The sequence below is a fragment of the Chroicocephalus ridibundus genome, chromosome 24 (assembly GCF_963924245.1).
Source record: "Chroicocephalus ridibundus chromosome 24, bChrRid1.1, whole genome shotgun sequence".
Classification (NCBI taxonomy): Eukaryota; Metazoa; Chordata; class Aves; order Charadriiformes; family Laridae; genus Chroicocephalus; species Chroicocephalus ridibundus.
In genome coordinates this window covers 172,634-240,169 of record NC_086307.1, presented here as the reverse complement: position 1 = coordinate 240,169, position 67,536 = coordinate 172,634, and the positions used below count along the sequence as shown (strand labels likewise).

At 63.8% G+C, this 67,536-nt stretch overlaps 2 long non-coding RNA genes across 2 annotated transcripts; both read left to right on the top strand.

Annotated features, from left to right (window-relative positions):
* Nucleotides 1-33,007: 33,007 nt before the first annotated feature.
* Nucleotides 33,008-33,735, top strand: LOC134526972 (uncharacterized). Its single transcript, XR_010074060.1, has 3 exons — nucleotides 33,008-33,332; nucleotides 33,427-33,533; nucleotides 33,672-33,735. It is a non-coding gene; the product is annotated as an uncharacterized LOC134526972 (long non-coding RNA).
* Nucleotides 33,736-59,582: 25,847 nt separating this feature from the next.
* On the top strand, nucleotides 59,583-60,818 carry LOC134526943 (uncharacterized). The gene is made up of 3 exons (XR_010074053.1): nucleotides 59,583-59,679; nucleotides 59,881-60,375; nucleotides 60,688-60,818. It is a non-coding gene; the product is annotated as an uncharacterized LOC134526943 (long non-coding RNA).
* Nucleotides 60,819-67,536: the final 6,718 nt, after the last annotated feature.

The window sequence follows — 67,536 nt, the reverse complement described above, 5'->3', positions numbered from 1 at the left end:
CCAGGAGGGAAAGCTGTGCCTCGTTGGAAAGGTCTTTGGCAGCCGCTCGCGTGGCCCCATAGCCCGTGGGGCTGCGGGCTTTGCTGCGGCCGTCAGCCTCGGCGCCACCGGCGCCCACGTGGCGCCGCCGCGCCAGCCTGCGAAGCATTTTCCGGTAGGGCCGCGGCTCTGGCCACAGCTTCCATGCCCGAAGAGCCAGGAGGGAAAGCCGTGCCTCGTTGGAAAGCTCTTTGGCAGCCGTTCGCGTGGCCCCACAGCCCGTGGGGCTGCGGGCTTTGCGGCGGCCGTCAGCCTCGGCGCCACCGGCACCCACGTCGCGCCGCCGCGCCAGCCTGCGAAGCATTTTCCGGTAGGACCGCGGTTGTGGCCACAGCTCCCACGCCCGAAGAGCCAGGAGGGAAAGCCGTGCCTCGTTGGAAAGCTCTTTGGCAGCCGCTCGCGTGGCCCCACAGCCCGTGGGGCTGCGGGCTTTGCGGCGGCCGTCAGCCTCGGCGCCACCGGCGCCCACCTGGCGCCGCCGCGCCAGCCTGCGCAGCATTTTCGGGTAGGGCCGCGGCTCTGGCCACAGCTCCCACGCCCGAAGAGCCAGGAGGGAAAGCCGTGCCTAGTTGGAAAGCTCTTTGGCAGCCGCTCTCGTGGCCCCACAGCCCGTGGGGCTGCGGGCTTTGCGGCGGCCGTCAGCCTCGGCGCCACCGGCACCCACGTTGCGCCGCCGCGCCAGCCTGCAAAGCATTTTCCGGTAGGGCCGCGGCTGTGGCCACAGCTCCCACACCCGAAGAGCCAGGAGGGAAAGCCGTGCCTCGTTGGAAAGCTCTTTGGCAGCCGCTCGCGTGGCCCCACAGCCCGTGGGGCTGCGGGCTTTGCGGCGGCCGTCAGCCTCGGCGCCACCGGCGTCCTCGTGGCGCCGCCGCACTAGCCTGCGAAGCATTTTCCGGTAGGGCCGCGGCTCTGGCCACAGCTCCCACGCCCGAAGAGCCAGGAGGGAAAGCCGTGCCTCCTTGGAAAGCTCTTTGGCAGCCCCTCGCGTGGCCCCACAGCCCGTGGGGCTGCGGGCTTTGCGGCGGCCGTCAGCCTTGGCGCCACCGGCGCCCACGTGGCGCCGCCGCGCCAGCCTGCGAAGCATTTTCCGGTAGGGCCGCGGCTCTGGCCGCAGCTCCCATGCCCGAAGAGCCAGGAGGGAAAGCCGTGCCTCGTTGGAAAGCTCTTTGGCAGCCGCTCGCGTGGCCCCACAGCCCGTGGGGCTGCGGGCTTTGCGGCGGCCGTCAGCCTCGGCGCCACCGGCGCCCACCTGGCGCCGCCGCGCCAGCCTGCGAAGCATTTTCCGGTAGGGCCGCGGCTCTGGCCACAGCTCCCACGCCCGAAGAGCCAGGAGGGAAAGCCGTGCCTCGTTGGAAAGCTCTTTGGCAGCCGCTCGCGTGGCCCCACAGCCCGTGGGGCTGCGGGCTTTGCGGCGGCCGTCAGCCTCGGCGCCACCGGCGCCCACGTGGCGCCGCCGCACTAGCCTGCGAAGCATTTTCCAGTAGGGCCGCGGCTCTGGCCACAGCTCCCACGCCCAAAGAGCCAGGAGGGAAAGCCGTGCCTCGTTGGAAAGCTCTTTGGCAGCCGCTCGCGTGGCCCCACAGCCCATGGGGCTGCGGGCTTTGCGGCGGCCGTCAGCCTCGGCGCCACCGGCACCCACGTCGCGCCGCCACGCCAGCCTGCGAAGCATTTTCCAATAGGGCTGCGGATCTGGCCACAGCTCCCACGCCCGAAGAGCCAGGAGGGAAAGCCGTGCCTCGTTGAAAAGCACTTTGGCAGCCGCTCGCGTGGCCCCACAGCCCGTGGGGCTGCGGGCTTTGCGGCGGCCGTCAGCCTCGGCGCCACCGGCACCCACGTCGCGCCACCGCGCCAGCCTGCAAAGCATTTTCCGGTAGGGCCGCGGCTGTGGCCACAGCTCCCACGCCCGAAGAGCCAGGAGGGAAAGCCGTGCCTCGTTGGAAAGCTCTTTGGCAGCCGCTCGCGTGGCCCCACAGCCCGTGGGGCTGCGGGCTTTGCGGCGGACGTCAGCCTCGGCGCCACCGGCGCCCACGTTGCACCGCCGCGCCAGCCTGCGAAGCATTTTCTGGTAGGGCCGCGGCTCTGGCCACAGCTCCCACGCCTGAAGAGCCAGGAGGGAAAGCCGTGCCTCGTTGGAAAGGTCTTTGGCAGCCGCTCGCGTGGCCCCACAGCCCGTGGGGCTGCGGGCTTTGCGGCGGCCGTCAGCCTCGGTGCCACCGGCGCCCACCTGGCGCCGCCGCGCCAGCCTGCGAAGCATTTTCCGGTAGGGCCGCGTCTCTGGCCACAGCTCCCACGCCCGAAGAGCCAGGAGGGAAAGCCGTGCCTCGTTGGAAAGCTCTTTGGCAGCCGCTCGCGTGGCCCCACAGCCCGTGGGGCTGCGGGCTTTGCGGCGGCCGTCAGCCTCGGCGCCACCGGCACCCACGTGGCGCCGCCGCGCCAGCCTGCGAAGCATTTTCCGGTAGGGCCGCGTCTCTGGCCACAGCTCCCACGCCCGAAGAGCCAGGAGGGAAAGCCGTGCCTCGTTGGAAAGCTCTTTGGCAGCTGCTCGCGTGGCCCCACAGCCCGTGGGGCTGCGGGCTTTGCGGCGGCCGTCAGCCTCGGCGCCACCGGCACCCACGTGGCGCCGCCGCGCCAGCCTGCGAAGCATTTTCCGGTAGGGCCGCGTCTCTGGCCACAGCTCCCACGCCCGAAGAGCCAGGAGGGAAAGCCGTGCCTCGTTGGAAAGTTCTTTGGCAGCCGCTCGCGTGGCCCCACAGCCCGTGGGGCTGCGGGCTTTGCGGCGGCCGTCAGCCTCGGCGCCACCGGCACCCACGTCGCGCCGCCGCGCCAGCCTGCGAAGCATTTTCCGGTAGGGCCGCGGCTCTGGCCACAGCTCCCACGCCCGAAGAGCCAGGAGGGAAAGCCGTGCCTCGTTGGAAAGCTCTTTGGCAGCCGCTCGCGTGGCCCCACAGCCCGTGGGGCTGCGGGCTTTGCGGCGGCCGTCAGCCTCGGCGCCACCGGCGCCCACCTGGCGCCGCCGTGCCAGCCTGCGAAGCATTTTCCGGTAGGGCCGCGGCTCTGGCCACAGCTCCCACGCCCGAAGAGCCAGGAAGGAAAGCCGTGCCTCGTCGGAAAGCTCTTTGGCAGCCGCTCGCGTGGCCCCACAGCCCGTGGGGCTGCGGGCTTTGCGGCGGACGTCAGCCTCGGCGCCACCGGCGCCCACGTTGCACTGCCGCTCCAGCCTGCGAAGCATTTTCTGGTAGGGCCGCGGCTCTGGCCACAGCTCCCACGCCTGAAGAGCCCGGAGGGAAAGCCGTGTCTCGTTGGAAAGCTCTTTGGCAGCAGCTCGCGTGGCCCCACAGGCCGTGGGGCTGCGGGCTTTGCGGCGGCCGTCAGCCTCGGCGCCACCGGCACCCACGTCGCGCCACCGCGCCAGCCTGCAAAGCATTTTCCGGTAGGGCCGCGGCTGTGGCCACAGCTCCCACGCCCGAAGAGCCAGGAGGGAAAGCAGTGCCTCGTTGGAAAGCTCTTTGGCAGCCGCTCGCGTGGCCCCACAGCCCGTGGGGCTGCGGGCTTTGCGGCGGCCGTCAGCCTCGGCGCCACCGGCGCCCACCTGGCGCCGCCGCGCCAGCCTGCGAAGCATTTTCCGGTAGGGCCGCGTCTCTGGCCACAGCTCCCACGCCCGAAGAGGCAGGAGGGAAAGCCGTGCCTCGTTGGAAAGCTCTTTGGCAGCCGCTCGCGTGGCCCCACAGCCCGTGGGGCTGCGGGCTTTGCGGCGGCTGTCAGCCTCGGCGCCACCGGCACCCACGTCGCGCCGCCGCGCCAGCCTGCGAAGCATTTTCCGGTAGGGCCGCGGCTCTGGCCACAGCTCCCACGCCCGAAGAGCCAGGAGGGAAAGCCGTGCCTCGTTGGAAAGCTCTTTGGCAGCCGCTCGCGTGGCCCCACAGCCCGTGGGGCTGCGGGCTTTGCGGCGGCCGTCAGCCTCGGCGCCACCGGCGCCCACGTCGCGCCGCCGAGCCAGCCTGCGAAGCATTTTCCGGTAGGGCAGCGGCTCTGGCCACAGCTCCCACGCCCGAAGAGCCAGGAGGGAAAGCCGTGCCTCATTGGAAAGCTCTTTGGCAGCCGCTCGCGTGGCCCCACAGCCCGTGGGGCTGCGGGCTTTGCGGCGGCCGTCAGCCTCGGCGCCACCGGCGCCCACCTGGCGCCGCCACGCCAGCCTGCGAAGCATTTTCCGGTAGGGCCGCGGCTCTGGCCACAGCTCCCACGCCCGAAGAGCCAGGAGGGAAAGCCGTTCCTCGTTGGAAAGCTCTTTGGGAGCCGCTCGCGTGGCCCCACAGCCCGTGGGGCTGCGGGCTTTGCGGCGGCCGTCAGCCTCGGCGCCACCGGCGCCCACGTGGCGCCGCCGCGCCAGCCTGCGAAGCATTTTCCGGTAGGACCGCGGCTCTGGCCACAGCTCCCACGCCCGAAGAGCCAGGAGGGAAAGCCGTGCCTCGTTGGAAAGCTCTTTGGCAGCCGCTCGCGTGGCCCCACAGCCCGTGGGGCTGCGGGCTTTGCGGCGGCCGTCAGCCTCGGCGCCACCGGCACCCACGTCGCGCCACTGCGCCAGCCTGCAAAGCATTTTCCGGTAGGGCCGCGGCTGTGGCCACAGCTCCCACGCCCGAAGAGCCAGGAGGGAAAGCCGTGCCTCGTTGGAAAGCTCTTTGGCAGCCGCTCGCGTGGCCCCACAGCCCGTGGGGCTGCGGGCTTTGCGGCGGCCGTCAGCCTCGGCGCCACCGGCGCCCACCTGGCGCCGCCGCGCCAGCCTGCGAAGCATTTTCCGGTAGGGCCGCGGCTCTGGCCACAGCTCCCACGCCCGAAGAGCCAGGAGGGAAAGCCGTGCCTCGTTGGAAAGCTCTTTGGCAGCCGCTCGCGTGGCCCCACAGCCCGTGGGGCTGCGGGCTTTGCGGCGGCCGTCAGCCTCGGCGCCACCGGCACCCACGTCGCGCCGCCGCGCCAGCCTGCGAAGCATTTTCCGGTAGGGCCGCGTCTCTGGCCACAGCTCCCATGCCCGAAGAGCCAGGAGGGAAAGCCGTGCCTCGTTGGAAAGCTCTTTGGCAGCCGCTCGCGTGGCCCCACAGCCCGTGGGGCTGCGGGATTTGCGCCGGCCGTCAGCCTCGGCACCACCGGCACCCACGTCGCGCCGCCGCGCCAGCCTGCGAAGCATTTTCCGGTAGGGCCGCGGCTCTGGCCACAGCTCCCACGCCCGAAGAGCCAGGAGGGAAAGCCGTGCCTCGTTGGAAAGCTCTTTGGCAGCCGCTCGCGTGGCCCCACAGCCCGTGGGGCTGCGGGCTTTGCGGCGGCCGTCAGCCTCGGCGCCACCGGTGCCCACCTGGCGCCGCCGCGCCAGCCCGCGAAGCATTTTCCAGTAGGGCCGCGGCTGTGGCCACAGTTCCCACGCCCGAAGAGCCAGGAGGGAAAGCCGTGCCTCGTTGGAAAGCTCTTTGGCTGGTGCTCGCGTGGCCCCACAGCCCATGGGGCTGCGGGCTTTGCGGCGGCCATCAGCCTCGGCGCCACCGGCGCCCACGTCGCGCCGCCGCGCCAGCCTGCGAAGCATTTTCCGGTAGGGCCACGGCTCTGGCCACAGCTCCCACGCCCGAAGAGCCAGGAGGGAAAGCCGTGCCTCGTTGGAAAGCTCTTTGGCAGCCGCTCGCGTGGCCCCACAGCTTGTGGGGCTGCAGGCTTTGCAGCGGCCGTCAGCCTCGGCGCCACCGGCCCACACCTGGCGCCGCCGCGCCAGCCTGCGAAGCATTTTCCGGTAGGGCTGCGGCTCTGGCCACAGCTCCCACGCCCGAAGAGCCAGGAGGGAAAGCCGTGCCTCGTTGGAAAGCTCTTTGGTAGCCGCTCACGTGGCCCCACATCCTGTGGGGCTGCGGGCTTTGCAGCGGCCGTCAGCCTCGGCACCACCGGCGCCCACGTGGCGCCGCCGCACCAGCCTGAGAAGCATTTTCGGGTAGGGCCGCGGCTCTGGCCACAGCTCCCACGCTCGAAGAGCCAGGAGGGAAAGCCGTGCCTCGTTGGAAAGCTCTTTGGCAGCCGCTCGCGTGGCCCCACAGCCCGTGGGGCTGCGGGCTTTGCGGCGGCTGTCAGCCTCGGCGCCACCGGCACCCACGTCGCGCCACCGCGCCAGCCTGCAAAGCATTTTCCGGTAGGGCCGCGGCTGTGGCCACAGCTCCCACGCCCGAAGAGCCAGGAGGGAAAGCCGTGCCTCGTTGGAAAGCTCTTTGGCAGCCGCTCGCGTGGCCCCACAGCCCGTGGGGCTGCGGGCTTTGCGGCGGCCGTCAGCCTCGGCGCCACCGGCGCCCACGTCGCGCCGCCGAGCCAGCCTGCGAAGCATTTTCCGGTAGGGCCGCGTCTCTGGCCACAGCTCCCACGCCCGAAGAGCCAGGAGGGAAAGCCGTGCCTCATTGGAAAGCTCTTTGGCAGCCGCTCGCGTGGCCCCACAGCCCGTGGGGCTGCGGGCTTTGCGGCGGCCGTCAGCCTCGGCGCCACCGGCACCCACGTCGCGCCGCCACGCCAGCCTGCGAAGCATTTTCCGGTAGGGCCGCGGCTCTGGCCACAGCTCCCACGCCCGAAGAGGCAGGAGGGAAAGTCGTGCCTCGTTGGAAAGCTCTTTGGCAGCCGCTCGCGTGGCCCCACAGCCCGTGGGGCTGCGGGCTTTGCGGCGGCCTTCAGCCTCGGCGCCACCGGCGCCCACTTGGCGCTGCCGCACTAGCCTGTGAAGCATTTTCCGGTAGGGCCGCGGCTCTGGCCACAGCTTCCACGCCCGAAGAGCCAGGAGGGAAAGCTGTGCCTCGTTGGAAAGTTCTTTGGCAGCCGCTCGCGTGGCCCCATAGCCCGTGGGGCTGCGGGCTTTGCGGCGGCCGTCAGCCTCGGCGCCACCGGCGCCCACGTGGCGCCGCCGCGCCAGCCTGCGAAGCATTTTCCGGTAGGGCCGCGGCTCTGGCCACAGCTCCCATGCCCGAAGAGCCAGGAGGGAAAGCCGTGCCTCGTTGGAAAGCTCTTTGGCAGCCGCTCGCGTGGCCCCACAGCCCGTGGGGCTGCGGGCTTTGCGGCGGCCGTCAGCCTCGGCGCCACCGGCACCCACGTCGCGCCGCCGCGCCAGCCTGCGAAGCATTTTCCGGTAGGACCGCGGTTGTGGCTACAGCTCCCACGCCCGAAGAGCCAGGAGGGAAAGCCGTGCCTCGTTGGAAAGCTCTTTGGCAGCCGCTTGCGTGGCCCCACAGCCCGTGGGGCTGCGGGCTTTGCGGCGGCCGTCAGCCTCGGCGCCACCGGCGCCCACCTGGCGCCGCCGCGCCAGCCTGCGCAGCATTTTCGGGTAGGGCCGCGTCTCTGGCCACAGCTCCCACGCCCGAAGAGCCAGGAGGGAAAGCCGTGCCTAGTTGGAAAGCTCTTTGGCAGCCGCTCTCGTGGCCCCACAGCCCGTGGGGCTGCGGGCTTTGCGGCGGCCGTCAGCCTCGGCGCCACCGGCGCCCACGTGGCGCCGCCGCACTAGCCTGCGAAGCATTTTCCGGTAGGGCCGCGGCTGTGGCCACAGCTCCCACGCCCGAAGAGCCAGGAGGGAAAGCCGTGCCTCGTTGGAAAGCTCTTTGGCAGCCCCTCGCGTGGCCCCACAGCCCGTGGGGCTGCGGGCTTTGCGGCGGCCGTCAGCCTTGGCGCCACCGGCGCCCACGTGGCGCCGCCGCGCCAGCCTGCGAAGCATTTTCCGGTAGGGCCGCGGCTCTGGCCGCAGCTCCCATGCCCGAAGAGCCAGGAGGGAAAGCCGTGCCTCGTTGGAAAGCTCTTTGGCAGCCGCTCGCGTGGCCCCACAGCCCGTGGGGCTGCGGGCTTTGCGGCGGCCGTCAGCCTCGGCGCCACCGGCACCCACTTGGCGCCGCCGCACTAGCCTGCGAAGCATTTTCCGGTAGGGCCGCGGCTCTGGCCACAGCTCCCACGCCCGAAGAGCCAGGAGGGAAAGCCGTGCCTCGTTGGAAAGCTCTTTGGCAGCCGCTCGCGTGGCCCCACAGCCCGTGGGGCTGCGGGCTTTGCGGCGGCCGTCAGCCTCGGCGCCACCGGCGCCCAACTGGCGCCGCCGCGCCAGCCTGCAAAGCATTTTCCGGTAGGGCCGCGGCTCTGGCGACAGCTCCCACGCCCGAAGAGCCAGGAGGGAAAGCCGTGCCTCGTTGGAAAGCTCTTTGGCAGCCGCTCGCGTGGCCCCACAGCCCGTGGGGCTGCGGGCTTTGCGGCGGCCGTCAGCCTCGGCGCCACCGGCACCCACCTGGCGCCGCCGCGCCAGCCTGCGAAGCATTTTCCGGTAGGGCCGCGGCTGTGGCCACAGCTCCCACGCCCGAAGAGCCAGGAGGGAAAGCCGTGCCTCGTTGGAAAGCTCTTTGGCAGCCGCTCGCGTGGCCCCACAGCCCGTGGGGCTGCGGGCTTTGCGGCGGCCGTCAGCCTCGGCGCCACCGGCGCCCACGTGGCGCCGCCGCACTAGCCTGCGAAGCATTTTCCAGTAGGGCCGCGGCTCTGGCCACAGCTCCCACGCCCGAAGAGCCAGGAGGGAAAGCCGTGCCTCGTTGGAAAGCTCTTTGGCAGCCGCTCGCGTGGCCCCACAGCCCATGGGGCTGCGGGCTTTGCGGCGGCCGTCAGCCTCGGCGCCACCGGCGCCCACCTAGCGCCGCCGCGCCAGCCTGCGAAGCATTTTCCGGTAGGGCCGCGTCTCTGGCCACAGCTCCCACGCCCGAAGAGGCAGGAGGGAAAGCCGTGCCTCGTTGGAAAGCTCTTTGGCAGCCGCTCGCGTGGCCCCACAGCCCGTGGGGCTGCGGGCTTTGCGGCGGCCGTCAGCCTCGGCACCACCGGCACCCACGTCGCGCCGCCGCGCCAGCCTGCGAAGCATTTTCCGGTAGGGCCGCGGCTCTGGCCACAGCTCCCACGCCCGAAGAGCCAGGAGGGAAAGCCGTTCCTCGTTGGAAAGCTCTTTGGCTGGTGCTCGCGTGGCCCCACAGCCCGTGGGGCTGCGGGCTTTGCGGCGGCCATCAGCCTCGGCGCCACCGGCGCCCACGTCGCGCCGCCGCGCCAGCCTGCAAAGCATTTTCCGGTAGGGCCACGGCTCTGGCCACAGCTCCCACGCCCGAAGAGCCAGGAGGGAAAGCCGTGCCTCGTTGGAAAGCTCTTTGGCAGCCGCTCGCGTGGCCCCACAGCCCGTGGGGCTGCAGGCTTTGCAGCGGCCGTCAGCCTCGGCGCCACCGGCCCACACCTGGCGCCGCCGCGGCAGCCTGCGAAGCATTTTCCGGTAGGGCTGCGGCTCTGGCCACAGCTCCCACGCCCGAAGAGCCAGGAGGGAAAGCCGTGCCTCGTTGGAAAGCTCTTTGGCAGCCGCTCGCGTGGCCCCACAGCCCGTGGGGCTGCGGGCTTTGCGGCGGCCGTCAGCCTCGGCGCCACCGGCACCCACGTCGCGCCACCGCGCCAGCCTGCAAAGCATTTTCCGGTAGGGCCGCGGCTGTGGCCACAGCTCCCACGCCCGAAGAGCCAGGAGGGAAAGCCGTGCCTCGTTGGAAAGCTCTTTGGCAGCCCCTCGCGTGGCCCCACAGCCCGTGGGGCTGCGGGCTTTGCGGCGGCCGTCAGCCTCGGCGCCACCGGCACCCACTTGGCGCCGCCGCACTAGCCTGCGAAGCATTTTCCGGTAGGGCCGCGGCTCTGGCCACAGCTCCCACGCCCGAAGAGCCAGGAGGGAAAGCCGTGCCTCGTTGGAAAGCTCTTTGGCAGCCGCTCGCGTGGCCCCACAGCCCGTGGGGCTGCGGGCTTTGCGGCGGCCGTCAGCCTCGGCGCCACCGGCGCCCACCTGGCGCCGCCGCGCCAGCCTGCAAAGCATTTTCCGGTAGGGCCGCGGCTCTGGCCACAGCTCCCACGCCCAAAGAGCCAGGAGGGAAAGCCGTGCCTCGTTGGAAAGCTCTTTGGCAGCCGCTCGCGTGGCCCCACAGCCCGTGGGGCTGCGGGCTTTGCGGCGGCCGTCAGCCTCGGCGCCACCGGCACCCACCTGGCGCCGCCGCGCCAGCCTGCGAAGCATTTTCCGGTAGGGCCGCGTCTCTGGCCACAGCTCCCACGCCCGAAGAGCCAGGAGGGAAAGCCGTGCCTCGTTGGAAAGTTCTTTGGCAGCCGCTCGCGTGGCCCCACAGCCCGTGGGGCTGCGGGCTTTGCGGCGGCCGTCAGCCTCGGCGCCACCGGCACCCACGTCGCGCCGCCGCGCCAGCCTGCGAAGCATTTTCCAGTAGGGCCGCGGCTCTGGCCACAGCTCCCACGCCCGAAGAGCCAGGAGGGAAAGCCGTGCCTCGTTGGAAAGCTCTTTGGCAGCCGCTCGCGTGGCCCCACAGCCCGTGGGGCTGCGGGCTTTGCGGCGGCCGTCAGCCTCGGCGCCACCGGCGCCCACCTGGCGCCGCCGTGCCAGCCTGCGAAGCATTTTCCGGTAGGGCCGCGGCTCTGGCCACAGCTCCCACGCCCGAAGAGCCAGGAAGGAAAGCCGTGCCTCGTCGGAAAGCTCTTTGGCAGCCGCTCGCGTGGCCCCACAGCCCGTGGGGCTGCGGGCTTTGCGGCGGACGTCAGCCTCGGCGCCACCGGCGCCCACGTTGCACTGCCGCTCCAGCCTGCGAAGCATTTTCTGGTAGGGCCGCGGCTCTGGCCACAGCTCCCACGCCTGAAGAGCCCGGAGGGAAAGCCGTGTCTCGTTGGAAAGCTCTTTGGCAGCAGCTCGCGTGGCCCCACAGGCCGTGGGGCTGCGGGCTTTGCGGCGGCCGTCAGCCTCGGCGCCACCGGCACCCACGTCGCGCCACCGCGCCAGCCTGCAAAGCATTTTCCGGTAGGGCCGCGGCTGTGGCCACAGCTCCCACGCCCGAAGAGCCAGGAGGGAAAGCAGTGCCTCGTTGGAAAGCTCTTTGGCAGCCGCTCGCGTGGCCCCACAGCCCGTGGGGCTGCGGGCTTTGCGGCGGCCGTCAGCCTCGGCGCCACCGGCGCCCACCTGGCGCCGCCGCGCCAGCCTGCGAAGCATTTTCCGGTAGGGCCGCGTCTCTGGCCACAGCTCCCACGCCCGAAGAGGCAGGAGGGAAAGCCGTGCCTCGTTGGAAAGCTCTTTGGCAGCCGCTCGCGTGGCCCCACAGCCCGTGGGGCTGCGGGCTTTGCGGCGGCTGTCAGCCTCGGCACCACCGGCACCCACGTCGCGCCGCCGCGCCAGCCTGCGAAGCATTTTCCGGTAGGGCCGCGGCTCTGGCCACAGCTCCCACGCCCGAAGAGCCAGGAGGGAAAGCCGTGCCTCGTTGGAAAGCTCTTTGGCAGCTGCTCGCGTGGCCCCACAGCCCGTGGGGCTGCGGGCTTTGCGGCGGCCGTCAGCCTCGGCGCCACCGGCGCCCACCTGGCGCCGCTGTGCCAGCCTGCGAAGCATTTTCCGGTAGGGCCGCGGCTGTGGCCACAGCTCCCACGCCCGAAGAGCCAGGAGGGAAAGCCGTGCCTCGTTGGAAAGCTCTTTGGCAGCCGCTCGCGTGGCCCCACAGCCCGTGGGGCTGCGGGCTTTGCGGCGGCCGTCAGCCTCGGCGCCACCGGCGCCCACGTCGCGCCGCCGAGCCAGCCTGCGAAGCATTTTCCGGTAGGGCCGCGTCTCTGGCCACAGCTCCCACGCCCGAAGAGCCAGGAGGGAAAGCCGTGCCTCATTGGAAAGCTCTTTGGCAGCCGCTCGCGTGGCCCCACAGCCCGTGGGGCTGCGGGCTTTGCGGCGGCCGTCAGCCTCGGCGCCACCGGCACCCACGTCGCGCCGCCACGCCAGCCTGCGAAGCATTTTCCGGTAGGGCCGCGGCTCTGGCCACAGCTCCCACGCACGAAATGCCAGGAGGGAAAGTCGTGCCTCGTTGGAAAGCTCTTTGGCAGCCGCTCGCGTGGCCCCACAGCCCGTGGGGCTGCGGGCTTTGCGGCGGCCTTCAGCCTCGGCGCCACCGGCGCCCACTTGGCGCTGCCGCACTAGCCTGTGAAGCATTTTCCGGTAGGGCCGCGGCTCTGGCCACAGCTTCCACGCCCGAAGAGCCAGGAGGGAAAGCTGTGCCTCGTTGGAAAGTTCTTTGGCAGCCGCTCGCGTGGCCCCATAGCCCGTGGGGCTGCGGGCTTTGCGGCGGCCGTCAGCCTCGGCGCCACCGGCGCCCACGTGGCGCCGCCGCGCCAGCCTGCGAAGCATTTTCCGGTAGGGCCGCGGCTCTGGCCACAGCTCCCATGCCCGAAGAGCCAGGAGGGAAAGCCGTGCCTCGTTGGAAAGCTCTTTGGCAGCCGCTCGCGTGGCCCCACAGCCCGTGGGGCTGCGGGCTTTGCGGCGGCCGTCAGCCTCGGCGCCACCGGCACCCACGTCGCGCCGCCGCGCCAGCCTGCGAAGCATTTTCCGGTAGGACCGCGGTTGTGGCTACAGCTCCCACGCCCGAAGAGCCAGGAGGGAAAGCCGTGCCTCGTTGGAAAGCTCTTTGGCAGCCGCTCGCGTGGCCCCACAGCCCGTGGGGCTGCGGGCTTTGCGGCGGCCGTCAGCCTCGGCGCCACCGGCGCCCACCTGGCGCCGCCGCGCCAGCCTGCGCAGCATTTTCGGGTAGGGCCGCGTCTCTGGCCACAGCTCCCACGCCCGAAGAGCCAGGAGGGAAAGCCGTGCCTAGTTGGAAAGCTCTTTGGCAGCCGCTCTCGTGGCCCCACAGCCCGTGGGGCTGCGGGCTTTGCGGCGGCCGTCAGCCTCGGCGCCACCGGCGCCCACGTGGCGCCGCCGCACTAGCCTGCGAAGCATTTTCCGGTAGGGCCGCGGCTGTCGCCACAGCTCCCACGCCCGAAGAGCCAGGAGGGAAAGCCGTGCCTCGTTGGAAAGCTCTTTGGCAGCCCCTCGCGTGGCCCCACAGCCCGTGGGGCTGCGGGCTTTGCGGCGGCCGTCAGCCTTGGCGCCACCGGCGCCCACGTGGCGCCGCCGCGCCAGCCTGCGAAGCATTTTCCGGTAGGGCCGCGGCTCTGGCCGCAGCTCCCATGCCCGAAGAGCCAGGAGGGAAAGCCGTGCCTCGTTGGAAAGCTCTTTGGCAGCCGCTCGCGTGGCCCCACAGCCCGTGGGGCTGCGGGCTTTGCGGCGGCCGTCAGCCTCGGCGCCACCGGCACCCACTTGGCGCCGCCGCACTAGCCTGCGAAGCATTTTCCGGTAGGGCCGCGGCTCTGGCCACAGCTCCCACGCCCGAAGAGCCAGGAGGGAAAGCCGTGCCTCGTTGGAAAGCTCTTTGGCAGCCGCTCGCGTGGCCCCACAGCCCGTGGGGCTGCGGGCTTTGCGGCGGCCGTCAGCCTCGGCGCCACCGGCGCCCACCTGGCGCCGCCGCGCCAGCCTGCAAAGCATTTTCCGGTAGGGCCGCGGCTCTGGCGACAGCTCCCACGCCCGAAGAGCCAGGAGGGAAAGCCGTGCCTCGTTGGAAAGCTCTTTGGCAGCCGCTCGCGTGGCCCCACAGCCCGTGGGGCTGCGGGCTTTGCGGCGGCCGTCAGCCTCGGCGCCACCGGCACCCACCTGGCGCCGCCGCGCCAGCCTGCGAAGCATTTTCCGGTAGGGCCGCGGCTGTGGCCACAGCTCCCACGCCCGAAGAGCCAGGAGGGAAAGCCGTGCCTCGTTGGAAAGCTCTTTGGCAGCCGCTCGCGTGGCCCCACAGCCCGTGGGGCTGCGGGCTTTGCGGCGGCCGTCAGCCTCGGCGCCACCGGCGCCCACGTGGCGCCGCCGCACTAGCCTGCGAAGCATTTTCCAGTAGGGCCGCGGCTCTGGCCACAGCTCCCACGCCCGAAGAGCCAGGAGGGAAAGCCGTGCCTCGTTGGAAAGCTCTTTGGCAGCCGCTCGCGTGGCCCCACAGCCCATGGGGCTGCGGGCTTTGCGGCGGCCGTCAGCCTCGGCGCCACCGGCGCCCACCTAGCGCCGCCGCGCCAGCCTGCGAAGCATTTTCCGGTAGGGCCGCGTCTCTGGCCACAGCTCCCACGCCCGAAGAGGCAGGAGGGAAAGCCGTGCCTCGTTGGAAAGCTCTTTGGCAGCCGCTCGCGTGGCCCCACAGCCCGTGGGGCTGCGGGCTTTGCGGCGGCCGTCAGCCTCGGCACCACCGGCACCCACGTCGCGCCGCCGCGCCAGCCTGCGAAGCATTTTCCGGTAGGGCCGCGGCTCTGGCCACAGCTCCCACGCCCGAAGAGCCAGGAGGGAAAGCCGTTCCTCGTTGGAAAGCTCTTTGGCTGGTGCTCGCGTGGCCCCACAGCCCGTGGGGCTGCGGGCTTTGCGGCGGCCATCAGCCTCGGCGCCACCGGCGCCCACGTCGCGCCGCCGCGCCAGCCTGCAAAGCATTTTCCGGTAGGGCCACGGCTCTGGCCACAGCTCCCACGCCCGAAGAGCCAGGAGGGAAAGCCGTGCCTCGTTGGAAAGCTCTTTGGCAGCCGCTCGCGTGGCCCCACAGCCCGTGGGGCTGCAGGCTTTGCAGCGGCCGTCAGCCTCGGCGCCACCGGCCCACACCTGGCGCCGCCGCGGCAGCCTGCGAAGCATTTTCCGGTAGGGCTGCGGCTCTGGCCACAGCTCCCACGCCCGAAGAGCCAGGAGGGAAAGCCGTGCCTCGTTGGAAAGCTCTTTGGCAGCCGCTCGCGTGGCCCCACAGCCCGTGGGGCTGCGGGCTTTGCGGCGGCCGTCAGCCTCGGCGCCACCGGCACCCACGTCGCGCCACCGCGCCAGCCTGCAAAGCATTTTCCGGTAGGGCCGCGGCTGTGGCCACAGCTCCCACGCCCGAAGAGCCAGGAGGGAAAGCCGTGCCTCGTTGGAAAGCTCTTTGGCAGCCCCTCGCGTGGCCCCACAGCCCGTGGGGCTGCGGGCTTTGCGGCGGCCGTCAGCCTCGGCGCCACCGGCACCCACTTGGCGCCGCCGCACTAGCCTGCGAAGCATTTTCCGGTAGGGCCGCGGCTCTGGCCACAGCTCCCACGCCCGAAGAGCCAGGAGGGAAAGCCGTGCCTCGTTGGAAAGCTCTTTGGCAGCCGCTCGCGTGGCCCCACAGCCCGTGGGGCTGCGGGCTTTGCGGCGGCCGTCAGCCTCGGCGCCACCGGCGCCCACCTGGCGCCGCCGCGCCAGCCTGCAAAGCATTTTCCGGTAGGGCCGCGGCTCTGGCCACAGCTCCCACGCCCAAAGAGCCAGGAGGGAAAGCCGTGCCTCGTTGGAAAGCTCTTTGGCAGCCGCTCGCGTGGCCCCACAGCCCGTGGGGCTGCGGGCTTTGCGGCGGCCGTCAGCCTCGGCGCCACCGGCACCCACCTGGCGCCGCCGCGCCAGCCTGCGAAGCATTTTCCGGTAGGGCCGCGTCTCTGGCCACAGCTCCCACGCCCGAAGAGCCAGGAGGGAAAGCCGTGCCTCGTTGGAAAGTTCTTTGGCAGCCGCTCGCGTGGCCCCACAGCCCGTGGGGCTGCGGGCTTTGCGGCGGCCGTCAGCCTCGGCGCCACCGGCACCCACCTGGCGCCGCCGCGCCAGCCTGCGAAGCATTTTCCGGTAGGGCCGCGTCTCTGGCCACAGCTCCCACGCCCGAAGAGCCAGGAGGGAAAGCCGTGCCTCGTTGGAAAGCTCTTTGGCAGCCGCTCGCGTGGCCCCACAGCCCGTGGGGCTGCGGGCTTTGCGGCGGCCGTCAGCCTCGGCGCCACCGGCGCCCACCTGGCGCCGCCGTGCCAGCCTGCGAAGCATTTTCCGGTAGGGCCGCGGCTCTGGCCACAGCTCCCACGCCCGAAGAGCCAGGAAGGAAAGCCGTGCCTCGTCGGAAAGCTCTTTGGCAGCCGCTCGCGTGGCCCCACAGCCCGTGGGGCTGCGGGCTTTGCGGCGGACGTCAGCCTCGGCGCCACCGGCGCCCACGTTGCACTGCCGCTCCAGCCTGCGAAGCATTTTCTGGTAGGGCCGCGGCTCTGGCCACAGCTCCCACGCCTGAAGAGCCCGGAGGGAAAGCCGTGTCTCGTTGGAAAGCTCTTTGGCAGCAGCTCGCGTGGCCCCACAGCCCGTGGGGCTGCGGGCTTTGCGGCGGCCGTCAGCCTCGGCGCCACCGGCGCCCACCTGGCGCCGCCGCGCCAGCCTGCAAAGCATTTTCCGGTAGGGCCGCGGCTCTGGCGACAGCTCCCACGCCCGAAGAGCCAGGAGGGAAAGCCGTGCCTCGTTGGAAAGCTCTTTGGCAGCCGCTCGCGTGGCCCCACAGCCCGTGGGGCTGCGGGCTTTGCGGCGGCCGTCAGCCTCGGCGCCACCGGCACCCACCTGGCGCCGCCGCGCCAGCCTGCGAAGCATTTTCCGGTAGGGCCGCGGCTGTGGCCACAGCTCCCACGCCCGAAGAGCCAGGAGGGAAAGCCGTGCCTCGTTGGAAAGCTCTTTGGCAGCCGCTCGCGTGGCCCCACAGCCCGTGGGGCTGCGGGCTTTGCGGCGGCCGTCAGCCTCGGCGCCACCGGCGCCCACGTGGCGCCGCCGCGCCAGCCTGCGAAGCATTTTCCGGTAGGGCCGCGGCTCTGGCCGCAGCTCCCATGCCCGAAGAGCCAGGAGGGAAAGCCGTGCCTCGTTGGAAAGCTCTTTGGCAGCCGCTCGCGTGGCCCCACAGCCCGTGGGGCTGCGGGCTTTGCGGCGGCCGTCAGCCTCGGCGCCACCGGCACCCACTTGGCGCCGCCGCACTAGCCTGCGAAGCATTTTCCGGTAGGGCCGCGGCTCTGGCCACAGCTCCCACGCCCGAAGAGCCAGGAGGGAAAGCCGTGCCTCGTTGGAAAGCTCTTTGGCAGCCGCTCGCGTGGCCCCACAGCCCGTGGGGCTGCGGGCTTTGCGGCGGCCGTCAGCCTCGGCGCCACCGGCGCCCACCTGGCGCCGCCGCGCCAGCCTGCAAAGCATTTTCCGGTAGGGCCGCGGCTCTGGCGACAGCTCCCACGCCCGAAGAGCCAGGAGGGAAAGCCGTGCCTCGTTGGAAAGCTCTTTGGCAGCCGCTCGCGTGGCCCCACAGCCCGTGGGGCTGCGGGCTTTGCGGCGGCCGTCAGCCTCGGCGCCACCGGCACCCACCTGGCGCCGCCGCGCCAGCCTGCGAAGCATTTTCCGGTAGGGCCGCGGCTGTGGCCACAGCTCCCACGCCCGAAGAGCCAGGAGGGAAAGCCGTGCCTCGTTGGAAAGCTCTTTGGCAGCCGCTCGCGTGGCCCCACAGCCCGTGGGGCTGCGGGCTTTGCGGCGGCCGTCAGCCTCGGCGCCACCGGCGCCCACGTGGCGCCGCCGCACTAGCCTGCGAAGCATTTTCCAGTAGGGCCGCGGCTCTGGCCACAGCTCCCACGCCCGAAGAGCCAGGAGGGAAAGCCGTGCCTCGTTGGAAAGCTCTTTGGCAGCCGCTCGCGTGGCCCCACAGCCCATGGGGCTGCGGGCTTTGCGGCGGCCGTCAGCCTCGGCGCCACCGGCGCCCACCTAGCGCCGCCGCGCCAGCCTGCGAAGCATTTTCCGGTAGGGCCGCGTCTCTGGCCACAGCTCCCACGCCCGAAGAGGCAGGAGGGAAAGCCGTGCCTCGTTGGAAAGCTCTTTGGCAGCCGCTCGCGTGGCCCCACAGCCCGTGGGGCTGCGGGCTTTGCGGCGGCCGTCAGCCTCGGCACCACCGGCACCCACGTCGCGCCGCCGCGCCAGCCTGCGAAGCATTTTCCGGTAGGGCCGCGGCTCTGGCCACAGCTCCCACGCCCGAAGAGCCAGGAGGGAAAGCCGTTCCTCGTTGGAAAGCTCTTTGGCTGGTGCTCGCGTGGCCCCACAGCCCGTGGGGCTGCGGGCTTTGCGGCGGCCATCAGCCTCGGCGCCACCGGCGCCCACGTCGCGCCGCCGCGCCAGCCTGCAAAGCATTTTCCGGTAGGGCCACGGCTCTGGCCACAGCTCCCACGCCCGAAGAGCCAGGAGGGAAAGCCGTGCCTCGTTGGAAAGCTCTTTGGCAGCCGCTCGCGTGGCCCCACAGCCCGTGGGGCTGCAGGCTTTGCAGCGGCCGTCAGCCTCGGCGCCACCGGCCCACACCTGGCGCCGCCGCGGCAGCCTGCGAAGCATTTTCCGGTAGGGCTGCGGCTCTGGCCACAGCTCCCACGCCCGAAGAGCCAGGAGGGAAAGCCGTGCCTCGTTGGAAAGCTCTTTGGCAGCCGCTCGCGTGGCCCCACAGCCCGTGGGGCTGCGGGCTTTGCGGCGGCCGTCAGCCTCGGCGCCACCGGCACCCACGTCGCGCCACCGCGCCAGCCTGCAAAGCATTTTCCGGTAGGGCCGCGGCTGTGGCCACAGCTCCCACGCCCGAAGAGCCAGGAGGGAAAGCCGTGCCTCGTTGGAAAGCTCTTTGGCAGCCCCTCGCGTGGCCCCACAGCCCGTGGGGCTGCGGGCTTTGCGGCGGCCGTCAGCCTCGGCGCCACCGGCACCCACTTGGCGCCGCCGCACTAGCCTGCGAAGCATTTTCCGGTAGGGCCGCGGCTCTGGCCACAGCTCCCACGCCCGAAGAGCCAGGAGGGAAAGCCGTGCCTCGTTGGAAAGCTCTTTGGCAGCCGCTCGCGTGGCCCCACAGCCCGTGGGGCTGCGGGCTTTGCGGCGGCCGTCAGCCTCGGCGCCACCGGCGCCCACCTGGCGCCGCCGCGCCAGCCTGCAAAGCATTTTCCGGTAGGGCCGCGGCTCTGGCCACAGCTCCCACGCCCAAAGAGCCAGGAGGGAAAGCCGTGCCTCGTTGGAAAGCTCTTTGGCAGCCGCTCGCGTGGCCCCACAGCCCGTGGGGCTGCGGGCTTTGCGGCGGCCGTCAGCCTCGGCGCCACCGGCACCCACCTGGCGCCGCCGCGCCAGACTGCGAAGCATTTTCCGGTAGGGCCGCGTCTCTGGCCACAGCTCCCACGCCCGAAGAGCCAGGAGGGAAAGCCGTGCCTCGTTGGAAAGTTCTTTGGCAGCCGCTCGCGTGGCCCCACAGCCCGTGGGGCTGCGGGCTTTGCGGCGGCCGTCAGCCTCGGCGCCACCGGCACCCACCTGGCGCCGCCGCGCCAGCCTGCGAAGCATTTTCCGGTAGGGCCGCGTCTCTGGCCACAGCTCCCACGCCCGAAGAGCCAGGAGGGAAAGCCGTGCCTCGTTGGAAAGCTCTTTGGCAGCCGCTCGCGTGGCCCCACAGCCCGTGGGGCTGCGGGCTTTGCGGCGGCCGTCAGCCTCGGCGCCACCGGCGCCCACCTGGCGCCGCCGTGCCAGCCTGCGAAGCATTTTCCGGTAGGGCCGCGGCTCTGGCCACAGCTCCCACGCCCGAAGAGCCAGGAAGGAAAGCCGTGCCTCGTCGGAAAGCTCTTTGGCAGCCGCTCGCGTGGCCCCACAGCCCGTGGGGCTGCGGGCTTTGCGGCGGACGTCAGCCTCGGCGCCACCGGCGCCCACGTTGCACTGCCGCTCCAGCCTGCGAAGCATTTTCTGGTAGGGCCGCGGCTCTGGCCACAGCTCCCACGCCTGAAGAGCCCGGAGGGAAAGCCGTGTCTCGTTGGAAAGCTCTTTGGCAGCAGCTCGCGTGGCCCCACAGCCCGTGGGGCTGCGGGCTTTGCGGCGGCCGTCAGCCTCGGCGCCACCGGCGCCCACCTGGCGCCGCCGCGCCAGCCTGCAAAGCATTTTCCGGTAGGGCCGCGGCTCTGGCGACAGCTCCCACGCCCGAAGAGCCAGGAGGGAAAGCCGTGCCTCGTTGGAAAGCTCTTTGGCAGCCGCTCGCGTGGCCCCACAGCCCGTGGGGCTGCGGGCTTTGCGGCGGCCGTCAGCCTCGGCGCCACCGGCACCCACCTGGCGCCGCCGCGCCAGCCTGCGAAGCATTTTCCGGTAGGGCCGCGGCTGTGGCCACAGCTCCCACGCCCGAAGAGCCAGGAGGGAAAGCCGTGCCTCGTTGGAAAGCTCTTTGGCAGCCGCTCGCGTGGCCCCACAGCCCGTGGGGCTGCGGGCTTTGCGGCGGCCGTCAGCCTCGGCGCCACCGGCGCCCACGTGGCGCCGCCGCACTAGCCTGCGAAGCATTTTCCAGTAGGGCCGCGGCTCTGGCCACAGCTCCCACGCCCGAAGAGCCAGGAGGGAAAGCCGTGCCTCGTTGGAAAGCTCTTTGGCAGCCGCTCGCGTGGCCCCACAGCCCATGGGGCTGCGGGCTTTGCGGCGGCCGTCAGCCTCGGCGCCACCGGCGCCCACCTAGCGCCGCCGCGCCAGCCTGCGAAGCATTTTCCGGTAGGGCCGCGTCTCTGGCCACAGCTCCCACGCCCGAAGAGGCAGGAGGGAAAGCCGTGCCTCGTTGGAAAGCTCTTTGGCAGCCGCTCGCGTGGCCCCACAGCCCGTGGGGCTGCGGGCTTTGCGGCGGCCGTCAGCCTCGGCACCACCGGCACCCACGTCGCGCCGCCGCGCCAGCCTGCGAAGCATTTTCCGGTAGGGCCGCGGCTCTGGCCACAGCTCCCACGCCCGAAGAGCCAGGAGGGAAAGCCGTTCCTCGTTGGAAAGCTCTTTGGCTGGTGCTCGCGTGGCCCCACAGCCCGTGGGGCTGCGGGCTTTGCGGCGGCCATCAGCCTCGGCGCCACCGGCGCCCACGTCGCGCCGCCGCGCCAGCCTGCAAAGCATTTTCCGGTAGGGCCACGGCTCTGGCCACAGCTCCCACGCCCGAAGAGCCAGGAGGGAAAGCCGTGCCTCGTTGGAAAGCTCTTTGGCAGCCGCTCGCGTGGCCCCACAGCCCGTGGGGCTGCAGGCTTTGCAGCGGCCGTCAGCCTCGGCGCCACCGGCCCACACCTGGCGCCGCCGCGGCAGCCTGCGAAGCATTTTCCGGTAGGGCTGCGGCTCTGGCCACAGCTCCCACGCCCGAAGAGCCAGGAGGGAAAGCCGTGCCTCGTTGGAAAGCTCTTTGGCAGCCGCTCGCGTGGCCCCACAGCCCGTGGGGCTGCGGGCTTTGCGGCGGCCGTCAGCCTCGGCGCCACCGGCACCCACGTCGCGCCACCGCGCCAGCCTGCAAAGCATTTTCCGGTAGGGCCGCGGCTGTGGCCACAGCTCCCACGCCCGAAGAGCCAGGAGGGAAAGCCGTGCCTCGTTGGAAAGCTCTTTGGCAGCCCCTCGCGTGGCCCCACAGCCCGTGGGGCTGCGGGCTTTGCGGCGGCCGTCAGCCTCGGCGCCACCGGCACCCACTTGGCGCCGCCGCACTAGCCTGCGAAGCATTTTCCGGTAGGGCCGCGGCTCTGGCCACAGCTCCCACGCCCGAAGAGCCAGGAGGGAAAGCCGTGCCTCGTTGGAAAGCTCTTTGGCAGCCGCTCGCGTGGCCCCACAGCCCGTGGGGCTGCGGGCTTTGCGGCGGCCGTCAGCCTCGGCGCCACCGGCGCCCACCTGGCGCCGCCGCGCCAGCCTGCAAAGCATTTTCCGGTAGGGCCGCGGCTCTGGCCACAGCTCCCACGCCCAAAGAGCCAGGAGGGAAAGCCGTGCCTCGTTGGAAAGCTCTTTGGCAGCCGCTCGCGTGGCCCCACAGCCCGTGGGGCTGCGGGCTTTGCGGCGGCCGTCAGCCTCGGCGCCACCGGCACCCACCTGGCGCCGCCGCGCCAGCCTGCGAAGCATTTTCCGGTAGGGCCGCGTCTCTGGCCACAGCTCCCACGCCCGAAGAGCCAGGAGGGAAAGCCGTGCCTCGTTGGAAAGTTCTTTGGCAGCCGCTCGCGTGGCCCCACAGCCCGTGGGGCTGCGGGCTTTGCGGCGGCCGTCAGCCTCGGCGCCACCGGCACCCACCTGGCGCCGCCGCGCCAGCCTGCGAAGCATTTTCCGGTAGGGCCGCGTCTCTGGCCACAGCTCCCACGCCCGAAGAGCCAGGAGGGAAAGCCGTGCCTCGTTGGAAAGCTCTTTGGCAGCCGCTCGCGTGGCCCCACAGCCCGTGGGGCTGCGGGCTTTGCGGCGGCCGTCAGCCTCGGCGCCACCGGCGCCCACCTGGCGCCGCCGTGCCAGCCTGCGAAGCATTTTCCGGTAGGGCCGCGGCTCTGGCCACAGCTCCCACGCCCGAAGAGCCAGGAAGGAAAGCCGTGCCTCGTCGGAAAGCTCTTTGGCAGCCGCTCGCGTGGCCCCACAGCCCGTGGGGCTGCGGGCTTTGCGGCGGACGTCAGCCTCGGCGCCACCGGCGCCCACGTTGCACTGCCGCTCCAGCCTGCGAAGCATTTTCTGGTAGGGCCGCGGCTCTGGCCACAGCTCCCACGCCTGAAGAGCCCGGAGGGAAAGCCGTGTCTCGTTGGAAAGCTCTTTGGCAGCAGCTCGCGTGGCCCCACAGGCCGTGGGGCTGCGGGCTTTGCGGCGGCCGTCAGCCTCGGCGCCACCGGCACCCACGTCGCGCCACCGCGCCAGCCTGCAAAGCATTTTCCGGTAGGGCCGCGGCTGTGGCCACAGCTCCCACGCCCGAAGAGCCAGGAGGGAAAGCAGTGCCTCGTTGGAAAGCTCTTTGGCAGCCGCTCGCGTGGCCCCACAGCCCGTGGGGCTGCGGGCTTTGCGGCGGCCGTCAGCCTCGGCGCCACCGGCGCCCACCTGGCGCCGCCGCGCCAGCCTGCGAAGCATTTTCCGGTAGGGCCGCGTCTCTGGCCACAGCTCCCACGCCCGAAGAGGCAGGAGGGAAAGCCGTGCCTCGTTGGAAAGCTCTTTGGCAGCCGCTCGCGTGGCCCCACAGCCCGTGGGGCTGCGGGCTTTGCGGCGGCTGTCAGCCTCGGCACCACCGGCACCCACGTCGCGCCGCCGCGCCAGCCTGCGAAGCATTTTCCGGTAGGGCCGCGGCTCTGGCCACAGCTCCCACGCCCGAAGAGCCAGGAGGGAAAGCCGTGCCTCGTTGGAAAGCTCTTTGGCAGCTGCTCGCGTGGCCCCACAGCCCGTGGGGCTGCGGGCTTTGCGGCGGCCGTCAGCCTCGGCGCCACCGGCGCCCACCTGGCGCCGCTGTGCCAGCCTGCGAAGCATTTTCCGGTAGGGCCGCGGCTCTGGCCACAGCTCCCACGCCCGAAGAGCCAGGAGGGAAAGCCGTTCCTCGTTGGAAAACTCTTTGGGAGCCGCTCGCGTGGCCCCACAGCCCGTGGGGCTGCGGGCTTTGCGGCGGCCGTCAGCCTCGGCGCCACCGGCGCCCACGTGGCGCCGCCGCGCCAGCCTGCGAAGCATTTTCCGGTAGGACCGCGGCTCTGGCCACAGCTCCCACGCCCGAAGAGCCAGGAGGGAAAGCCGTGCCTCGTTGGAAAGCTCTTTGGCAGCCGCTCGCGTGGCCCCACAGCCCGTGGGGCTGCGGGCTTTGCGGCGGCCGTCAGCCTCGGCGCCACCGGCACCCACGTCGCGCCACCGCGCCGGCCTGCAAAGCATTTTCCGGTAGGGCCGCGGCTGTGGCCACAGCTCCCACGCCCGAAGAGCCAGGAGGGAAAGCCGTGCCTCGTTGGAAAGCTCTTTGGCAGCCGCTCGCGTGGCCCCACAGCCCGTGGGGCTGCGGGCTTTGCGGCGGCCGTCAGCCTCGGCGCCACCGGCGCCCACCTGGCGCCGCCGCGCCAGCCTGCGAAGCATTTTCCGGTAGGGCCGCGGCTCTGGCCACAGCTCCCACGCCCGAAGAGCCAGGAGGGAAAGCCGTGCCTCGTTGGAAAGCTCTTTGGCAGCCGCTCGCGTGGCCCCACAGCCCGTGGGGCTGCGGGCTTTGCGGCGGCCGTCAGCCTCGGCGCCACCGGCACCCACGTCGCGCCGCCGCGCCAGCCTGCGAAGCATTTTCTGGTAGGGCCGCGTCTCTGGCCGCAGCTCCCATGCCCGAAGAGCCAGGAGGGAAAGCCGTGCCTCGTTGGAAAGCTCTTTGGCAGCCGCTCGCGTGGCCCCACAGCCCGTGGGGCTGCGGGATTTGCGCCGGCCGTCAGCCTCGGCACCACCGGCACCCACGTCGCGCCGCCGCGCCAGCCTGCGAAGCATTTTCCGGTAGGGCCGCGGCTCTGGCCACAGCTCCCACGCCCGAAGAGCCAGGAGGGAAAGCCGTGCCTCGTTGGAAAGCTCTTTGGCAGCCGCTCGCGTGGCCCCACAGCCCGTGGGGCTGCGGGCTTTGCGGCGGCCGTCAGCCTCGGCGCCACCGGTGCCCACCTGGTGCCGCCGCGCCAGCCCGCGAAGCATTTTCCAGTAGGGCCGCGGCTGTGGCCACAGCTCCCACGCCCGAAGAGCCAGGAGGGAAAGCCGTGCCTCGTTGGAAAGCTCTTTGGCTGGTGCTCGCGTGGCCCCACAGCCCGTGGGGCTGCGGGCTTTGCGGCGGCCATCAGCCTCGGCGCCACCGGCGCCCACGTCGCGCCGCCGCGCCAGCCTGCGAAGCATTTTCCGGTAGGGCCACGGCTCTGGCCACAGCTCCCACGCCCGAAGAGCCAGGAGGGAAAGCCGTGCCTCGTTGGAAAGCTCTTTGGTAGCCGCTCACGTGGCCCCACATCCTGTGGGGCTGCGGGCTTTGCAGCGGCCGTCAGCCTCGGCGCCACCGGCGCCCACGTGGCGCCGCCGCACCAGCCTGAGAAGCATTTTCGGGTAGGGCCGCGGCTCTGGCCACAGCTCCCACGCTCGAAGAGCCAGGAGGGAAAGCCGTGCCTCGTTGGAAAGCTCTTTGGCAGCCGCTCGCGTGGCCCCACAGCCCGTGGGGCTGCGGGCTTTGCGGCGGCTGTCAGCCTCGGCGCCACCGGCACCCACGTCGCGCCACCGCGCCAGCCTGCAAAGCATTTTCCGGTAGGGCCGCGGCTGTGGCCACAGCTCCCACGCCCGAAGAGCCAGGAGGGAAAGCCGTGCCCCGTTGGAAAGCTCTTTGGCAGCCGCTCGCGTGGCCCCACAGCCCGTGGGGCTGCGGGCTTTGCGGCGGCCGTCAGCCTCGGCGCCACCGGCGCCCACGTCGCGCCGCCGAGCCAGCCTGCGAAGCATTTTCCGGTAGGGCCGCGTCTCTGGCCACAGCTCCCACGCCCGAAGAGCCAGGAGGGAAAGCCGTGCCTCATTGGAAAGCTCTTTGGCAGCCGCTCGCGTGGCCCCACAGCCCGTGGGGCTGCGGGCTTTGCGGCGGCCGTCAGCCTCGGCGCCACCGGCACCCACGTCGCGCCGCCACGCCAGCCTGCGAAGCATTTTCCGGTAGGGCCGCGGCTCTGGCCACAGCTCCCACGCCCGAAATGCCAGGAGGGAAAGTCGTGCCTCGTTGGAAAGCTCTTTGGCAGCCGCTCGCGTGGCCCCACAGCCCGTGGGGCTGCGGGCTTTGCGGCGGCCTTCAGCCTCGGCGCCACCGGCGCCCACTTGGCGCTGCCGCACTAGCCTGCGAAGCATTTTCCGGTAGGGCCGCGGCTCTGGCCACAGCTCCCACGCCCGAAGAGCCAGGAGGGAAAGCTGTGCCTCGTTGGAAAGTTCTTTGGCAGCCGCTCGCGTGGCCCCATAGCCCGTGGGGCTGCGGGCTTTGCGGCGGCCGTCAGCCTCGGCGCCACCGGCGCCCACGTGGCGCCGCCGCGCCAGCCTGCGAAGCATTTTCCGGTAGGGCCGCGGCTCTGGCCACAGCTCCCACGCCCAAAGAGCCAGGAGGGAAAGCCGTGCCTCGTTGGAAAGCTCTTTGGCAGCCGCTCGCGTGGCCCCACAGCCCGTGGGGCTGCGGGCTTTGCGGCGGCCGTCAGCCTCGGCGCCACCGGCACCCACGTCGCGCCGCCGCGCCAGCCTGCGAAGCATTTTCCGGTAGGACCGCGGTTGTGGCTACAGCTCCCACGCCCGAAGAGCCAGGAGGGAAAGCCGTGCCTCGTTGGAAAGCTCTTTGGCAGCCGCTCGCGTGGCCCCACAGCCCGTGGGGCTGCGGGCTTTGCGGCGGCCGTCAGCCTCGGCGCCACCGGCGCCCACCTGGCGCCGCCACGCCAGCCTGCGCAGCATTTTCGGGTAGGGCCGCGGCTCTGGCCACAGCTCCCACGCCCGAAGAGCCAGGAGGGAAAGCCGTGCCTAGTTGGAAAGCTCTTTGGCAGCCGCTCTCGTGGCCCCACAGCCCGTGGGGCTGCGGGCTTTGCGGCGGCCGTCAGCCTCGGCGCCACCGGCGCCCACGTGGCGCCGCCGCACTAGCCTGCGAAGCATTTTCCGGTAGGGCCGCGGCTGTGGCCACAGCTCCCACGCCCGAAGAGCCAGGAGGGAAAGCCGTGCCTCGTTGGAAAGCTCTTTGGCAGCCCCTCGCGTGGCCCCACAGCCCGTGGGGCTGCGGGCTTTGCGGCGGCCGTCAGCCTTGGCGCCACCGGCGCCCACGTGGCGCCGCCGCGCCAGCCTGCGAAGCATTTTCCGGTAGGGCCGCGGCTCTGGCCACAGCTCCCATGCCCGAAGAGCCAGGAGGGAAAGCCGTGCCTCGTTGGAAAGCTCTTTGGCAGCCGCTCGCGTGGCCCCACAGCCCGTGGGGCTGCGGGCTTTGCGGCGGCCGTCAGCCTCGGCGCCACCGGCACCCACTTGGCGCCGCCGCGCCAGCCTGCGAAGCATTTTCCGGTAGGGCCGCGGCTCTGGCCACAGCTCCCACGCCCGAAGAGGCAGGAGGGAAAGCCGTGCCTCGTTGGAAAGCTCTTTGGCAGCCGCTCGCGTGGCCCCACAGCCCGTGGGGCTGCGGGCTTTGCGGCGGCCGTCAGCCTCGGCGCCACCGGCGCCCACCTGGCGCCGCCGCGCCAGCCTGCAAAGCATTTTCCGGTAGGGCCGCGGCTCTGGCGACAGCTCCCACGCCCGAAGAGCCAGGAGGGAAAGCCGTGCCTCGTTGGAAAGCTCTTTGGCAGCCGCTCGCGTGGCCCCACAGCCCGTGGGGCTGCGGGCTTTGCGGCGGCCGTCAGCCTCGGCGCCACCGGCACCCACCTGGCGCCGCCGCGCCAGCCTGCGAAGCATTTTCCGGTAGGGCCGCGGCTGTGGCCACAGCTCCCACGCCCGAAGAGCCAGGAGGGAAAGCCGTGCCTCGTTGGAAAGCTCTTTGGCAGCCGCTCGCGTGGCCCCACAGCCCGTGGGGCTGCGGGCTTTGCGGCGGCCGTCAGCCTCGGCGCCACCGGCGCCCACGTGGCGCCGCCGCACTAGCCTGCGAAGCATTTTCCAGTAGGGCCGCGGCTCTGGCCACAGCTCCCACGCCCGAAGAGCCAGGAGGGAAAGCCGTGCCTCGTTGGAAAGCTCTTTGGCAGCCGCTCGCGTGGCCCCACAGCCCATGGGGCTGCGGGCTTTGCGGCGGCCGTCAGCCTCGGCGCCACCGGCGCCCACCTAGCGCCGCCGCGCCAGCCTGCGAAGCATTTTCCGGTAGGGCCGCGTCTCTGGCCACAGCTCCCACGCCCGAAGAGGCAGGAGGGAAAGCCGTGCCTCGTTGGAAAGCTCTTTGGCAGCCGCTCGCGTGGCCCCACAGCCCGTGGGGCTGCGGGATTTGCGGCGGCCGTCAGCCTCGGCACCACCGGCACCCACGTCGCGCCGCCGCGCCAGCCTGCGAAGCATTTTCCGGTAGGGCCGCGGCTCTGGCCACAGCTCCCACGCCCGAAGAGCCAGGAGGGAAAGCCGTTCCTCGTTGGAAAGCTCTTTGGCTGGTGCTCGCGTGGCCCCACAGCCCGTGGGGCTGCGGGCTTTGCGGCGGCCATCAGCCTCGGCGCCACCGGCGCCCACGTCGCGCCGCCGCGCCAGCCTGCAAAGCATTTTCCGGTAGGGCCACGGCTCTGGCCACAGCTCCCACGCCCGAAGAGCCAGGAGGGAAAGCCGTGCCTCGTTGGAAAGCTCTTTGGCAGCCGCTCGCGTGGCCCCACAGCCCGTGGGGCTGCAGGCTTTGCAGCGGCCGTCAGCCTCGGCGCCACCGGCCCACACCTGGCGCCGCCGCGGCAGCCTGCGAAGCATTTTCCGGTAGGGCTGCGGCTCTGGCCACAGCTCCCACGCCCGAAGAGCCAGGAGGGAAAGCCGTGCCTCGTTGGAAAGCTCTTTGGCAGCCGCTCGCGTGGCCCCACAGCCCGTGGGGCTGCGGGCTTTGCGGCGGCCGTCAGCCTCGGCGCCACCGGCACCCACGTCGCGCCACCGCGCCAGCCTGCAAAGCATTTTCCGGTAGGGCCGCGGCTGTGGCCACAGCTCCCACGCCCGAAGAGCCAGGAGGGAAAGCCGTGCCTCGTTGGAAAGCTCTTTGGCAGCCCCTCGCGTGGCCCCACAGCCCGTGGGGCTGCGGGCTTTGCGGCGGCCGTCAGCCTCGGCGCCACCGGCACCCACTTGGCGCCGCCGCACTAGCCTGCGAAGCATTTTCCGGTAGGGCCACGGCTCTGGCCACAGCTCCCACGCCCGAAGAGCCAGGAGGGAAAGCCGTGCCTCGTTGGAAAGCTCTTTGGCAGCCGCTCGCGTGGCCCCACAGCCCGTGGGGCTGCGGGCTTTGCTGCGGCCGTCAGCCTCGGCGCCACCGGCGCCCACCTGGCGCCGCCGCGCCAGCCTGCAAAGCATTTTCCGGTAGGGCCGCGGCTCTGGCGACAGCTCCCACGCCCGAAGAGCCAGGAGGGAAAGCCGTGCCTCGTTGGAAAGCTCTTTGGCAGCCGCTCGCGTGGCCCCACAGCCCGTGGGGCTGCGGGCTTTGCGGCGGCCGTCAGCCTCGGCGCCACCGGCACCCACCTGGCGCCGCCGCGCCAGCCTGCGAAGCATTTTCCGGTAGGGCCGCGGCTGTGGCCACAGCTCCCACGCCCGAAGAGCCAGGAGGGAAAGCCGTGCCTCGTTGGAAAGCTCTTTGGCAGCCGCTCGCGTGGCCCCACAGCCCGTGGGGCTGCGGGCTTTGCGGCGGCCGTCAGCCTCGGCGCCACCGGCGCCCACGTGGCGCCGCCGCACTAGCCTGCGAAGCATTTTCCAGTAGGGCCGCGGCTCTGGCCACAGCTCCCACGCCCGAAGAGCCAGGAGGGAAAGCCGTGCCTCGTTGGAAAGCTCTTTGGCAGCCGCTCGCGTGGCCCCACAGCCCATGGGGCTGCGGGCTTTGCGGCGGCCGTCAGCCTCGGCGCCACCGGCGCCCACCTAGCGCCGCCGCGCCAGCCTGCGAAGCATTTTCCGGTAGGGCCGCGTCTCTGGCCACAGCTCCCACGCCCGAAGAGGCAGGAGGGAAAGCCGTGCCTCGTTGGAAAGCTCTTTGGCAGCCGCTCGCGTGGCCCCACAGCCCGTGGGGCTGCGGGATTTGCGGCGGCCGTCAGCCTCGGCACCACCGGCACCCACGTCGCGCCGCCGCGCCAGCCTGCGAAGCATTTTCCGGTAGGGCCGCGGCTCTGGCCACAGCTCCCACGCCCGAAGAGCCAGGAGGGAAAGCCGTTCCTCGTTGGAAAGCTCTTTGGCTGGTGCTCGCGTGGCCCCACAGCCCGTGGGGCTGCGGGCTTTGCGGCGGCCATCAGCCTCGGCGCCACCGGCGCCCACGTCGCGCCGCCGCGCCAGCCTGCAAAGCATTTTCCGGTAGGGCCACGGCTCTGGCCACAGCTCCCACGCCCGAAGAGCCAGGAGGGAAAGCCGTGCCTCGTTGGAAAGCTCTTTGGCAGCCGCTCGCGTGGCCCCACAGCCCGTGGGGCTGCAGGCTTTGCAGCGGCCGTCAGCCTCGGCGCCACCGGCCCACACCTGGCGCCGCCGCGGCAGCCTGCGAAGCATTTTCCGGTAGGGCTGCGGCTCTGGCCACAGCTCCCACGCCCGAAGAGCCAGGAGGGAAAGCCGTGCCTCGTTGGAAAGCTCTTTGGCAGCCGCTCGCGTGGCCCCACAGCCCGTGGGGCTGCGGGCTTTGCGGCGGCCGTCAGCCTCGGCGCCACCGGCACCCACGTCGCGCCACCGCGCCAGCCTGCAAAGCATTTTCCGGTAGGGCCGCGGCTGTGGCCACAGCTCCCACGCCCGAAGAGCCAGGAGGGAAAGCCGTGCCTCGTTGGAAAGCTCTTTGGCAGCCCCTCGCGTGGCCCCACAGCCCGTGGGGCTGCGGGCTTTGCGGCGGCCGTCAGCCTCGGCGCCACCGGCACCCACTTGGCGCCGCCGCACTAGCCTGCGAAGCATTTTCCGGTAGGGCCGCGGCTCTGGCCACAGCTCCCACGCCCGAAGAGCCAGGAGGGAAAGCCGTGCCTCGTTGGAAAGCTCTTTGGCAGCCGCTCGCGTGGCCCCACAGCCCGTGGGGCTGCGGGCTTTGCTGCGGCCGTCAGCCTCGGCGCCACCGGCGCCCACCTGGCGCCGCCGCGCCAGCCTGCAAAGCATTTTCCGGTAGGGCCGCGGCTCTGGCGACAGCTCCCACGCCCGAAGAGCCAGGAGGGAAAGCCGTGCCTCGTTGGAAAGCTCTTTGGCAGCCGCTCGCGTGGCCCCACAGCCCGTGGGGCTGCGGGCTTTGCGGCGGCCGTCAGCCTCGGCGCCACCGGCACCCACCTGGCGCCGCCGCGCCAGCCTGCGAAGCATTTTCCGGTAGGGCCGCGGCTGTGGCCACAGCTCCCACGCCCGAAGAGCCAGGAGGGAAAGCCGTGCCTCGTTGGAAAGCTCTTTGGCAGCCGCTCGCGTGGCCCCACAGCCCGTGGGGCTGCGGGCTTTGCGGCGGCCGTCAGCCTCGGCGCCACCGGCGCCCACGTGGCGCCGCCGCACTAGCCTGCGAAGCATTTTCCAGTAGGGCCGCGGCTCTGGCCACAGCTCCCACGCCCGAAGAGCCAGGAGGGAAAGCCGTGCCTCGTTGGAAAGCTCTTTGGCAGCCGCTCGCGTGGCCCCACAGCCCATGGGGCTGCGGGCTTTGCGGCGGCCGTCAGCCTCGGCGCCACCGGCGCCCACGGGGCGCCGCCGCGCCAGCCTGCGAAGCATTTTCCGGTAGGGCCGCGGCTCTGGCCACAGCTCCCACGCCCGAAGAGCCAGGAGGGAAAGCTGTGCCTCGTTGGAAAGCTCTTTGGCAGCCGCTCGCGTGGCCCCACAGCCCGTGGGGCTGCGGGCTTTGCGGCGGCCGTCAGCCTCGGCGCCACCGGCGCCCACGTCGCGCCGCCGCGCCAGCCTGCGAAGCATTTTCCGGTAGGGCTGCGGATCTGGCCACAGCTCCCACGCCCGAAGAGCCAGGAGGGAAAGCCGTGCCTCGTTGAAAAGCTCTTTGGCAGCCGCTCGCGTGGCCCCACAGCCCGTGGGGCTGCGGGCTTTGCGGCGGCCGTCAGCCTCGGCGCCACCGGCGCCCACCTGGCGCCGCCGCGCCAGCCCGCGAAGCATTTTCCAGTAGGGCCGCGGCTCTGGCCACAGCTCCCACGCCCGAAGAGCCAGGAGGGAAAGCCGTGCCTCGTTGGAAAGCTCTTTGGCAGCCGCTCGCGTGGCCCCACAGCCCGTGGGGCTGCGGGCTTTGCGGCGGCCGTCAGCCTCGGCGCCACCGGCGCCCACGTGGCGCCGCCGCACTAGCCTGCGAAGCATTTTCCGGTAGGGCCGCGGCTCTGGCCACAGCTCCCACGCCCGAAGAGCCAGGAAGGAAAGCCGTGCCTCATTGGAAAGCTCTTTGGCAGCCGCTCGCGTGGCCCCACAGCCCGTGGGGCTGCGGGCTTTGCGGCGGCCGTCAGCCTCGGCGCCACCGGCGCCCACCTGGCGCAGCCACGGAAGCCTGCAAAGCATTTTCCGGTAGGGCCGCGGCTCTGGCCACAGCTCCCACGCCCGAAGAGCCAGGAAGGAAAGCCGTGCCTCGTTGGAAAGCTCTTTGGCAGCCGCTCGCGTGGCCCCACAGCCTGTGGGGCTGCGGGCTTTGCGGCGGCCGTCAGCCTCGGCGCCACCGGCACCCACCTGGCGCCGCCGTGCTAGCCTGCGAAGCATTTTCCGGTAGGGCCGCGGCTCTGGCGACAGCTCCCATGCCGGAAGAGCCAGGAGGGAAAGCCGTGCCTCGTTGGAAAGCTCTTTGGCAGCCGCTCGCGTGGCCCCACAGCCCGTGGGGCTGCGGGCTTTGCGGCGGCCGTCAGCCTCGGCGCCACCGGCACCCACGTCGCGCCGCCGCGCCAGCCTGCGAAGCATTTTCCGGTAGGGCCGCGGCTCTGGCCACAGCTCCCACGCCCGAAGAGCCAGGAGGGAAAGCCGTGCCTCGTTGGAAAGCTCTTTGGCAGCCGCTCGCGTGGCCCCACAGCCCGTGGGGCTGCGGGCTTTGCGGCGGCCGTCAGCCTCAGCGCCACCAGCGCCCTCGTGGCACCGCCGGGCCAGCCTGCGAAGCATTTTCCGGTAGGGCTGCGTCTCTGGCGACAGCTCCCACGCCCGAAGAGCCAGGAGGGAAAGCCGTGCCTCGTTTGAATGCTCTTTGGCAGCCGCTTGCGTGGCCCCACAGCCCGTGGGGCTGCGGGCTTTCCAGCGGCCGTCAGCCTCGGCGCCACCGGCGCCCACGTGGTGCTGCCGCGCCAGCCTGCGAAGCATTTTCCAGTATGTTACTTCCGGGTGGTCACGTGGGGAGCGGCGTCTGCCGGCCGCGCTTCCGTCGGGCGGGAGGATGGTAGGCGGCCCCCGCTCCCAGGACGGACCCCCCCCCGCTCCCGGGACGGTTCCCCCCCCCCCCCCCGTGTCCCCCGTACACGTCCCCGGGCTCCCAGGCCGGCCCCGTCCTCCCCGTCCTCCGGCTCGAACCCCCCCGCTCTAGGGACGGTTCCCCCCCCGCGTCCCGTCCCCGGGCTCCCAGGCCGGCCCCGGCCCCGGCCCCCCCCCGGCGTCCTCCGCCTCGGACCCCCCCTCCCTTCCTCCCTCGCGTCCCCCCCCATCGGGACAGTTCTCCCCCCGCGTCCCCGGGTTCCCGGGCCGGACCCCCCCCGCTCCCGGGCCTGCAGCCCCCCCGCTCCCTGTTCCTTTGCGAGGAGACGGGCCCCGGCCCTCCTCCCCAGCCGAGGCACTGCCGGCAGATGTCCTCCCCCCGTCTTGTTCCTGACAGCGGCGGCCGCCCCTGGCTGCGCTTGGTCGCCTCTCGATGCAGGTGCCAGGAGCATCTGGGTGGGGAAAGCAGCGTCTCCAGGAGCTCCTGCTGCAGGTGGGGCTCCTGCTGGGGCCAGTGGTCGGGGAACTGCTGCCCCTTCTCTTTCTCTCCCGGAGGCCGCGGTTGTCCGCTCCTCCCCGGGGTTGTCGTGGGCTGCCTTTGCCACAGACTTGCCTGGGCTGTCTCCGTTCAGCCCCGTTCTCCCTCCTGGTGTGGGCGACCTGGGACTGGTGGACGTTTACTGGCTTTGAACAGGAGCTGCTGTGGGTGAAGCTTAAGATGCTTGAAAAACGTGAAACAGCCAGAGAACAACATCAAGGTGATTGAGCCAGAAGGTGCTTCCTGCGGCAGGGAAGAGACAGCCAAGCATTTCTGGGTGAGGAAGGGTCCCCTCTGAGTTGTCCTCAGCAGACCAGATTGCTGATACGTACCGCAGGGTCCGTACGCGTATCCAAAATCACGGTATGGCCATGGGGAAGGGTTGTGTGCGTGCAAGGCTGCACATCTGGGAAGCTTCATATCGCAAGAGCTGTAAGACACCGCTGTGTTCTCTTAGGTGGAGGATGGTCAAGTGACCAGCGCTGCAGAAGAGGAAGGGACAGAGAAAGAGAGAGGCACCTGAACTGGAAAATTCTGTGGGCAGCGCTGAAAGCAGGAGCTGCGGTGAGTCCCAGGCTTTGGGGCCGTGTCCCACTCGTCAGGAGCCTCCGTTGGCTGCAGTCTTCACAGACCTTCACGAAAGAAGGACGCTTTAGATTGCCACCTAGCTTTACGCCAGAAGTTTTTTTCCTGTCTTGGCAGAATGCCAGCTGCCAGCGTTTCTCCGTGGTCGCCCTTCCTTCTGCCGTGATGGTACAGGACAGACAGAAAGAATGCGGAGTGCTCTGCGAGTACGAGGTGCGTCTGCGATGCGTGTCTGCTTTTTTCCTGAGGTACTTGTAGTGTGGACTCTGAAGTTAACGGGAAGGATGTGCCAGCACTCCTCCTATAGTTTTTCTGTGAAATATTTTAACAAAATCCTTGTCGCTTCCCGCTGTCAGGAAAGAGGGGAGGGTAAGTGACTTCAGATTTGTAAATTCTCAGCGGCACGGACTAAGGTGAGATAAATCTCAAGGTCCATACAGAAACATTTATTAGCTTACCAAAATGGTTAGTATAGATCTTAACAAGCCCACGATAATTGGTTAGGTATATAAAAAATTATGGCAGGTGTTGGGGTGTACATTGTGTTAGTTAACACCAGGTGTAGGACAACTTACGGCAAGCGGTGCTTAAGGTCGTACTTAAGGTCATCACTTCACAGCTCTAACTGTTACTTAACAATTCCAAGAGAAAAGAGAAACTGAGGGACAGAGAGAGGAAAAGACAGAGAAAAAGACAGAGATAAAGAGATCGCGGGTCCTGGTTCCAGCGTCTTTTTCAGGGATTCTTCCCAGGCATAATCTTCTTCTTTCTTGGGAAGAATCTTCCCAGGCACTATCTCTTTCTTTTGTTTCTTTTTTGTTCCCTCGGGGCACTTGTTTTCCCCTTTTACGTTTGCTGAATCAGCACGGTCCGCCCTCCTTGCTGAGGACGGGCTCAGCTCAGGTTTCTCCCTTCTCCCCGGTGACGTGTGCCATGATTTGGGTGGAGAGACGAGTGCCATGGTCACACATGTTTAGCGTGATCTCTGTAATCTTCATTAGCACATGCAGGGCGTGCGCTTTCACGTGCGTTTCGCGGATAATGAAGCAAAGGTCACTCATGGGACACAACGGCCTCGAGAACTGAGAACGAGCGAGCTCACGGCACGAGTGGCAGAACCGACCTGTCTTCACAAGACAGTTCTCCCACACTTTCAGCCGCCAGAAGTGTGAGCCTCATCAGCTGTTTGAAGGCCAGGCCTGCGTTATTTATTTCCTTGCGAGTGTTTGAGGCGTTCCACTGAAGGCTTGGAGGGGCTCCTGCCCCTCGGCAGGGAATTTACAGTCCGTCCCTCACAATCCTAAAACCAAAATAAAGTCTGTCCTGGAGCACGTTACGCCTCTGCAAAGCTTACTTCCCTCCATTTATTTTTCTCTTCCTGAAAGCATATTCTTCTCTTTCTGGGTGCTCACTGTCAAACGATACTGTGAAAATAATTCTGTACTAGAAGAGGGAAGGAACTGTTTGTAAGAGTTCACATGTCCAGAAGAAGCAGGCTTTGCTTTCACGATAAAAACTTTATGCTTTCTCAGTCAATAAGTCTTTAAAATATTCACAGCGGTACTCGAAAACCTCACTGAGATACTGGCATCTGTCCTAAAGGCGATTGAGGTCAAAGAGGAGACATGGACAAAACGGGACAAACGGGCATCGCCTCTCTGCGTTCTCCAGGCTTTGCCGTGAAGCATCAGCAGCGTTTAACTCGTGACGGCGAATCCTGTGGTTTTGGTTGTGGTTTTGGTGAGTTACGGCTTCAACAATGTCCTTTTTCTGTAACCTCGGGAGGAAGTTCATTTCCTTCCGCAGGCCCAAGTGCCGCGCGTCTCCCCCCAGTTGCTGGCATCGCCGGCCTTTGGGTTCTCGGTTGGAACAGTCGAGATACCATAAAAACGCGTTCCTCTGCGCCTTCAGCACAGCCAAAAGCATTCGCGAATCTGCCGGTCCTTTTTGGTAGCCCTACGGATCGCGGCGCCGGCGATTTGATTCCCCGCCCCCAAAAGTAAAACCATTTGGAGGAGTTTTTTCTCTCACCGATTTTTCTATGTTAAATGAAGCTAAAAAAAAAAAAGTGAGAGTTGTATAATCGACAAACTGACTTGCGTAGTTTCAACTGCAGCCGCCTAAACGGCTGTAGTGTACAATTTATGAGGTGTCCCTGGGCAGTTAGGTATTTGTTTGAAATGTTTAAAAGGAGAGACAACTGAATGTTACGCGGTTTTCCCCCCGTTTTTTTGGCAGAGTGCTCTGAAGTACTTTACTTCTGTCTGGCTTTCAGTGCCGCCTTTTCCCGGCAGCCAGTAGTGTCTCTCTCGGGCAGCGCCGCTGCCCCGATGTCCCTCCTCCTCCTCGTGTAGCACACAAAAAACCCCCCGTGGTCAAATCATAGCTGTGTATTTTGGAGACGGATAGTTTAGTAGTATCCGTTCACAGCTGTGCAAGTTAAATTAGCGCCGAAGGAAAGCCAAGTACTTTCACAGGGTAAGTATTTTCACTGGGTGGATGTAAACTTCATGCACACCTTCTCAGTGAAAGGGAAAGGGCCAGGTGTTTCCCAGCACCAGCCGGAGTGTTCGCCCTTATGCTAAGAACGTGTTCAAAATGGCACGGATTAGTCTTAATCCTGACTTTGAAGAGTTCAGATGGCGCTGGCTTTTGAAGGCTGTGCTGTATTTCGAGCTGAGCTGTTTCCCCAGCTCCTGTCCCGTCCCTCCGTCTGACGGAACTCCTCTGCTCTCTTCTGTGCTGTTTTTTTGGGATGCTGAGCTATAATTGGGGATTTTTGTTTTCCAGGTGCCTCGTCGTAGGCGTCTCGTGCTGCTCGAGAGATGCCCCAGCCCAGGTTTGCAGCCGGTGGCGGAGCCCCCCTGAGGAGAAGGGGCCAGCGTTTTGATCTGGGCGTTTTGGGCCTTTTTTTGGGGTGAATAGAAGGGTGTCTGTGTGTGTGTCTTGGGGGGTGATGGTGTCATTTGGGGCACCCCGATGTCACTGGGGCAGCGATGATGCAGCAGAGGAGCAGGTGAGTGGGAGATGGGGGGGGGTTACGTGGAGTTGCCCCCCCAAAAGAAGTGGGTCGCGGCCCCAGAATGTCTGAAAATTCTTGGGATGCATTAAAAAATGTGAAAACCTGCAACTATGGGCAGGAGGCGTTGAAATAGGGAATGAGAAATATACATATATATAAATTATGTATGTAAAAGTTCAAAATAAAAACCTCTGTCTCTAAGGATTCTGTGATTCTGTGCTATATGAAAGATCCTAGAATATAAAAATACTTAGATGCGTTTATAAAAAGATATTAGTGTCAAACTAGGTGTGTAGGCAGACAGCCTAAATAGATATTCGGTATCAAAAGCGTTAACGTAGGAAACGGGCAACGTAAATTCCCTAAACGCACAGATGTGTGTCAATACCGGGGCGGGTGCTGCCGCCTGGCGGCTGAAGGCGCGTCCTGCAGGTGGGGGGTGGCGCATGCGCAGTGCCCGCGCCTCCCGGCCCCCCTCGGCCCCCGCCGCCGGCGCCGCGTGGGTTCCGCAGCTCGTGCGCAGGGGCGGCTTCGCGGAGGCCCGTCCGGCCGCAGTCTCAAGAGAGCGGCGGCCGGAGGGCGAACCAGGACCGCCGGGACTCTGGCGAGCTCCGCGCCACCTGGAGCGGCGTCGGTGCCGCCCGCCCGGCCTCCAGAGCGGCCATCGGCCCCTCCGCATCGGCTCTTACGCGTTACCGCGGCCCCGTCAGTGCCCGGCAGTTTTCCGGGTTTCCATCTACGTGACCCCGTGGTCCTGCAGGACCCCGGAAGTGCCCCCTCAGTCCTCCGACGCGCGTCTCCGTGACCCCGCGGTCCTCCAGGAGCCCGGAAGTGTCCCCTCAGTCCTCCGACGCGCGTCTCCGTGGCACTTCGGTCCTCCAGGAGCCCGGAAGTGCCCCCTCAGTCCTGCGACGCGCGTCTCTATGGCACTTCGGTCCTCCAGGATCCTGGAAGTTCCCCCTCAGTCCTCCGACGCGCGTCTCCGTGGCACTTCGGTCCTCCACGACCCCGGAAGTGCCCCCTCAGTCCTCCGACGCGCGTCTCTATGGCACTTTAGTCCTCCAGGAGCCCGTAAATGCTCATAAGTCTTCTGGAAATCATATGCTTCCAACACTCTTCCAAAACGATAAAACACGATTATCAGTTAACCACAAAAATATCTGAAGATCGCAAAAATAATGCAACCCCTGCAGAGCTCTCTTCTCCACAGCAACAACTGGACAGAAATCATACAAAAGCGGTAAGAGAATCACCAGAGGTTGGTCCCAAATGGAAATAAAAAGGGGAGGTGCTTCGCCTGCTGGGAACTTAAGGCAGGAGAAGCGAAGCTGCTGCTCCCGCTGCTGCCCGCCTTCACGTCTTCTGGGGGTTGGCCCCGCCCCTTTCCCAGGGGATTGTGGGAAGGGCGGTGGGCGGGGCCTGAGGGCGGTGGGCGGGGCCCGGGGTACATGAGCCCCAGCCCGGGCTCAGGAGCTCATTCTGCTGCTGGGCCCCGTGGGGTGGGTGCTCTGCTGGTCCCTCGCTTTGCTGCAGCTTTGGGACAGGCTCAGCTGTTTGGGCAGGCGTGTTTCGGCATTTAGGGAGGCAGAGGTGAGAAGGCTGAGCTGAGACCTTCGGGAGCAGTAAACATCCAGCTGCCTGTATGGTAGAAAGTTGACTGGTATGCTCCTTTTTTTTTCGGGTCATAACTTTGTGATGAGTGTTTAGGGGGTGCCCAGATGGTTTAATAGTATGCTTTTCTTTGTTCTAGGAGCACTGCATCTTCCTAGAATTTCTGACTTTATTGAAGATAGAACTGTGGGTTTTTCACCAGTTTTGCAGTATGCTGTGTAAATTGCTGATATTGTTTCTCTTAATTGGGTTGATGATGAGATTATCTTATGGGGGTTAGGGTGAGCGTTTTGTATGCATCTGCATATATGGCACTAGCATTTCTCAAGAAAGCAGCAGGGATGTAAGGCATAGCGTCGTTCAGGGTATGGCATGGCTCATCACCTTTCCCCGTTGCCCATGGAGTGCCACGGCGTCCCTAGAGTTTTTGCAGCGGGCAGCAGGCCCCTCATAGATTGTGTCAGGACATTATTTGTTTTGTGGGTCTGATGCAGAGCCCAGAGTCTGTGGGAAGACAGAAGATAGGAGGTGCCTGCCAAACGCAGGGCACAGCTCAGAAGAGCTGCTCCTGAGAAGCAGCCGGCGTAGGGGGTTCAGGGTTGCAAATACAGGATGGGAGCTGTCAGGAAGAAGTGAGGCTCCTTCCCTGACGGTTGAGGAGAAGAGAAGGGGTTTCTAAAGTTTTGGCGCTGGGGGCTGGCTAGGAAAAGGAGGTGGGTTCATCAGTCTCTGTCATATCGGTTTTGCATTTGGATTTGGGTGTCGACAGGGTCTGGTCTGTTCTAGTCTCTTGCATTTGAGGTGAGCTGGACAGTGTGGAGGAGGAGCACGGGACTGGTGATTTTGCAGAAATGCAATGGTAATTTTGTGTCTGTTGGTATCTTAGGTGCCATAAATAATTGTTGCTGCAGCCTCCGACTGGAATCGACGTGAAGCAGGTGAGTGGATTGCCATGGCACCTCTGAGGATGAGGGTGTTGTGGAAGAGGTTGGCATCTACTGTCATGGTGGTCACTGCTGGAGCTGTGATTTCTTTTTGTTTTGCTGATGAAGAGGAACATGGTGACTGCAGGAACACATCAGTTAGCTGTTTGTTGTGGTTTTTTTTGTCAAGGATGAATTCAGACCACTGGCCCTCTGAAAGCGAAGTAGAGGGACAGGTGCTGGAGGGGGGCCAAGGTTGACAGTTTCAGGGAGGAGTTTTAAAGTCAGGCTAGAGCAGAGGGCTATGCGGGAGCAGTCTCCTCTGAGTAGGTAAAGGGAGTGGGTTACTTTTCAGCACAAAGCTAGTGTGTGCTGGGCAGGGCAGTTCTGGCCTGTGTCTTCGGTTGTGTAGCTTGTGTGCTCTGTCTTCTGTGTCTTGGACTTTCAGACGGCAGGACTTACAGACGGCAGTCTGTAGTGAATATGAGGATCTGTCTAGACCCAGGCAAAGGTTGCTCAGTCGTCTCGAATTGATTAGCTTTCGAGAGGCTGTGTGGACGGGTGTTTCATTAGCGGGCGCTGGCATAAGCGGAGACAAGTTGGAGAGGGTGTTCGTGGCCAGTGAAGGGGACAGTATCTCAAAGATGGTAAACCTGCATTGTGTGGGGTGTAATGTTTGCAGGCGTCTCTTCTTTGGATGACAGGCTGTAGTTGGACTTATGTGAACAGGGTTCCTAAGTAGAAACAAGACCTTTGGAATTAAGCTACTGCTCTGCATTAGGGTAATGTTTGATGTTGGTGTGTTGCTTTTTTTTCAGATGCAGAGAGATGAGGTGGCCAGGGATACAGAGGGGAGCTGATGGGGGCGCAGGACAAAGGTGGCTGAGCCCGAGGTCTTAAAGGGAAGATGTGACCGGCGGCTCCATGAATACATTTGGCCACTTCTTCTTTTTTTCATGTGAATGTGAGGTTACGTAGCCATGTGTGGAAGTGCTGGTCTGAGGTACAACAGAACTGGTGTTGTTTGCAGTCACTTTACTTTTCAGGTAAGTCTCTTCCAATGAAGTGAACTCTCTGAAAATAATGACGTATTTTTCAGGTAGTATCTGCCTTCAGAGCACCAAGAACTTATATTTACACTTAATGCGAAGGGATGCCGTGCAGAGAGGCTCTTGCTTATACTTATTCCTACAACAGCACAGCCCAGCTAACTTTTATATATCTGCCCTGTTGGAGGGTTGGAAGCAGAAAAGCGTAGAGGGGTTGCACCCATGGTGAAGAGTAGACGGGACCGGTGACCCGAATCTGACTGATGGGGTATTCCATCCCATCCTCATCACGCTCAGTATAAAAGCGGAGGGATCAAAGGGGTCGGTACCTGTTGTCTGGCCTCTGAAGACTCCTCTGTCTGTTCATTGTCCTTTGACCTCGATCCGTGCATTTATGCAACCAGGACCGGAGTCTGGTTCCGGTCTGTCACGGAGTCTGGTTCCAGTCTGTCACGGAGTCTGGTTCCGGACTTTGCCAGTGAAGCAGCGGTCATCCTGGGAGCTCTGTATCGGGTTGTGTATGTCCTGTATATATTTAATTGTTTTCTTGTTACTGTTGTCTTTTCTCAGTATTATTTTGCTGTTAAGATTTCATTACAGTTCAGTTTATCTTTCAGTCCCTAAGTCTCTCTCTCTTGTTCTTTTCTGCCTCAGGAGAGAAGTTAAAAGGGAGCACGTGTCACTTGTTTTACTGCATGGCCTAAGGCACAACAGCAATGATGACAGACAGGGCACTGGAGCAGACTCGGCCGAGGAGAGCGGCGGCCCCAAGCCTCGGTTCTTTCTCAGCCACTGCATTACAGGCGGCGCACAAGCCTCTGCTTGCACTCTGTCTGTCGGTCCGATCCAGAACACAGTTCTGGCAGAAGTTGGATAATATGCGTCGTCTTGCTAGAAATGCTGTATGACTCGTTGTGGGGTTTCTTTTACAAGGAAACTAAAGCACATTGAGTCTTGATAAAAATATTGTTATTGTGCTTCATGATCTTCTGGCCTATTTAGGTTAGGATGATGTCTTTCTCTTTATGTCTACACCCTGCAAAAGTTTAATTAAGTTTACTTACCTACCGGGCCCTGTTGCTGACACAGTTGATGTAGTTGTAATAAAAGAGCACATATTGTCCGTTCCTCTAAGGGTGGCTTTCTCCGTTTTGGTGTTTTGCATGCTGTACTTCTCAGGCCTGTGAGGAAAGGAGCAGCTTTTCCTCTGGCAGGCTCTATGCCTTGTGGAGGTCAGCCAGGCCCTTTCCCAGGTGCTGGTGGGAACGGGGGTGGGCGGGGCCCGGGGTATATAACCCACAGCCTCTGCTGGGGCAGCTCATTCTGCTGCTGGGCTTCTCCAGGGTCAGAGCTCTGCCTGTCCTTCAGTCGATTGCAGCTTTGGAGGCGGCTCAGCTCCTTGGGTGGAGATGTTATCCCATTTAGAGAATAGCAGGTAAGAAGCTGGAGGTGGCAAGACCTTCAGGACCAGGTGAGGTTTGGCAGCGTGTATAGTAGAGAGCGGCCTCATGTGCCGGTTCTCTTCCTTGTGGTTTTTGAGGTGAGTCGCGTGGTAATGAGTCTTAGGGGGCGGTGAGATAGTTTAAGGGTATGGTTTTCTCTCTTCCAGGCATGGCGCATTTTCCTGGAATCCCTGACTGTATTGAAGACGGAACTTTCTTGTTTGTGTAGTTTTTTTTTTTCCCCACTAGCTTTGCTGTATCCCAGGTAAGATGCCAATAGAATTTTCTCAATCGGGCAGATGATGAGATTACTTTGCAGGGACTGGGTGAGCACCTTGTCTGCAGCTGTAGATGGAGTTTCCACATTTCTCAGGAAAGCAGCAGGGCCATAAAGCATAACGTATTTCAGGATGTGGGGTGCCTTGTCACCTTCCCCCACCGTGCTCAGGGTTTTGCCGTGTCCCTGGAGCCTTTGCGGCTTGTGGCAGGCCCCTGGTATAGGTCAGATCAGGGCTTCACTGACTCTGTGGGTCTGCAGCAGAGCCCAGAGTCCGTGGGAAGACAGAAGATAGGAGGTGGTGGTGGGACGCAGGGAGAGGCTGGGAAGAGTGGCTCTTGAGAAGCGTCCAACGCCGGGTGTTCGGGCTGGCAAATAAAGGGTGGGATCTATGGGGAAGAAGTGGGGCTCCTTCCCTGGCAGCTCAGGGAGAAGAGAAGGGGTTTCTAAAGTTTTGGCACTGGGGGAGGGCTAGAAAAGGGAGCCGGGTTCATGAGTCCTTCTTGGATAGGGTTTGCAGATGGGTTCGGGTGTCGTCGGAGCCTGGTGTGCTCTAGGCTCTCGCATTTGAGGCGAGCCAGATAGTATCGAGGAGGAGCACGGGACTGGTGGTTTGGCAGTAGCGCAGTGGTAATGCTGTGTTTCTTGGTATCTTAGGTGCCGTGAATAACTGTTGCCGCAGCGTCAGACTCTGGAATTGGCGCTGAGCGGGCGAGCAGAACGCCACGGCATTCGGGAGGCTGAGGGTGTCGTCGAAGAGGTTGGCATCTCCTCTCAGGATGCTTATTGCTGGTGCCGTGGCGGCCTCTGGGATTATGTTTTATTTTCCTTTTGCAGAGGAAGAGGAGGAACCTGGTGACTGCGGAAATGTATCGGATGGCTGGTTTTTGCGGACCGCATCGAAGAAGGATTCAGATGCCTGGCCCTCCAAAAGCTAAGTTGACAGTCAGGCGCCGGAGAGGGGCCGAGGTGGACAATTGCAAAATGGGGTCTTTGACGTTAGCGTAGTGGCGAGGGCTGTCCCGGGGCACAGTCGTATTTAGGAAGGTAAAGGATGTTGCTTACTGTTCAGTGTGACGCTAGCGTGTCCCGGGCAGGGCAGTTCCAGCCTGTGCGTGTTGTCATGTCGTTCATGTGGTCTGTGTTGTGTATCTTCGCCCCTTCTTGGGTCTCGAGGTCATCTTTGAGCTCCAGGAGCACGACGTGGGGCCCTGGGCGTCATCCTTAGGGTCTCGAATGCTTGGGCCTGTGGGCGTAGCACCATTCATCTGATGCTCTTCTTGCGTTAGCATCTTAAAGCGTGCATCAATCTTGCCTCTCGGAAGTTTCTGGACGGCCCGCTTCCATGTCTGGGAGTTCTTCCCTGCGTCGTTACGTTCTTAGGTCTTGAAGCCAGACTTCCTGCATGTCCATCTTAGCGGGCTCAACAGTCCATTCTTATTACGTACCATCACGTTCTACAGTTTGCTTCAGGGGGTTCCGTAGAGCGTCTTCATGTTGACATCATCACGATCCCACAGATTTTCTTGCACGACGGTGACTTTGGTCCCCGTGTCATCTTTCTTGCTGAGAGTTTTCTCTCATCTTTGAGGCGTGTCGTTCGTAGCGTTCCGTGTAGTGTCTGTCCGTAACCGTGAGTGTTTGGCTCGGGGCTGCCCTGCCTGGGCACGTAGTGTCCAGGGTGGGCGGAATCCTGTGGAGAGTCTATATGCAGTACATGAATCCCAGTAGATCGGGGCAAAGGTGTTAGAGTTATCTCAGGGTAGCCATTGGGAGGCTGTGTAGACACCTCTTCTGTTTTGTTTGGGAAGAGCAGAGGCATGTTGGGAAGGCAATACAGCAGCAGTGAAGAAGAGTTCATGTGGAAGAGGGTACAGCTGGTTTTGGTGCGGATTTTTTTTTTGTAATTTTCTTTGTGTACGGTTGTATTTGGACCTTAGATGGTATTTGTAAAAAGGTGCAAGACTTTTTGTTGTTATGACTCTATTGCTCTGCCTCAGGGTGATTTCTCTGATGTCGTTCTTGCAGATGCAACAGGACAAGCTTGGCGGGGCAGCGTAGGAGAGGAGAGCAATGTAAGAAGGTGAGTCAGCACGTGGTATTAGAGAGAAGATGTGGCTCTGAGTACTGTATGTATTGGTTCTTTCCAATTTGAAGTTTTGAAGCAATGAATGACATGGGATGTGGGGATGGGGATGAGTCAGTCACTTCAGCCCACCCGCCGCTGCTGACCTTATCACATCTGCCTCAGAGGGAGCAACTTTCAAGTTTTAAAGCAACCCATGTCTGTTGGGTTTTATGGGTGGTTTGCGAGCCTTCAGGTTGCACGCCTCGGGGGAGGATGGGCGGGCAAGGTGAGGGAGTGGGAGATGGGGAATTTGGTAGGGTTTTGGGCAGTATCTCGGCGTGTGTTTCTTCGGTTGGTGTGACATGCAGGGTCAGAGGGGCGATACTGCACGCCCACTGAGTAGTCCCAGCAAGTGAGGCGGTTGTGGACACGTTGGTGTCTAATAGCCCAGTGCTACATTGCAGCTCAGGGGAGTGTTTGTCTTTGGTTTTGCAGGTGCCGCAGGCATCCGGAGCCGGACGAGCGTTGGAGGTGAGCTGGGTAGCAGAGAGGTAGCGCATGGGGGTGGTGGTTTCCCGTAAGCTCAACAGTAATATTGTGTGTCTTAGGTGTTTTAGGTGCCAGAACCAGAGTATGCCACAAAGTCCAAACCTGGAATCCATGCGGAGCAGGTGAGCAGAAGGGTATGGCGCGTGTGATGCGGGGGATATTGCAGTACAACTTAGTGTTGACGGACGCGATGGTGCCTGATGGCACCATTTTGTGCAAATCGGGATTACGTTGCTCAGTAACTTCCTTGACTGCCATTTGAGATGGTCTTGTGTCATACGCTTAAGAACTTGGTTCCGTACTATGTTCTTGTATATTTGAAATAGTATTGCTCCACCTCACTCAGTATCGGTTTTGCATCGTGTTGCCCCGTCACGCTCTTGATTGCTCTGTGATCTATTCTGGCATCGTACCACACCGTGTTGCGTGTTTTTTTTTTTTTTTTTAATCGGTTGTTCTTTGACTGTGTAATGCCTTGTACCGCCCTCTATTGCGTTATGTCTCGTGTTATATTGCCCCGTCGTAGCCTTGACTGCCTTCTGATCTGTTCGGGCCTCATACCACGCTGTATTGCGGGTTTTTTAATCGGTTGTTCTTCATCTGGCTTTCTAATGCCTTGTACCGCCCTGTATTGTGTAACATCTTGCATTATATTGCCCCGTCATAGTCTCGACTGCCTTCTGATCTACTCTGGCATCGCACCGCACTGTATTGTGTGGTTTTTAATGGGTTCTTCTTTATTTGACTGTGTAATGCCTTGTACTGCCGTGTATTGTGTTACTTCTCATGTTATAGTGTGCTGTCGTTGTCTTGACTGCCTTCTGATCTTTTCTGGTATTACAGTTGAACGTATGCTGGGTTTCTTAATCGGTTGTTCTTCGTTTGGCTGCATGTTGCCTTGTTACCACCTGGTATGGTGTTGTGTCTTGCATTGTATTGCCCTGTCACTGTCTCGACGGTCATTTTACACGTTCCGTCCTAGGACCGCGCTGTATTGTGAATTCTTTCATGGGTTGTTGTTTCCTTGACTGTGTCGCCTGGTAGGGCCCCGTATCGCGTTACGTCTTGCCTTGTATTGCTCTGTCATTGTGGTGACCGACATCTGATATATTCTACCGTTGTATGGCACTGTACCGTCAATTCTTCCATTGTCTGCTCTGCATTTGATTGTATGTTGCCTTGTACTGCCCTGTGTAAGGTTAGATCTTGCATGGTGTTGCCCTGTCGTTGTCTTGCCAGTTATTTTAGAGTCTCTGGCACAGTATTGTGCAATTTTTAACCGGTTGTTCTGTATTTGACTGCTGTTGCGATGTCACCCCCCTTTTTCCTCCAGGCTGCTGCTCGAGCTATAACGACCAGCAGGAGTCGCTACGAGTGGCACTTGAACTTTGTGGGATGGCTGGCACCAGAGTCAAGACACTGTGAGTCAGTTAGCTTGCTATAGACCTAGCGGACAGACCAAGAGCCCTTGGAGCTTTCTTGCAAGGCAGCGGCCTGTTTGCCAGCATTTCCCGGGGACACTCACTTAAGGTTCTGCTCCTGGAGGCTGAGAGAAGCCTTGCCGCAACAGATTCTGGGTAAGTGACTAACAGCATGCCAGACTTTGCCATCTTAGCTGAGCGATACAAAGGGTTTGATCACGCAGATATGATCCTTTAGAGGTGAACCGTTGCCCAAGTCCGGGGCTAGGAATTGGATCCAGCCGCACCTAGACTCCTCTCCGAGAAGGAGTTTAGAAAGCAAGGGGGTCCTCTCCGAGCTAGGAATTGGATCCAGCCGCACCTAGACTCCTCTCTGAGAAGGAGTTTAGAAAGCAAGGGGGTCCTTTCCGAGCCTCGTGACTCAACGGGAGGGTCTCCCTGACAGCTCGTCTGACCCTGGCCCCTAGGCAGGAAATAATCCAGGGTACGTGGCCACGGAACCTGATAAAGCGCCGTCACGTGCACTGCTGCCTTTGGAGAATCACTGTGTTGATGTTTCTGAATGTTTCTCTACTTTTCTCTTAGGAGTGAAGTTAATGGCTCCACCCGCCACAACTGCATATTGCCTTGTCCGGCCCCGTGTTGGGTTACGTCTTGCCTTGTATTGCCCTGTCGTTGTCATGATTGCCACCTGACCCATGGTGTCATAGTAGTGCACTGCATTGTGAATTTTTTGACTGTCTGTTATTTATTTGACTGAGTATTGGCTGGCAGTGGCCTGTATTGTGTTATCTTGCACCGTATTGCCCTGTATTTGCCGTGACTGCCCTCTGAGACTTCCTGAGATCGTAGGGCGTTCTGTTGTGGGTCTTGTAATTGGCTGTTCTTTGTGTGACTGTGTATTGCTTTGTGCTGCCCTGTGTTGTGTTACGGCTCGTGTTGCATTACTCTGTCGTTGTTCTGACTGTGTTTTGGGACAGTGTCATAGTGCTGCACTGGATTTTGGGTATTTTAACTGTTCTTGACTTGGCTGCGCGTTGCCTTTTACTGCTCTGTATGATGTTAGGTCTTGCACTGTATTGGTCTGTCATTGTCTTGGCTGTTACTTTGGACTGTCTGGGATTGTACTTATTTATTGTGAAAGTTCCATTGGTTGTTCCTTATTTGACTGCTGGGGTGGTGTGGGCGCCCCTTCGTTTTGGCGCCCCAATCATCCATGGAGTTGTTCTGAGTGGTACTTGAAGTTGGGGGATGGTTGGCAACACAGTGGGGACCTAGATATCTTGTTCCTGTGCTGATGTGACTATAAGTCAATTAGCTTACCCCATAAATAGTGGACAGCCCAAGAGCCTTTTGACTACTTCTGGATGGCAGGGGCCTCCGTGCCAGGATCTCCCCTTGAGCAGGGACGCTCGATTAAGGTTCTGCTCCTCGAGATAGAGATGCCTTGCCGCAACAGATTCTCAGTAAGTGACTAATAGCATACAAAACCTTTTAGCTTTAGCTCAGTGATATAAAGGGTTGATGGCGCAGATACAATCCTTTAGAGGTGAACCATTGCCTAAGTCCGGGGCTAGGAATTGGATCCAGCCGCACCTAGACTCCTCTCCGAGAAGGAGTTTAGAAAGCAAGGGGGTCCTTTCCGAGCCTTGTGACTCAACGGGAGGGTCTCCCAGACAGCTCGTCTGACCCTGGCCCCTAGGCAGGAAATAATCCGGGGTGCGTGGCCATATGGAATCTGGTAAAGCGCCGTCACATGTGCTGCTGCCTTTGGAGAATCACTGTGTTGATGTTTCTGAATGTTTCACCGCTTCTCTCTTAGAAGCGAAGTTAGCCGCTCGGCCTGCCACAACTGCGTATTGCCTTATCCAGCCCCGTATGGCGTCACGTTTGGCATTGTGTTGCCCTCTATTCGCCCGTACTGCCATCTGATCTGTTTTGGCATTGTACTGGTGTGTATTGTGGGTTTTTTAATTGGTTTTGCGTTATTTGAATGCGTGTTGCCCTGTCTAGTGTTGTATCTTGCATTGTACTGCCCCGTCATTCCGTTCACTGTCACTTTAGATGTTCTGGGATTGCAGCGATCCGTATTGTGCAGGTTTTATTCGTTGTTCTGTGTTTGACCGTGTATTGCCTTGTTACCACCTTGTATTGTGTTGCGGCTTGCGTTGTATCGCCGTGTTGTTGTTCTGAGTGCCACCTGATACGTTTCGGTGTTGTACAGCCCTGCGTTATGTCTTCCATTGTATAGCTCTGTCACTGCCTCGACTGCTGTCTCACACGTTTTGGCATTGCATCGCACGGTATTGCGGGATACTTAATCAGTTATTTATTTGACCGTGTATTTCACTGTACTGCCCTGTATTGCGTTATTTCTTGCCTTGTATTGCTCTGTCATTGTCTTGACTGGCATCTCCACTTATTTTTGTTTTCTCCCGCACTGTACTGCGGTTCTTCTAATCGGTTGGTATTTAGTTGACTGCGTCTTCAGTTCTACTCTGTCGTGTAATGTTGCATCTTGGATCGTGTCGCCCTATAGTTGTCTTGACTGCCACCTGAGACTGTGTGGGATCGTACTGCACCGTATTGTGGCGTTTTGATCGGTTGTTTCCTATATTATTCTGTATTGCATTGTAGCAACCTGTATTGTGTTACATTGTGCGTTGTGTTGCCATGAAATAGTCTTAACTGTCCTTTTACACTCTCTGGGGTTGTACCGCACCGAACTGAGGGTGTTTTTGATCGGCTGTTCTATATTTGACTACGTATTGCTTTGTACTGCCCTGTATTTTCCTAAGTCTTGCGTCGTATTGCCCTCTCACCGTGCTGCGAGCCATCTGATGTATTCTGGCGTTGACAGGCACTGTGTTGAGGGCTTCTTAGACTGTTGTACTCTATTTGACCGTGCATCAATTTTGTGATCGGTCGTTCCCTATTTGACTGTGTATTGGCCTTGTACTGCCCTGTGTAAAGTTACGTCTTGCGTTGTATTGCCCTGTCATAGTATTGCCTGTCATAGTCTGTCATGGCACCAGGATGTGCCCTTGAGCGGGGACGCTTGCTTCAGGTTCTGATCCTCAAGGCTGAGAGATCCCTTGCCGCAACAGAGTCTCGGTAAGTGACTAATACCACGCTAAACCTCGTAGCCTTAGCTCAGTGATATAAAGGGTTGATGGCGCGGATATAATCCTTTAGAGGTGAACCGTTGCCCAAGTCCAGGGCTAGGAACTGGATCCAGCCGCACTTAGACTGCTCGTCAAGAAGGAGTTTAGAAAGCAAGGGGGTTGTGGCTCAACGGGAGGGTCTCCCTAACAGCTCGTCTGACCCTGGCCCCTGTGCAATAAATTATCTGGGGTACGTGGCCACGGAACCTGGTAAAGGGATGTTACGTTCACTGCTGCCTTTGTCGAATCACTGTGGTGATGTTTCTAAATGTTTCTCTACTTCTCTCAGGACTGAAGTGAATCGCTCCACCCGCCACAACTGCATATTGCCTTGTCTGGCCCCGTATTGGGTTACCTCTCGTCTTGTATTGCCCGGTCCTTCTTTTGGTTGCCATCTGACCCATGTGAATTCACTGCACTGTGAATTTTTTGACTGTCTGTTATTTATTTGACTGAGTATTGCCTTGTACTGCCTTGTGTACTGCGATGTAGTGCTTTGTATTGCCCTGTAATTGCCTTGACTGCCATCCGAGATGTTTTGAGATCGTACGGCAGCATAGTGCGGGTTTTCTGGTCAGCTGTACTTTATTTGACTGTGTACTGCCTTGTGCTGCCCTGCACGGTGTTCCGTCGCGCGTTGTCATTGTCTCGACCGACATGTGGGATTGTTTGCCATTGTTTGCCAGTGTGTTTTGGGTATTGTAGTTTACTGTTATTCATTGGACTGCGTATTGCCTTGTACTGACCTGTATAACGTTATGTCTTGCACTGCGTTGCCCTGGCATTGTCTTGACCGACATCTGAGACTGTCTGGCATTGTACTGTACTGTATTGGGAGTCTTGTAATTTGCACTAATTTATTTGTCTGCGAATCGGGTTGTACTACCCTGTATACTGTAACGTGTGATGTTGTACCGCCTGTCACTGGCTTAACGGTGGCATCAGAGATACTGTCGTAAGACTGCACTCCGTTCTGAACTTCACTATCGGTGATTTTGTGACGGTGTATTGCCTGGCACTGCCCAGTACTGTGTTACGCTTCACGTTGTATCGCTCTGTCACAGTCTTCAGTGACATCTGACACCTTGTAACATACGATGGCACTGTATTGCCAATTTTTCCATTGGCTATGCTTAATTTGAGCATGTATTGATGTGTAGCGCTCTGTATAATGTTAAGTAGTACACTGTCTTGACTTAATAATAAAAATGCTAGAGGCTGGCGTGGTGCCAAGAGGGAAAGGGTGGCTGTGAGACTCTAAAGGCAGCAGGAAAGCCTGCAGCCCGAGGTGGTGCTGCCGTGCCAGCCTCCAAACCATTTTGGGGTAGGGCTGCGGCTCTGGTGACAACTCCCACGCCTGAAGAGCCAGGAGGGAAAGTCGTGCCTCGTTGGAAAGCTCTTTGGCGGCCGCTCGTGTGGCCCCACAGCCTGTGGGGCTGCGGGCTTTGCGGCGGCCATCAGCCTCAGCGCCACCGGCGCCCACGTGGAGCCGCCGCGCCAGGCCGCGAAGCATTGCCCGGTAGGGCCGCGGCTCTGGCCACAGCTCTCACGCCCGAAGAGCCAGGAGGGAAAGCCGTGCCTCGTTGGAAAGCTCTTTGGCAGCCGCTCGCGTGGCCCCACAGCCCGTGGGGCTGCGGGCTTTGTGGCGGCCGTCAGCCTCGGCGCCACCGGCGCCCACGTGGCGCCGCCGCGCCAGCCTGCGACGCATTTTCCGGTAGGGCCACGTTTCTGGCCACAGCTCCCACGCCCGAAGAGCCAGGAAGGAAAGCTGTGCCTCGTTGGAAAGCTCTTTGGCAGCCGCTCGCGTGGCCCCACAGCCCGTGGGGCTGCGGGCTTTGCGGCGGCCATCAGCCTCGGCACCACCGGCGCCCACGTCGCACCGCCGCGCCAGCCTGCGAAGCATTTTCCGGTAGGGGCGCGGCTCTGGCGACAGCTCCCACGGCCGAAGAGCCAGGAGGGAAAGCCGTGCCTCGTTGGAAAGCTCTTTGGCAGCCGCTCGCGTGGCCCCACAGCCCGTGGGGCTGCGGGCTTTGCGGCGGCCGTCAGCCTCGGCGCCACTGGCGCCCACGTGGCGCCGCCGCGCCAGCCTGCGACGCATTTTCCGGTAGGGCCACGTTTCTGGCCACAGCTCCCACGCCCGAAGAGCCAGGAAGGAAAGCCGTGCCTCGTTGGAAAGCTCTTTGGCAGCCGCTCGCGTGGCCCCACAGACCGTGGGGCTGCGGGCTTTGCGGCGGCCGTCAGCCTCGGCGCCACCGGTGCCCACCTGGCGCCGCCGCGCCAGCCTGCGAAGCATTTTTTGGTAGGGCCGTGGCTTTGCCACAGCTCCCACGCCCGAAGAGCCAGGAGGGAAAGCCGTGCCTCGTTGGAAAGCTCTTTGGCAGCCGCTCGCGTGGCCCCACAGCCCGTGGGGCTGCGGGCTTTGCGGCGGCCGTCAGCCTCGGCGCCACCGGCGCCCACGTGGCGCCGCCGCGCCAGCCTGCGAAGCATTTTCCGGTAGGGCCGCGGCTGTGGCCACAGCTCCCACGCCCGAAGAGCCAGGAGGGAAAGCCGTGCCTCGTTGGAAAGCTCTTTGGCAGCCGCTCGCGTGGCCCCACAGCCCGTGGGGCTGCGGGCTTTGCGGCGGCCGTCAGCCTCGGCGCCACCGGCGCCCACTTGGCGCCGCCGCACTAGCCTGCGAAGCATTTTCGGGTAGGGCCGCGGCTCTGGCCACAGCTCCCATGCCCGAAGAGCCAGGAGGGAAAGCCGTGCCTCGTTGGAAAGCTCTTTGGCAGCCGCTCGCGTGGCACCACAGCCCGTGGGGCTGCGGGCTTTGCGGTGGCCGTCAGCCTCGGTGCCACCGGCGCCCACCTGGCGCCGCCGCGCCAGTCTGCGAAGCATTTTCCGGTAGGGGCGCGGCTCTGGCGACAGCTCCCACGGCCGAAGAGCCAGGAGGGAAAGCCGTGCCTCGTTGGAAAGCTCTTTGGCAGCCGCTCGCGTGGCCCCACAGCCCGTGGGGCTGCGGGCTTTGCGGCGGCCGTCAGCCTCGGCGCCACTGGCGCCCACGTGGCGCCGCCGCGCCAGCCTGCGACGCATTTTCCGGTAGGGCCACGTTTCTGGCCACAGCTCCCACGCCCGAAGAGCCAGGAAGGAAAGCCGTGCCTCGTTGGAAAGCTCTTTGGCAGCCGCTCGCGTGGCCCCACAGACCGTGGGGCTGCGGGCTTTGCGGCGGCCGTCAGCCTCGGCGCCACCGGTGCCCACCTGGCGCCGCCGCGCCAGCCTGCGAAGCATTTTTTGGTAGGGCCGTGGCTTTGCCACAGCTCCCACGCCCGAAGAGCCAGGAGGGAAAGCCGTGCCTCGTTGGAAAGCTCTTTGGCAGCCGCTCGCGTGGCCCCACAGCCCGTGGGGCTGCGGGCTTTGCGGCGGCCGTCAGCCTCGGCGCCACCGGCGCCCACGTGGCGCCGCCGCGCCAGCCTGCGAAGCATTTTCCGGTAGGGCCGCGGCTGTGGCCACAGCTCCCACGCCCGAAGAGCCAGGAGGGAAAGCCGTGCCTCGTTGGAAAGCTCTTTGGCAGCCGCTCGCGTGGCCCCACAGCCCGTGGGGCTGCGGGCTTTGCGGCGGCCGTCAGCCTCGGCGCCACCGGCGCCCACTTGGCGCCGCCGCACTAGCCTGCGAAGCATTTTCGGGTAGGGCCGCGGCTCTGGCGACAGCTCCCACGCCCGAAGAGCCAGGAGGGAAAGCCGTGCCTCGTTGGAAAGCTCTTTGGCAGCCGCTCGCGTGGCCCCACAGCCCGTGGGGCTGCGGGCTTTGCGGCGGCCGTCAGCCTCGGCACCACCGGCGCCCACGTGGCGCCGCCGCGCCAGCCTGCGAAGCATTTTCCGGTAGGGCCGTGGCTCTGGCCACAGCTCTAACGCCCGAAGAGCCAGGAAGGAAAGCCGTGCCTCGTTGGAAAGCTCTTTGGCAGCTGCTCGTGTGGCCCCACAGCCCGTGGGGCTGCGGGCTTTGCGGCGGCCGTCAGCCTCGGCGCCACCAGCGCCCACGTGGTGCCGCCGCGCCAGCCTGCGAAGCATTTTCCGGTAGGGCTGCGGCTCTGGACACAGCTCCCACGCCCGAAGAGCCAGGAGGGAAAGCCGTGCCTCGTTGGAAAGCTCTTTGGCAGCCGCTCGCGTGGCCCCACAGCCCGTGGGGCTGCGGGCTTTGTGGCGGCCGTCAGCCTCGGCGCCACCGGCGCCCACGTGGCGCCGCCGCAGTAGCGTGCGAAGCATTTTCCAGTAGGGCCGCGGCTCTGGCCACAGTTTCCATGCCCGAAGAGCCAGGAGGGAAAGCCGTGCCTCGTTGGAAAGCTCTTTGGCAGCCGCTCGCGTGGCCCCACAGCCCGTGGGGCTGCGGGCTTTGCGGCGGCCGTCAGCCTTGGCGCCACCGGCGCCCACTTGGCGCTGCCGCAGTAGCGTGCGAAGCATTTTCCGGTAGGGCTGCGGCTCTGGCCACAGCTCCCACGCCCGAAGAGCCAGGAGGGAAAGCCGTGCCTCCTTGGAAAGCTCTTTGGCAGCCGCTCGCGTGGCCCCAGAGCCCGTGGGGCTGCGGGCTTTGCGGCGGCCGTCAGCGTCGGCGCCACCGGAGCCCATGTGGAGCCGCCGCAGTAGCGTGCGAAGCATTTTCCGGTAGGGCCGCGGCTCTGGCCACAGCTTCCATGCCCGAAGAGCCAGGAGGGAAAGCCGTGCCTCGTTGGAAAGCTCTTTGGCAGCCGCTCGCGTGGCACCACAGCCCGTGGGGCTGCGGGCTTTGCGGCGGCCGTCAGCCTCGGCGCCACCGGCGCCCATGTGGCGCCGCCGCGCCAGCCTGCGAAGCATTTTCCGGTAGGGCCGCGGCTCTGGCCACAGCTCCCACGCCCGAAGAGCCAGGAGGGAAAGCCGTGCCTCGTTGGAAAGCTCTTTGGCAGCCGCTCGCGTGGCCTCACAGCCCGTGGGGCTGCGGGCTTTCCGGCGGCCGTCAGCCTTGGCGCCACCGGCGCCCACTTGGCGCCGCCGCACTAGCCTGCGAAGCATTTTCCGGTAGGGCCGCGGCTCTGGCCACAGCTCCCATGCCCGAAGAGCCAGGAGGGAAAGCCGTGCCTCGTTGGAAAGCTCTTTGGCAGCCGCTCGCGTGGCCCCACAGCCCGTGGGGCTGCGGGCTTTGCGGCGGCCGTCAGCGTCGGCGCCACCGGCGCCCACGTGGCGCCGCCGCGCCAGCCTGCGAAGCATTTTCCGGTAGGGCCGTGGCTCTGGCCACAGCTCTAACGCCCGAAGAGCCAGGAGGGAAAGCCGTGCCTCGTTGGAAAGCTCTTTGGCAGCCGCTCGCGTGGCCCCACAGCCCGTGGGGCTGCGGGCTTTGCGGCGGCCGTCAGCCTCGGCGCCACCGGCGCCCACCAGGCGCCGCCGCGCCAGCCTGCGAAGCATTGTCCAGTAGGGCCGCGGCTCTGGCCACAGCTCCCACGCCCGAAGAGCCAGGAGGGAAAGCCGTGCCTCGTTGGAAAGCTCTTTGGCAGCCGCTCGCGTGGCCCCACAGCCCGTGGGGCTGCGGGCTTTGCGGCGGCCGTCAGCCTCGGCGCCACTGGCGCCCACGTGGCGCCGCCGCGCCAGGCTGCGAAGCATTTTCCGGTAGGGCCGCGGCTCTGGCCACAGCTCCCATGCCCGAAGAGCCAGGAGGGAAAGCCGTGCCTCGTTGGAAAGCTCTTTGGCAGCCGCTCGCGTGGCCCCACAGCCCGTGGAGCTGCGGGCTTTGCGGCGGCCGTCAGCCTCGGCGCCACTGGCGCCCACGTGGCGCCGCCGCGCCAGCCTGCGACGCATTTTCCGGTAGGGCCACGTTTCTGGCCACAGCTCCCACGCCCGAAGAGCCAGGAGGGAAAGTCGTGCGTAGTTGGAAAGCTCTTTGGCAGCCGCTCGCGTGGCCCCACAGCCCGTGGGGCTGCGGGCTTTGCCGCAGCCGTCAGCCTCGGCGCCACCGGCGCCCACGTGGCGCCGCCGCACTAGCGTGCGAAGCATTTTCCGGTAGGGCCGCGGCTCTGGCCACTGCTCCCACGCCCGAAATGCCAGGAGGGAAAGCCGTGCCTCGTTGGAAAGCTCTTTGGCAGCCGCTCGCGTGGCCCCACAGCCCGTGGGGCTGCGGGCTTTGCGGCGGCCGTCAGCCTCGGCGCCACCGGCGCCCACTTGGTGCCGCCGCACTAGCCTGCGAAGCATTTTCCGGTAGGGCCGCGGCTCTGGCCACAGCTCCCACGCCCGAAGAGCCAGGAGGGAAAGCTGTGCCTCGTTGGAAAGCTCTTTGGCAGCCGTTCGCGTGGCCCCACAGCCCGTGGGGCTGCGGGCTTTGCGGCGGCCGTCAGCGTCGGCGCCACCGGCGCCCACGTGGCGCCGCCGCGCCAGCCTGCGAAGCATTTTCCGGTAGGGCCGCGGCTCTGGCCACAGCTCCCATGCCCGAAGAGCCAGGAGGGAAAGCCGTGCCTCGTTGGAAAGCTCTTTGGCAGCCGCTCGCGTGGCCCCACAGCCCGTGGGGCTGCGAGATTTGCGGCGGCCGTCAGCCTTGGCGCCACCGGCACCCACGTCGCGCCGTGCGCCAGCCTGCGAAGCATTTTCCGGTAGGGCTGCGGCTCTGGCCACAGCTCCCACGCCCGAAGAGCCAGGAGGGAAAGCCGTGCCTCGTTGGAAAGCTCTTTGGCAGCCGCTCGCGTGGCCCCACAGCCCGTGGGGCTGCGGGCTTTGCGGTGGCCGTCAGCCTCGGCGCCACCGGCGCCAACGTGGCGCCGCCGCGCCAGCCTGCGAAGCATTTTCCGGTAGGGCCGCGGCTCTGGCCACTGCTCCCACGCCCGAAATGCCAGGAGGGAAAGCCGTGCCTCGTTGGAAAGCTCTTTGGCAGCCGCTCGCGTGGCCCCACAGCCCGTTGGGCTGCGGGCCTTGCGGCGGCCGTCAGCCTCGGCGCCACCGGCGCCCACTTGGCGCCGCCGCACTAGCCTGCGAAGCATTTTCCGGTAGGGCCGCGGCTCTGGCCACAGCTCCCACGCCCGAAGAGCCAGGAGGGAAAGCCGTGCCTCGTTGGAAAGCTCTTTGGCAGCCGCTCGCGTGGCCCCACAGCCCGTGGGGCTGCGAGATTTGCGGCGGCCGTCAGCCTCGGCGCCACCAGCACCCACGTCGCGCCGTGCGCCAGCCTGCGAAGCATTTTCCGGTAGGGCCGCGGCTCTGGCCACAGCTCCCACGCCTGAAGAGCCAGGAGGGAAAGCCGTGCCTCGTTGGAAAGCTCTTTGGCAGCCGCTCGCGTGGCCCCACAGCCCGTGGGGCTGCGGGCTTTGCGGTGGCCGTCAGCCTCGGCGCCACCGGCGCCAACGTGGCGCCGCCGCGCCAGCCTGCGAAGCATTTTCCGGTAGGGCCATGGCTCTGGCCACAGCTCCCACGCCCGAAGAGCCAGGAGGGAAAGCCGTGCCTCGTTGGAAAGCTCTTTGGCAGCCGCTCGCGTGGCCCCACAGCCCGTGGGGCTGCGGGCTTTGCGGCGGCCGTCAGCCTCGACGCCACCGGCGCCCACGTGGCGCCGCCGCGCCAGCCTGCGAAGCATTTTCCGGTAGGGCCGGGCCCTGGCCACAGCTCCCACGCCCGAAGAGCCAGGAGGGAAAGCCGTGCCTCGTTGGAAAGCTCTTTGGCAGCCGCTCGCGTGGCCCCATAGCCCGTGGGGCTGCGGGCTTTGCGGCGGCCGTCAGCCTCGGCGCCACCGGCGCCCACGTGGCGACGCCGCACTAGCCTGCGAAGCATTTTCCGGTAGGGCCGTGGCTCTGGCCACAGCTCCCATGCCCGAAGAGCCAGGAGGGAAAGCCGTGCCTCGTTGGAAAGCTCTTTGGCAGCCGCTCGCGTGGCCCCACAGCCCGTGGGGCTGCGGGCTTTGTGGCGGCCGTCAGCCTCGGCGCCACCGGCGCCCACGTGGCGCCGCCGCACTAGACTGCGAAGCATTTTCCGGTAGGGCCGCGGCTCTGGCCACAGCTCCCACGCCCGAAGAGCCAGGAGGGAAAGCCGTGCCTCGTTGGAAAGCTCTTTGGCAGCCGCTCGTGTGGCCCCACAGCCCGTGGGGCTGCAGGCTTTGCGGCGGCCGTCAGCCTCGGCGCCACCGGCGCCTACCTGGCCCGGCCGCGCCAGACTGCGAAGCATTTTCCGGTAGGGCCGCGGCTCTGGCCACAGCTCCCACGCCCGAAGAGCCAGGAGGGAAAGCCGTGCCTCGTTGGAAAGCTCTTTGGCAGCTGCTCGCGTGGCCCCACAGCCCGTGGGGCTGCGGGCTTTGCGGTGGCCGTCAGCCTCGGCGCCACCGGCGCCCACTTGACGCCGCCGCACTAGCCTCCGAAGCATTTTCCGGTAGGGCCGCGGCTCTGGCCACAGCTCCCACGCCCGAAGAGCCAGGAGGGAAAGCCGTGCCTCGTTGGAAAGCTCTTTGGCAGCCGCTCGCGTGGCCCCACAGCCCGTGGGGCTGCGGGCTTTGCGGTGGCCGTCAGCCTCGGCGCCACCGGCGCCCACCTGGCGCCGCCGCGCCAGTCTGTGAAGCATTTTCCGGTAGGGCCGCGGCTCTGGCCACAGCTTCCACGCCCGAAGAGCCAGGAGGGAAAGCCGTGCCTCGTTGGAAAGCTCTTTGGCAGCCGCTCGCGTGGCCCCACAGCCCGTGGGGCTGCGGGCTTTGCGGCGGCCGTCAGCCTCGGCGCCACCGGCGCCCACGTGGCGCCGCCGCGCCAGCCTGCGAAGCATTTTCCGGTAGGGCCGCGGCTCTGGCCACAGCTCCCATGCCCGAAGAGCCAGGAGGGAAAGCCGTGCCTCGTTGGAAAGCTCTTTGGCAGCCGCTCGCGTGGCCCCACAGCCCGTGGGGCTGCGGGCTTTGCGGCGGCCGTCAGCCTCGGCGCCACCGGCACCCACGTCGCGCTGCCGCGCCAGCCTGCGAAGCATTTTCCGGTAGGACCGCGGCTGTGGCCACAGCTCCCACGCCCGAAGAGGCAGGAGGGAAAGCCGTGCCTCGTTGGAAAGCTCTTTGGCAGCCGCTCGCGTGGCCCCACAGCCCGTGGGGCTGCGGGCTTTGCGGCGGCCGTCAGCCTCGGCGCCACCGGCGCCCACGTGGCGCCGCCGCACTAGACTGCGAAGCATTTTCCGGTAGGGCCGCGGCTCTGGCCACAGCTCCCACGCCCGAAGAGCCAGGAGGGAAAGCCGTGCCTCGTTGGAAAGCTCTTTGGCAGCCGCTCGTGTGGCCCCACAGCCCGTGGGGCTGCAGGCTTTGCGGCGGCCGTCAGCCTCGGCGCCACCGGCGCCTACCTGGCCCGGCCGCGCCAGACTGCGAAGCATTTTCCGGTAGGGCCGCGGCTCTGGCCACAGCTCCCACGCCCGAAGAGCCAGGAGGGAAAGCCGTGCCTCGTTGGAAAGCTCTTTGGCAGCTGCTCGCGTGGCCCCACAGCCCGTGGGGCTGCGGGCTTTGCGGCGGCCGTCAGCCTCGGCGCCACCGGCGCCCACTTGACGTCGCCGCACTAGCCTCCGAAGCATTTTCCGGTAGGGCCGCGGCTCTGGCCACAGCTCCCACGCCCGAAGAGCCAGGAGGGAAAGCCGTGCCTCGTTGGAAAGCTCTTTGGCAGCCGCTCGCGTGGCCCCACAGCCCGTGGGGCTGCGGGCTTTGCGGTGGCCGTCAGCCTTGGCGCCACCAGCGCCCACCTGGCGCCGCCGCGCCAGTCTGTGAAGCATTTTCCGGTAGGGCCGCGGCTCTGGCCACAGCTTCCACGCCCGAAGAGCCAGGAGGGAAAGCCGTGCCTCGTTGGAAAGCTCTTTGGCAGCCGCTCGCGTGGCCCCACAGCCCGTGGGGCTGCGGGATTTGCGGCGGCCGTCAGCCTCGGCGCCACCGGCACCCACGTCGCGCCGTGCGCCATCCTGCGAAGCATTTTCCGGTAGGGCCATGGCTCTGGCCACAGCTCCCACGCCCGAAGAGCCAGGAGGGAAAGCCGTGCCTCGTTGGAAAGCTCTTTGGCAGCCGCTCGCGTGGCCCCACAGCCCGTGGGGCTGCGGGCTTTGCGGCGGCCGTCAGCCTCGGCGCCACCGGCGCCCACCTGGCGCCGCCGCGCCAGCCTGCGAAGCATTTTCCGGTACGTTACTTCCGGGTGGTCACGTGGGGAGCGGCGTCTGCCGGCCGCGTTTCCGTCGGGCGGGAGGATGGTAGGCGGCCCCCGCTCCTGGGACGGTTCCCCCCCGCCCCGCGTCCCCCCCCCCGCGTCCCCGGGCTCCCAGGCCGGCCCCGGCCCCGGCCCCCCCCCCGCGTCCTCCGCCTCGGATCCCCCCTCCCTTCCCCCCTCGCGTCCCCCCCCATCGGGACAGTTCTCCCCCCGTGTCCCCGGGTTCCCGGGCCGGACCTCCTTTGCTCCCGGGCCGGCATCCCCCCGCTCCCGGGCCTGCAGCCCCCCCGCTCCCTGTTCCTTTGCGAGGAGACGGGCCCCGGCCCTCCTCCCCAGCCGAGGCACTGCCGGCAGATGTCCTCCCCCCGTCTTGTTCCCGACAGCGGCGGCCGCCCCTGGCTGCGCTTGGTCGCCTCTCGATGCAGGTGCCAGGAGCATCCGGGTGGGGAAAGCAGCGTCTCCAGGAGCTCCTGCTGCAGGTGGGGCTCCCGCTGGGGCCAGTGGTCGGGGAACTGCTGCCCCTTCTCTTTCTCTCCCGGAGGCCGCGGTTGTCCGCTCCTCCCCGGGGTTGTCGTGGGCTGCCTTTGCCACAGACTTGCCTGGGCTGTCTCCGTTCAGCCCCGTTCTCCCTCCTGGTGTGGGCGACCTGGGACTGGTGGACGTTTACTGGGTTTGAACAGGAGCTGCTGTGGGTGAAGCTTAAGATGCTTGAAAAACGTGAAACAGCCAGAGAACAACATCAAGGTGATTGAGCCAGAAGGTGCTTCCTGCGGCAGGGAAGAGACAGCCAAGCATTTCTGGGTGAGGAAGGGTCCCCTCTGAGTTGTCCTCAGCAGACCAGATTGCTGATATGTACCGCAGGGTCCGTACGCGTATCCAAAATCACGGTATGGCCATGGGGAAGGGTTGTGTGCGTGCAAGGCTGCACATCTGGGAAGCTTCATATCGCAAGAGCTGTAAGACACCGCTGTGTTCTCTTAGGTGGAGGATGGTCAAGTGACCAGCGCTGCAGAAGAGGAAGGGAGTCATGTCCCTCCTCCTCCTCGAGTAGCACACAAAAAACCCCCCGTGGTCAAATCATAGCTGTGTATTTTGGAGACGGACAGTTTAGTAGTATCCGTTCACAGCTGTGCAAGTTAAATTAGCGCCGAAGGAAAGCCAAGTACTTTCACAGGGTAAGTATTTTCACTGGGTGGATGTAAACTTCATGCACACCTTCTCAGGGAAAGGAAAAGGGCCAGGTGTTTCCCAGCACCAGCCGGAGGGTTCGCCCTTATGCTAAGAACGTGTTCAAAATGGCACTGATTAGTCTTAATCCTGACTTTTAAGAGTTCAGATGGCGCTGGCTTTTGAAGGCTGTGCTGTATTTCGAGCTGAGCTGTTTCCCCAGCTCCTGTCCCGTCCCTCCGTCTGACGGAATTCCTCTGCTCTCTTCTGTGCTGTTTTTTTGGGATGCTGAGCTATAATTGGGGATTTTTGTTTTCCAGGTGCCTCGTCGTAGGCGTCTCGTGCTGCTCGAGAGATGCCCCAGCCCAGGTTTGCAGCCGGTGGCGGAGCCCCCCTGAGGAGAAGGGGCCAGCCCTGGATCTGGGCGTTTTGAGCCTTTTTTTGGGGTGAATAGAAGGGTGTCTGTGTGTGTGTGTCTTGGGGGGTGATGGTGTCATTTGGGGCACCCCGATGTCACTGGGGCAGCGATGACGCAGCAGAGGAGCAGGTGAGTGGGAGATGGGGGGAGGGGTTACGTGGAGTTGCCCCCCCAAAAGAAGTGGGTCGCGGCCCCAGAATGTCTGAAAATTCTTGGGATGCATTAAAAAATGTGAAAACCTGTAACTATGGGCAGGAGGCGTTGAAATAGGGAATGAGAAATATACATATATATAAATTATGTATGTAAAAGTTCAAAATAAAAACCTCTGTCTCTAAGGATTCTGTGCTTCTGTGTTATATGAAAGATCCTAGAATATAAAAATACTTAGATGCGTTTATAAAAAGATATTAGTGTCAAACTAGGTGTGTAGGCAGACAGCCTAAATAGATATTCGGTATCAAAAGCGTTAAGGTAGGAAACGGGCAACGTAAATTCCCTAAACGCACAGATGTGTGTCAATACCGGGGCGGGTGCTGCCGCCTGGCGGCTGAAGGCGCGTCCTGCAGGTGGGGGGCGGCGCATGCGCAGTGCCCGCGCCTCCCGGCCCCCCTCGGCCCCCGCCGCCGGCGCCGCGTGGGTTCCGCAGCTCGTGCGCAGGCGCGGCTTCGCGGAGGCCCGTCCGGCCGCAGTCTCAAGAGAGCGGCGGCCGGAGGGCGAACCAGGACCGCCAGGACTCTGGCGAGCTCCGCGCCACCTGGAGCGGCGTCGGTGCCGCCCGCCCGGCCTCCAGAGCGGCCATCGGCCCCTCCGCATCGGCTCTTACGCGTTACTGCGGCCCCGTCAGTGCCCGGCAGTTTTCCGGGTTTCCATCTACGTGACCCCGCGGTCCTCCAGGACCCCGGAAGTGCCCCCTCAGTCCTCCGACGCGCGTCTCCATGGCACTTCGGTCCTCCAGGAGCCCGGAAGTGCCCCCTCAGTCCTCCGACGCGCGTCTCCGTGGCACTTCGGTCCTCCAGGAGCCCGGAAGTGACCCCTCAGTCCTCCGACGCGCGTCTCCGTGGCACTTCGGTCCTCCAGGACCCCGGAAGTGTACCCTCAGTCCTCCGACGCGCGTCTCTATGGCACTTCGGTCCTCCAGGAGCCCGGAAGTGCCCCCTCAGTCCTCCAACGCGCGTCTCTATGGCACTTTAGTCCTCCAGGAGCCCGTAAATGCTCATAAGTCTTCTGGAAATCATATGCTTCCAACACTCTTCCAAAATGATAAAACACGATTATCAGTTAACCACAAAAATATCTGAAGATCGCAAAAATAATGCAACCCCTGCAGAGCTCTCTTCTCCACAGCAACAACTGGACAGAAATCATACAAAAGCGGTAAGAGAATCACCAGAGGTTGGTCCCAAATGGAAATAAAAAGGGGAGGTGCTTCGCCTGCTGGGAACTTAAGGCAGGAGAAGCGAAGCTGCTGCTCCCGCTGCTGCCCGCCTTCACGTCTTCTGGGGGTTGGCCCCGCCCCTTTCCCAGGGGATTGTGGGAAGGGCGGTGGGCGGGGCCTGAGGGCAGTGGGCGGGGCCCGGGGTACATGAGCCCCAGCCCGGGCTCAGGAGCTCATTCTGCTGCTGGGCCCCGTGGGGTGGGTGCTCTGCTGGTCCCTCGCTTTGCTGCAGCTTTGGGACAGGCTCAGCTGTTTGGGCAGGCGTGTTTCGGCATTTAGGGAGGCAGAGGTGAGAAGGCTGAGCTGAGACCTTCGGGAGCAGTAAACATCCAGCTGCCTGTATGGTAGAAAGTTGACTGGTATGCTCCTTTTTTTTTCGGGTCATAACTTTGTGATGAGTGTTTAGGGGGTGCCCAGATGGTTTAATAGTATGCTTTTCTTTGTTCTAGGAGCACTGCATCTTCCTAGAATTTCTGACTTTATTGAAGATAGAACTGTGGGTTTTTCACCAGTTTTGCAGTATGCTGTGTAAATTGCTGATATTGTTTCTCTTAATTGGGTTGATGATGAGATTATCTTATGGGGGTTAGGGTGAGCGTTTTGTATGCATCTGCATATATGGCACTAGCATTTCTCAAGAAAGCAGCAGGGATGTAAGGCATAGCGTCGTTCAGGGTATGGCATGGCTCATCACCTTTCCCCGTTGCCCATGGAGTGCCACGGCGTCCCTAGAGTTTTTGCAGCGGGCAGCAGGCCCCTCATAGATTGTGTCAGGACATTATTTGTTTTGTGGGTCTGATGCAGAGCCCAGAGTCTGTGGGAAGACAGAAGATAGGAGGTGCCTGCCAAACGCAGGGCACAGCTCAGAAGAGCTGCTCCTGAGAAGCAGCCGGCGTAGGGGGTTCAGGGTTGCAAATACAGGATGGGAGCTGTCAGGAAGAAGTGAGGCTCCTTCCCTGACGGTTGAGGAGAAGAGAAGGGGTTTCTAAAGTTTTGGCGCTGGGGGCTGGCTAGGAAAAGGAGGTGGGTTCATCAGTCTCTGTCATATCGGTTTTGCATTTGGATTTGGGTGTCGACAGGGTCTGGTCTGTTCTAGTCTCTTGCATTTGAGGTGAGCTGGACAGTGTGGAGGAGGAGCACGGGACTGGTGATTTTGCAGAAATGCAATGGTAATTTTGTGTTTGTTGGTATCTTAGGTGCCATAAATAATTGTTGCTGCAGCCTCCGACTGGAATCGACGTGAAGCAGGTGAGTGGATTGCCATGGCACCTCTGAGGATGAGGGTGTTGTGGAAGAGGTTGGCATCTACTGTCACGGTGGTCACTGCTGGAGCTGTGATTTCTTTTTGTTTTGCTGATGAAGAGGAACATGGTGACTGCAGGAACACATCAGTTAGCTGTTTGTTGTGGTTTTTTTTGTCAAGGATGAATTCAGACCACTGGCCCTCTGAAAGCGAAGTAGAGGGACAGGTGCTGGAGGGGGGCCAAGGTTGACAGTTTCAGGGAGGAGTTTTAAAGTCAGGCTAGAGCAGAGGGCTATGCGGGAGCAGTCTCCTCTGAGTAGGTAAAGGGAGTGGGTTACTTTTCAGCACAAAGCTAGTGTGTGCTGGGCAGGGCAGTTCTGGCCTGTGTCTTCGGTTGTGTAGTTTGTGCGCTCTGTCTTCTGTGTCTTGGACTTTCCTTAGGTTTTGGTGTCCTTATTTCTCTTTGCACTCAAGGAGCACAGCATGTGCCTCGGGCACCACCTGTAGGGTCTCAAATGCCTGTGCTAATTGGCAGAGTGCCCAATGGGCACTTCTTTTCTTGCATAACAATTTTAAAGTGCAGATAGGACTTGCCTCTCAGGAGTTTCTGAATGGTCCTCTTCTGCAGCGTCGTTCCCGGCTGCCTGAGCAGCTCTCTTCTCTGAGCCCTAGCAGTTCTAGCCACCTGCTGTTACGCACTGGGATTTCTTCCCTGCATCCTTACATTCTCGGGTCTTGAAGCCATGCTTCCTGCGCATACGTCATCTCCGTTTTGACAGGAACTTCTTGGAATGGTCCGTTACATTTGACTCTTTTATGGCTTGGCTGTAGAGCCTGGTCATATCAGCGCTGCAGCCCTGTCGCTCTTCTTGCCCGACAGCGTCTCTCGTCTGAAAGTCGCTCTTCTTGTGGAGAGTTTTCTCTCATCTTGGAGTCACGTTGTCTCTAGTGCTGTGTGGTGTTGGGCTGCACGTGGGTGTGTTTGGCTTGGAGCTGCGCTGCCTGGGGCTGTAGAGTCAGGGCTAGGGGGAACAGCAGTAAGAGTGTATGGTTAATACGTTGATCTAATGAGACTGTTGAGGCCAAGGTGGTACAGTCAACTCCCATCAAGTTAGCCATCAGCAGGTGGTGTGGGCAGCTCTTTAATTAAGGGTTGTTTTGGGATGAGCAGAGCTATGTGGGAGGGGCTGTTCAGCAGTAGTGAAGCAGACTGCATCTCAAAGATGTTAAAGCTGCTTTGTGTGGGGTGTGATGTTTGTGTAGTTTGTTTTTTTTTTAATGTCAGGCTGTAATTGTACTCCAGATGGTATTTCTAAGTCAAAAGAAGACCTTTTCCAGGGGGGTGTGGGTTGTCACGCTGGGTCCCCCCCAAAAGAGGCAGTTCACAACCTAAAAATGCCTGAAAATTCATGGGGGGAATGTGTGTTTAAAAATGGAATAAAACCTGTCTATATGGGCATGAGGCATTGAAATAAAGAAGAATTTCTCATTTTTATACCTATTGTAAAATATGAGTTTATGTATATAAATTTGTTTTTGTTCTAGCTACTTAGATGTTAATTAGGGTGCTTTATGCAGGTTCAGGAAATACATGACTTGTAATTCCATGCTTTTTTGTTGCTTTCTGTATTTTGGGACTCAAGTAGTGCTGTTGAGTAACAAGTCAAAATGAGATTATCAATATGACTTTAAATTGCTAGCAATTTACAATAAATAACTTATTTCACAGAGGAAAATGTTTTTGAGAAAGTTTTCTCATAGAATCTGATTCTGTTTTGTTATTCACTCCCATCCAAAAAGGGGTTCTGGCAGAAGTTCGTTAGTACACACGGTCTTGCTAGAAATAAGGAATGACCCCATAGTAATAGATTGTGTTTGGGTTTGTATTTTTTTTTTTGAAGGACACTCAAGTACATAAACTTTAATAATAATGTTATCATTGCATTGAATAAGCTACTTTTCTATAGAGATAAGTCTGATGTTTATTTTTTTTCTATTTACATTCCATAAAAAAATAACTTAATTGCTCACCTGGACATGTCATTGATGCAATAGGTGCAGCTGCAAGGGAGGAGCAGATAATGCTTTTTCTATCAAGGGTCACTCTTCACTACTTTGTAAATGGTAAACTTAAAGCAAATAACAACACCTGCTGCACCTTCAGGTGCTTTTATGCTTCTGGGGGTTGGCCCCACCCTTTACCCAGGGGATTCTGGGAAAGGTGGTGGGTGGGGCCTGAGGGCCTCAGGTGGGGCCCGGGGTATATGAGCCACAGCTTCAGGGCAGGACCTTGTTCTGCTGCTGGTCTTTTCCAGGGTCAGAGCTCTGGAGCTTCTTAAGTGTTGTTTTGGAGCTTGTGCAGCTGTTCGGGAAGGCTTGTTTTAGCGTTTAAACTAGCGTAGGTAAGACATCAGAGGTAAGACTTCTCAATGTAAGGGTGGTTGCCATAGAAAGTGGAGTTGTATGTTATCTTTTTTTTTCCCCCCCCATATCTTTAGTTTTGTAGGGAGCATTTGGTTTGTTTAAATGGCTTAATAGTATGTATCTTTTTTTTTTGCTTATGGCAGGTGGCGTGTTTTACTATAATTTCTGACTTTATTGAAGATAAAATCTTGTGTTTTTTTCCAATTTTGATGTACACTATGTTAGTTGGTGTTTTTATTAGTCTTAACTGTGTGTGTTATGAGATACTGGAGTAGGATTTAGGGTGAGTGTTTTGTACATATCTATATATTGAGTTTGTTTGTTTTGAGGAAGCAGCAGGGATGGCTCATCATTTTCCCCCAGAGCATGCAGGGTATCACGGTGGCCCTGAAGCTCTTGCGGGAGGCTACCAGTAGGTTCTGTAACTGTTTTCCCAGCTTTCCAGGTCTGTAGCAGAGCCCGGAGTCTCTATGAAGGCGGAAGACAGGAGGTGCCTGCCAAACACAGGGCAGGGCTCAGAACAGCAGGTCCTGAGGAGCAGTTGGAAAATAAGGGGCAGGAGTTGTGGGGAAGCAGTGGGCCTCCTTCCCTGATGGTTCAGGAGGGGGATGGCTAGGAAAGGGAGGCGGGTTCCTGTGTCTTTCTCAAACCAGTTTTGTAATTGGGTTTGGTTGTCGATGGTATCTAGTCTGCTCTAGGCTCTCGCATTTGAGGCAAGACAGATAGTATTGAGGAGGAGCACAGGACTGGTGGTTTGGCAGAAGCGCAGTGCAAATGCTGTGTTTCTTGGTATCTTAGGTGCCGTGAATAACTGTCGCTACAGCATCCGACTCTAGAATCTGTGTGGAGCAGGCAATCAGACTGCATCAGCATTCAGGAGGCTTGAGGGGTTTTGTGGAGGAGGTCATCATCTCCTCTCAGGATGCTTATTGCTGGTGTTGTGGCTGCTTTTGTGATGACTTTCTCTTTTCCTTTTCCTTTTGCAGAGGAAGAGTAAGCCGGTGACTGCAGGAACGTATCGGATGGTTGTGTTTTGTGGACTACGTCGAGGATGGAATCAGATGCGAGCCCTCCAAAAGCCAAGTTGAGAGACCAGCACTGGAGAGGGGTGGAGGCTGACAATTGTGTAATGGGGTCCTTGACGTTAGTGTAGGGGGGAGGGCTGTTCTGGGGCACAGTCTCCTTTGGGCAGGTAAACGATGTAGCTTACTGTCCAGTGTGATGTTAGCGCATCCTAGGCAGGGCAGTTGCAGCCTGTGTGTGTTGTCGTGTCGTTCTTGTGGTCTGTGTTTTGCATCCTAGACCCTTTTTTTGGGTCTCGAGATCATCTTTAAGCTCCAGGAGCACGGAATGTGCATTGGGTGCCATCCTTATGGTGTCGAACACCTGCACCCGTGGGTGTAGCACCAACCGTCTGCCTCTCTTCTTGCATTAGCATCTTAAAGCGTGCATCGGTCTTGCATCTTGGAACTTTCTGGATGGCCCGCTTCAGCGACTGGGGCTTCTTCCCTGTGTCGTTAAGTTCTTAGGTCTTGAAGCTAGGCTTCCTGCGTGTCCATCTTGTCAGGCTCAACAGTCCCTTCTCAGGAACTGTGAAGTTCTACGCTTTGTTTCAGGGGGTTCTGTGGAGCCTCTTCACATTGTCT